Genomic DNA, 68,660 nt, shown 5'->3' on the forward strand with positions numbered 1-68,660 from the left:
TTGACACGTCTTAGTTTTATATTTAGCTGTAATAGTAGGATTTGTATAGAAGCATTATAAGATCATATAAGTAAGCACCCAGAATGTTTTAGATATATCTTATGCATATGAAAGTGTTTTTCATTCACGCGATTCTGCAGAGTTTAGTTTATCTGAATATTCAGTTTTTGATCTGTATTATGTACATTTTTTTTTTCATTTATACCAGTGAAACGCATAGTATAAATCAGGAAATATAATCTGGAAAGTTGATCCCTCGAAAGCACCGAGTACAAAGCAAACAGTGAAAATTGCAGACTCGGTTTGATTGTGTCATGTTCATGAGCAGTAATGGAAAGTGCAACACTTCCCACGCCCCTTAGCACCGGCTTAAGCAGTATTCAATCTTCAAATCTGAATGAGTTTAAATCAATGATCCCGAAGGACCAGAAAATAAAATAACACTGAAAAGTAAAGTCAGTGAGTGTGTGTGTGGAGACTCCTTTCTTATTGCATTATTATGATGAGTACAACTCCCTCTCCCTCTAAAAACAAATAATCAAATTAAATTAGAGAGAAGGATGAAAAAAATATGTAAGTAGGAATTAGGGATTGGGCAATCGGCTCGCAGTTTTCCGGTATTATTTTGTGTACTATTTGGGAGAATGAATGAAATGAATTTATGTTTGGTACATGAAATACGGCTCATATCAAGTTTTGGTTACAATCCACTAATTTGTGGCAGAGTTGTCGTCTCTCTTCCCTTAACAATATATTTTCCTATAAGAAGTGAAAATGAATGGATTGAGTTCATCAAGTATACAGGTAAATCTTCGTAAAATACTGGTCAAGTTCAATTTAAAAATGACCCACAAATTTCTGGCAGAAGTATAGCCCCTTTTCTTACTTAAAATTTTAGTGGGTTGGAGCTCTCGAAATACAGTCATGGTATCTTTTTTGAAGCAGGGAAATGATATATAAATTATCATTTAGCCTTTAAAATATTCTTTATTATTGATAGACTACCCACGATTTCTATGATGCCGGAGACTTAAATGATTTAAATGATGTATCCTTATCCATATCCTTAATACAGAACACTCGTCTATTTTCAGTGCGAGATCCGTCACCACAGGACTTAAGTATATTAGAACACGAACATACAATTGACAGCACAGGTAAATACATTGGTATTCTAAGCAACGTGTTCCTGATATGTTTATATTAAGATAAATCAACTAAACATGAAGTAACATAAACAATGATTTAGAATAATGATACATTTTTAAAAGGGGTAGGGTCTTATCAGTGTCCTTTAGATAAATATGTCAGACTAACATTTATAACAATTTTGTGAAACAATACATAATAAAGAGAAAAAATGACAAAGAATACAATAGGTAGTCAGGGATTGAGGACTCAATATTAGAACACGAACAGACAATTGTCAGCTTAGGTAAACACATGTGGCATGTACCTAATATGTTTATAAGATAAATAATCAGGACGCTGATACAATTTTTAAACCGTATTGGCCGCAGCCGTATATTTTAACTATATCAGAAATAAAATTTAACATATAGGCCGCTCCGGTATATTGGCCGCGGCCTATACACCACTAAGCGGCGAACATAATCATGTCGTATAAAAACTGTTCCCGATAAATATTCATTGAAATCGGTTGTTTTTTAGGTAATCACACTTTTTAATCTGTCAGATGCAGTGAACTGTCCAGTCCGAATGTAAGTTTTTTTGAGCTGTTTATAAAGATCCTCTCGGCAAAATTGTCCATTCTGTACATTTAACATGATTCGATTGGCTTTCAAAATGTAAGTGAAAAATTAAAACTGTTGCATAGGCCGCATGAAAGGCCCATTTAGAAAATAATAAATTGACGTATAGGCCGCTTCGACGCATAGACCGCACCCCTGAAAATTCCACTTTTTTAAACGTATAGGCCGCGGCCTATTGTCCGGAAAATACGGTATAACTTACTTCGTGAAACAATCCTTAAAGAGAACAAATGACAAAGAATACAATGGGTAGTCAGAGATTGAGAAAAAAAGCGACATTTGCATAAACAAATCAATTCACTTATTAAAGAAGCTTCTTGCTCTAACGATTTTAGTGTTCCGAAGAAACAATGGTCATGAACCGTACGGTAGTGGATCCGTAATGACAATCGGCAGTTCCCGTTTGATTATGTATTCTACTTAGGCAATTTTGCATTCTTCAGATGTAATTCAACTCAATGCACACATATTTTCCGTAGAAAACCAAAAACTCCCGAAAACGTTTACGGAAAATTTACCGATCATCATTATGGGCCCACTAATTACATACACCATTACAAAATATAAATCATTTGCAAGTTGTTGAAAAAGCCGTATGAATTTTAAATGTTGTTACATGTTCATGCTATCATATATAGTCCGTTATCGTAAAAAAACAGATGAAAAATCCCACGTACAAGTGACAGTTAACTGTTATGCTGCTAAACAATGTGCCGACTGCAAGCTCCATTAAGTACAAGATTTGTCAGATATATATGTTAAATAAATTATCTTTAAATGAATTAAAAGATAACTGTTATATAAAAATTATTGTTAATCTGGAAGTAATACAAGTGCAGTCTTAATTAAAAACTACAAACACCGACGTAATCAAAATATAGATACATACATACTTCATCTGAATGATTGAAACTGCAAAATGCAAAATCATAATTTTTTCAGAGCGTTCTTTAATCTTTAGGTTTATCGCTTTACTTAGTTTGTACATTGATAAGAAAAGAATTATAAAACCGTAACAGCAGTGCACAGCAACTTAAAAATAGACATTTTATCAGATACAATAGTGTGTCAATTACATGTTTATATTATTCTATGTTCCTCTCAACCTGGGCCTCATTCGTCTAGTACAAGAAATAAGTAGATAGAACATTGTTTCTATTTTCTATTTGTTGTAACGTAGCGCGGCCATTTAATACATCAAATCATAACCTTTTTACCAGTTTTTATTCAATATAGCAACATTCTTTTAATCGTCGTTGTGTGATTATCTTTAGTACATGAGTATCTGCGCTATTGTGGTTTACGTCGTAGTGCGACTGTTTTTAAAAAAAATGGCATTCCCTTGTATATTCTTCCTTGTTTAACTTTCCCCTTCGGATTCCTCCTCCACCCCCGTCCCCATTTCGCCACTTACCATTTCCTTCCCCTTTAATAATTTTTAGCTTATATTAATATGTACTTGTTGGATGTTTGAAGCAACCCGTCTGAAATATTTTTCCATTACGGCTTCTTTTTGTTGTGGGCCTACTATGTAAATGCGTAGCACTGGGGCTGTGTTTTTGGTGCTCTGTACTTCCGAGAAATCTACCCTTACTTATTATCTTTTATTAATTTAAATATAACATTTTCACGTACATAACATTCATTGACTTAGCATATCAACATGACCCTGCCCTAACAGTTCTCTTGTATCTATCTCCCCATCTGTCTACATCAAAATATGTTCGACATTATAAACAACCATCCGTCTGAAGGCTATGTACAATTACGCAACACCTGTTACATTACAAATCCCTTCATATCTTTCACAAAAAGTAAAATAAAAAAGGATTAATAGTAAATCTAAGGCATAACAAATCCTTAATATTGATTGTTAAGAAGTGTCGCCGAGGGTTCTCGCCAGATATAACTTAATAAATGAAATTAGGTTTTGGCTGCACGACTTATAACAGTTGAGTAATTTTACACATACATATTAAATGACAATTTACATAATATTAAAGATAAATACAATTTTTTCAGTAGTTAGGCGGCATCAGATTAATTAGTGCAAGCATAATGCAAATGAGCCGTGCCATGGGAAAACCAACATAGTGGCTTTGCGACCAGCATGGATCCAGACCAGCCTGCGCGTCCGCGCAGTCTGGTCAGGATCCATGCTGTTCGCTAACAGTTTCTCCAATTCCAATAGGCTTTAAAAACGAACAGCATGGAGCCTGACCAGACTGCGCGGATGCGCAGGCTGGTCTGGATCCATGCTGGTCGCACACCCACTATGTTGGTTTTCTCATGGCACGGCTCAAATATAATCGAGGAATTTCCTTAAACGTGGCGATTTCTTTCATATAAATAAAGTGCATCATTTTTATAACATTCATATGTAGCTTTACAATATTACCACATTGTACATTTAAAATAAACAGAAAGTCATTTGCGAAAGTCACATGTGTCTATATTTTCACAAGTATATAAAACAGTATCTATATAATATAACTTGTACAGTATCACGTTTGTCAGATAAGTGTCTGTCTGTTCATTTTATGGAAATTCCGTCTTTCTGATGCACATTAATCAGCTTGCCATACAAAGAAAACATAAGCGGTTCTGAAATTAGAAAGCAAAGTTACGTATCTGTTTTTACATTTTACATGTACATGTTTACATGTATCAACAGCCGTAAAATCACATCTTTCACAGATACGACATATCGTTTGAAACATGTTGATAATTTAAAATTAAATACGCGTACATACATAAAGTACAGCCTAAAAGATCAATGTATTTATATGCCTTGAACATGTATCCTTATCTTAATTCCGCGCATGCGTATATAAGTTAATCATGCTTCTTACACAAGTATATATGCTGAAAGTCGGATATCTAAAGTACATATTTTAACAATACTGAATAAATTTTATGCACCTAAAACATTTATTTTTCATAATTTTCTTTTTTAATTTCTCCTGTGTCCTTAAATTGCGTGCCCTGTTATATTGACAACAATATTCAATTTTCTTACCCACAAACAATGCCATAGATCTACATCTTAATAGTTCTTAATAGATGGGTCATTTAGACTTCTACAATTTTCCTGTTTATTTTGATCATTTAGACATTTCAATGTTTTTTATTGTTTTATAAATTATGATGGAATTTGTAGTGTAATGGCTAGGTTTTGTATTTTAATTTGGATATTTCTATCAGATATTTAAGATTTTAAAAACTGTATAAAATCTGTATACTTCATTAAATAACAAAGTCAGACGAAACTTGTCAAGTCTGTAGTAGCTTAAGGATGTTAAATATAAGTGGACAGGAAGTTAGATAACGTGTCTGCTGTGCTTTCCTGTATTGTCCTTTATAAACCCAATATACATTGTGCCTCACTCGGGGCGTCGAATTCTTTATGTGAGGAAGCCATCCAGCTGGCTTGCGGAAGGTCGGTGGTTCTACCCAGGTACTCGCTCGTGATGAAATAATGCATGAAGGGGCACCTGGGGTCTACCTCCACAATCAAAGCTGAAAAGTCGCCATATGACCTATAATTGTGTCGGTGCGACGTTAAACCCACCCCCACCCCCAGAAAAAAAGTGATCACGGAGGACGGGTGACGGACTAGAGACGTGGTCCCGGGTTTTACTGACAGCTCTCAGGAGATGAAACTCAATTATCATTGTTAAAAGCTAGGCTGGATTACATTTGTCAGACGTTGTCTGTGTGGGTTCACTACTTAAGGTGACTATGTCTTAATAACTTGAAAGGGACTTGCTACATTCGGTGGACTTGCTACGTTTCTCGGACTTGCTGCGCTTCTTGGACTTGCTGCACTTCCTGGACTTGCTGCGCTTCTTGGACTTGCTGCGCTTCCTGGACTTGCTGCGCTTCCTGGACTTGCTGCTCTTCCTAGACTTGCTGCGCTTCTTGGACTTGCTGCTCTTCCTAGACTTGCTGCTCTTCCTAGACTTGCTGCGCTTCCTAGACTTGCTGCGCTTCCTTAACTTTCTACGCTTCCTAGACTTGCTGCACTCCTAGACTTGCTGCACTCCCTGGACTTGTTATGCTCCCTGGACTTGCTGCACTGCCTGGACTTGCTACTCTATGTGAAGACTTGCCCCACGCTAGGAGACTTACTTTGCAAATAATGCAAAGCTTCTGACAATACTGAGGAGATATCTTTTTCGGGAACAACTTTGTTTTGTTTTCCCGATATTCTGTCATTAAACATCAGGTTTCTTTATTTCTCTCAAAATATATATAGCAACGGCACGAACCGGATAGAAAACAATTGACGTTACGTCACAATACAAACGACGTCAAAGTAAATTAAAACAAAAGTGTGCTTCTTTTAGCGCCCAAAAATACTTATAACTTGAGTTTGGAAAATCATATCGACATGAAATAACCTGCAAATAAAAGCTGAGCCAATTTTCTATTAATTTACAAAAAAATAGTTTTATCTGGTTCGTGCTGCCAAAACAAAAATTACAATAAAAGTACAATAAAACAATGTGATGAAAGTAATCTTGACAACATTTATAATGAAGAAATTGTGTAAGTAGAGTGGTAAACAGAACTGTTTTACAAAGCTAACTCTGAACATTGATTATATCTTTGAAATTCGACTGAACATTTGTAAGTAACTGTGCATTGCTCTTCGTAGGAAATAAAAATGCTAGAACTGTCATAATGATGCTGGGTTTTAATCTGAATCGTAATTAAATATCTTCGTTGTAAGAAATACAGTGAAATGTCCCTTCTTTTCTATCAATATTAATGTGAATGTTACGTTCATTTATTACTGATTTATCTGAATTGCCCAGGTCATATTATTTCGTAGTAAAATAGAGAAAAGTGGAAACTTCACAGGTCGCTCAACACGACAGAAACGAAAATGTTGCAGGCTCGGTTTGATTGAGCCTGTTCATGGACGGTAGTGGAAATGCATGCTACCGTCCACGCCCTCTAGCCCCGGGTTGAGCAGAACTCAACATTTACACATGCTAAAAGTACAAAAAGCAATTTAGAGACATCCGCAGATGTATTCAAACGACGCTGAACATGGAACCTTCAATGATACACGTGTTGAGGCGTGTAATTCCATGAAGAGCGGCGTTTGGTCCCCAGATAAAGTAAAGGGTTTGCCCCAAACGAGAAAACAATGGGCAGAACTAAACAAACTGGAATTTAGGAAGGGGGTCTGAGGTTATGGAGCCTGCGTAAGTCACTGTTTACAAATGTTGTGTTAGAACTGTCATATTTTTAAATCCTTCACCGGAATATTCATATGAATATGTGACCATAATCTATCATGCCTTTTTATTCTCCATAGTTTCTAATATTACGTACAAGCTTGAATCAATGTATTTAAGTTCTATATTCTCAAATAGACACCGAGCAAAACAATACATTGTAACGTAGCGTTACCATTTAATACAACAAATCATAACATTTTAACCAGTTTTATTTAACAAAGTAACAATCTCTTTATTAATTTAGACATAAACTTTTCACGTACATAGCATTAAGTGAATGTGACCCTATCTCTCAACCATCTGTCTACATCAAAATATGTTTCAGCATATATTCAACTAGCGGTCTGGCCGCTATGTAAAATTACGCAATTCGTCGTGCCTTTTTCCTTGAATATAATTACTTTGACCGAGGAAATGGAGTATATAAATGATCAAGTACACTGGCTTAACTCTTGGGCTACATGTTTTGCGACAGGTTTGACAATAAGCAAACTTTCAATGTTAACAATTTATAGCACAGAACAGAACATAATATTTATTTAGATTCAAGCATTACAGTTTATCATTTGTCTCCGTAACATATTAAACAAATGATTTATAGAAAATACAATATTTCGAATCTTTCAAACCTGTTACATTACAAATCTCTTCATTTCCGCCACAAAAAAAATCAATAATAAAGGTTGAAATGTCTGAATGATGAAAGTAAAAAGCAAAATTGTAGAACTGTAAACGATCCATGTATTAAGGAGTATGAAGGTGTATAGCATTGTTTTAGAATAAGGAAATTGAATAATATTTTCCATATAACAGAGCACGCCAATTAAGGAGACAGGAGAAGTTCATTTAATTATTCTTTCCTTTAAGTGTCACAATGAAATCAAATAAACAGGAATCCCTAATTGCTTAGGTTTTAGAAATCCAGTGATATGATAGATCAACATAGCTTAAACTGTTACATACAAATATGTAATCACCAGAACACAAAATTCATTATGAAGGTGATACAGTAAACTTAATTTCATAAGTTTACGTAGCATTCATTTAAGAAATAATAAGTCCCCAAACGTGGTTTATCGTAGAATAACACGAGTTTTGAGTTCTTATGCGTAAGAATATATCACGAAGGCCGTAGGCCTGAGTGATATTTTATGTCGCATAAGAACGAAAAACTCGGGTTATTCTACGATAAATCACACTTTGGAACTTATTATTTCTATTCCAACACGACATACAAGTATCAACAGTGTTAGAAAATATGGTAACTACTTTTTACGACCGTGCTACGCACCTGAATCGGATGACATCATTGCACGCGAATGGTTTATTGCAGAATAACCCGAGATAGACTTTGCTCTACATGTATGTAGGTTATTTGCTGGTCGTGTTAGAATATTCGGTATAGTCCTATTCACATTCACACAATTGTATGCGATGAAAGTCATTTCTGTTCTCCATATATAGAATACGCCAGTTTGCGTATGGAATTCCGTTCAATTTTTGTGTGTTCACTGATATTCTAAAGCATAAGGTACAAATACTGACATCAAATTCTGAAATTAGAAAGCACACTATAAATTCTGTTTAACATTGCATGTAACTCAGATATATGAAAGCTTATTAATTTGTATTTTAACACATTTTGTTCTGCACGATACATGTTTGTTTTTTTTGTATCCTTACTATTAAAATTAACATTTTTGAATTATTATATTAAGATGTATTAGTCTATGATTTTTTAATCATAAGCAATATACTAGTTAAGGATGAAAAACAATCAACTGATAGAATAAAACAAATTGTTTAAAAGTATAAGTGATAAAAGGAATAAAGATAAACAAATGCAATGTAAGATTTTCTGTTGGTGTTCCAACGACCATAGTATCAGAATCCGTAGCTTCTTATGCAAGTCCATTGCCATCGTTCGTTGTTTTGTTAAACGATATCCACCAAAAGAGATGTTATCATCGTTGAATCGCCGAAATCTCGTTGATCGTAATATATCCAACTCGATTGTGATGTCTTCTTTCCTACATGCACTACAATTTTCTAAAGTTCTGCGAATTAATTTCACGTTAACATCCTATTGTTTCAGCTTTTCATTCAATAAAATGCATTAATATTTATGATACTGTGCATGCTATGTCCATTTATTACGTTTTGATTTGAATTGCAATGTTCATATTATTTCGTAGTAAGTCACTGTTTACAATTGTTGTGTTAGAACTGCCTTTATTTATAGATCCTTCTTAAGAATATTCATATGAACAGCGTTCATAACGTAGCGTTGACACCGGGCAAAATCAGTACCTCACATAAACGAAGAAACGCTAGCAAAACATCAAATACCGGTATTATACCGTATGACCCTAACATAGAATTAAACAAATTTGCAAACAAACCAAACAAAAACTAAAAACTATAACTACACAATTAAATGATTAATATTATCTGTTATGCTTCTACATGGGGTACAACATCTTACTGCACTAACAGCAGAATACACCTATGAATGACCACAACCTGTTTTTCCATAAATAACAGACTATATACTCGGCTTAGTATAGTGTGGCGTTTTTTCAACATTCATAACAAATCCCTACGGCCTATTTGTATTAATATTACATACTAATATGTATTATAACATACCTGAAGGGATTTTATATTATATCAATCTTTTTGAGACGAGGTTGACAAGCCTGCCTTGAGGCTACGAAACAAATGTATCAATTCAACGTAATTAATTTTAAATACTCAAATAATTATTTTGTGGTGCCTCTTTAAAGAAGCACCACAAGATAACTGTATTCTTTTGTATTTCCATGATGGTAACCAAGTTAAGAGCATACTGTATTATGATACAACATTTTTTGTTCTGTATTGAAGCGTTTTAGTGAAGAAAAATCATAATTATCAAATATGTAATCTTTTGAGTTATCGTGCGGGATTTATATCATATATTTTGCATCTATTTATGAATTATAGCCTCGTTTCAGAGCATTCTCCAAAAAAAAATCCGATGCGCGACGGGTTCGTAACAGTAGGATCTTTCGGTTAGAGATACTGCCAGTAGGCAAAATGTTTTTGTTGTTTATTTGTTGGATATTCTTAAACATATCCAGATACGATGCAGTGGTTCATATTTTTTTAAATATGGAGTTTCAGCTTCAAACTCTAGTTTTCATATAATACTCGTTCGGGTTTTAGTTGTGGACCTTTGCCGAGTGGCACAAAATGAAATGTTTCATAAAATAATGTAATATAGATACAAGTACAAACACACGGAATTATAAAATATTGTTCGAACTGAATTCGAACCCATGGTAACGTGTTTCCAAGTTGGAGAGCTTACCACTATACCACTGTGCCTTTGGTTAACTAAGTTGGTTATTTTGATTTCAGATCCCAACCATCGCGTAAAATTACGGAAACCCCCGCCGAAAATAGTGATGAAGATTAATGAGTGCCAGGTCAATACTTACGGACAATACCAGTCATATTTAAAAACAATAAGCACTGGTCATAAATATGATATGAAAATACTCATGCTCTGTTGACACAGTGCTGTAGATAAGTTCCAGGTTAAACACTTCCTCAAATATCACAAAATAATTGTTTAAATAGTACACAAAATAAATAGTTTATGTACAATCATATGCCAAGAATAAAACATTTCGTGAACACACATTTAATTCATTTTCTTATATTTTTATCGTGTTTTCCTCGAAAAAAATTATTTTCCACTAGTTAATACATGCTGGATCATTTTCAAATAAAAACTTTCAAATTCGAAGAACAATAGAAATAAGAAGAAACAATAGTAAGATGATGATGATTTTTTTTTTTTGAATACGGAATGCATTGATCCCTATTTGAGTATAATTGGATACAAAATCAAAGGCTGAACTTGATTGAACATTTCATTTTCAACTTCCACTTTTAATTTTATTACAAGTATCATGCAAGCTGATTGCTCATGCAAGCTAATTGCGACAGGTGGTAAGTTCTGTGATATCAGGTAATAAGACAAAAATTTTGATTTAAATAATTGATCTTTAAACATTCTCCTATATAACTATTCTCCATTTAGGTAATACAAATTTTAGTCATTTTGGCTATGAAATGATATTTTCCATTTCATTGTAATTATGAATTATTATCCATTTTAGGAATAAGTTTGTTAGTTACACGTACGCATCATATATATTATCTGGGCTTCGCGCGGCCGGTCGTCGGCTACCCAGAAATAAATATTATCCATTTCGTCATTGGAATTATTCTCTATTTCGTTGTAGTTATGAATTATTATCCATTTCAGTAATAAGTTTGTAAATTACAGGTACGCATCATATACATTACCGGGACTTCGCACAGCCGGTCGTTGGCTACCCAGAAATAAATATTATCCATTTCGTCAATGAAATTATTCTCCATTTGGTTGTAGTTATAAAATATTATCCATTTCAGTAAAAAGTTTGTTAGTTACGGGTACGCATCATACATTACCGAGGCTTCGCGCGGCCGGTCGTCGGCTAACCAGAAATAAATGTTATCCATTTTGGCAATGAAATTATTCTTCATTTGGCTGTAGTTATAAATTATTATCTATTTTATCCATTTCAGTAATAGGTTTGACAGGTACAGGTACGAATCATATACATTACCGGGGCTTCGCGCGGCCGATCGTCGGCCACCCAGGAATAGATATTATCCATTTCGGCAATGAAATTATTCTCCATTTCGTTTTAGTCATACATTATTATCCATTTCAGTAATATGTTTGTTAGTTACGGTATGTAGTATATACATTACTGGGGCTTCGCGCGACCGGTCGTTGGCTACCCAGGATAGCCGGACAACTGTAAAATATCACTATATCAGATCATAAAACATGTCATCAGGATATGCCAAATGAGTAATCTTAGACAAACTGTTGCAATAGTTTCAGTGCTAGGGCTTAAAAATATCTTACTAGGAATTGGACAGTTAGTACCCTAGTATAATAAGTATTTCTTGAAGGGAGATCCGCAAGTAACAGAAAATAACTGTTTACCAACTCTTCTAGAGCTGGACATATAGAGGGGAAAAAAGCCAGTTCAGTGACAACGCCTTATCCTGTCATAAATTACCTCCTTAAACAGTGTTAAAAATTATAGGAATTAGCTAGGGGTTCGGTTACCAGACCTAAATTAAATATGACTGCGAATCCAAGCTGATAATACACACTTTTTTGTCTGAAGTAATAAATATTTTATGATCATGCGATGTCATTCCCAATTACACGCAGGCTACTCTAAAATATTTGAGAGTGCTACCATTTGTTTATATGGATACAGAAGACGACCATACTAGTCTACTGGTCCGCAGTGAATGCAGTCATTTTTGCAGTTCTAAACTAAATTTTGATTGGTCTATTCGCTCGAGTTTAAAATTTAGAAACGGGTCAAGGAAAATACACGGTGAGCGTGTAAATGTACGCGCTTAGCGTGTAATTTATACGCTTAACATAAATTTACACGGTGGGTGTGTAAATTTACACGCTCACCGTGTATTGTGGTACCGCTCGAGCGATTTCAGACTTTTGACCCAAATGGTACGTCATATGAAAGTGGATAAACGTTACGTTCACATCGAAATTGAATTAAACTGGGGTGTGCCACAGCGTCTCTTTCGTTTCGTAAGAGCTACCATTTAAAAACAGTTATAAATAACGTTTAAACATGAAAGACGTGCTTTTTTTTCAATAAACTCGTTGTGATTCACCATTTTTAGTTGGAGCTTGCTCGTTAATTTACCTAGAACTGCAACGTTAACCTCGAGCACCTTCATTCTGCCTAACCAGTTTGATGATTTTACAACACGTCTCCAATTTCAAAACAAAGAAGTATTTTTAAAAATAAAATCCACTGCAAATAAAAGAAAATTTGTGTCAGTGACATAATGTCGTCTTAAAAAATCAAGAATATACAGCATCAAGCAAATATGCTTGACATAAATCTAAACGAAGGTAAAATATTTTATGTATAACATGTGTACATGTCTGATGATTTTTTGTTACACAAATTGTAATACAGTAAAATATTTACTTTTTGAATTTTCATTTATTGTAAAGATCCCGATCGGAAACAAACAATATTCCCTCAAAAATGGTAGACAGGGTATACACTGAGATAATTTCGAATTGGTCACATTTATGAATATACTGCACCAAGTGCTCCGGATATCCATAATTATCATTGATTCGCTTTAATATACCGATGATATAACAATTTTGTTAAACTTCAATTTACAATTTTTTGTAATGCAAGAGGTATAGGCTTTTGGAATGAGCCCCTATTACCCCCCCCCCCCCCCCCCCCCCCCACCCCCCACACACACAAATTTAAAAGCAAAGTATTAAGCTCCTTTGACTAAATTTATCATTACCGAATTGAACCATACATCAACTTACTTTCCACATACTCAGGAAGGATACGAAACGGCAGACGCTTCAAGTGGACTTTCAGTAATTTTCAGATTATGTAATTTAATCAACTATTTACAGTTTAAGTAAATTAAAAGACAGCTGCAACACAAAAGATAATCTTAACCTGCAAATGATATAAATACAGTTTGAAAAAACCCTAACACTCATGTAATACAAATATGAATTAAATATAGTTTAAAGTGGATAACTGAAACTTCAAAGTGCCCGATTAGAAATTTTTGTTAAGAGTGTGTTCAAATTGTTAGGCCTATTGCTATATTTATTTTATAAACCGGTTATAATATATTAATTAAATGATTGTTATCATTAGATTACAAAACATATAATGCAAACAACTTAATTTTAGTACCTCCAAAGCCGAGCCCAAATCCTTCAGCTCAGATGATAAAACAGGAAAAAGAAAGGCACGGTTTTAAAGATCGAGGTGTTGCCAGCCAGACACAACGACAGCCAGGTAAGATTTAATTTTTTTGTAAAGCAGCAAATAATGTTACGTAATGTTAATGCTTATGATTTTGATATTTAACAGAACATTTAGAAATTTGAATGTCTTAAAGCCATAGTAAAGACAAAATAATGCATGAGTTCAACAGAGGAGTGGCATTGACAAAATTAATAGTGTGTAATTATTTTGAGATATTATATTATTAAAAGTCTTTATGTTAAAGGTTAATACAGCTTATAATAGTGCATATTCATTGTATAATAATTCAATTGTTAAAGTATATGCAACTGTCCATTGTTAAACGCTGTACTGAGCAGTTTAAGAGTAGTTTATAAACATTGGATTTTCCCATAATAGCTGCTTATAGATATTATGCTGATTGGACTGTGTTAAAGTGTTTTTTGCATTGCTTTGTTGGATACTCGCAATATAACTTTTACTGTATTACAATAGAGCACAGTCAAACTACTTTTAGAATTGTATATCATATGCTTACAACGTTTAATAAAGCCTCTTATGCTCTTCTTCGCTTGGCACTTAGCATTAAAAGGATAATTACTGGACTCGTCATCCCGTTGTCAGTATAATGAGACTTGGTGTGATATTCCAGTAATGTAGCACTATAAAGCTTGGCAATTTGCTCACTGCTGCAAGTAGACACCGTCATTTAAAAATGTTGAAAAAGACACTAAATCCGAACACATGCACATTATGCTGTAACGCCTTGGTATACAGTAGTCAAGTTTATCTACCCTGTACTGTGCGAATTTCCAGTGATAAAATGTACTTTGGCAGGAATTCAAATTAAAATCCCATACGTCCGTGATTGCATATGACATTGAGAAAGTGTCACTAATATTTGAATTTGATACTACCTTTATCAAATTTGTAGAATATGTTAACCATGAATGAACAAAGTTAAAATATTCTACATTTACAGTCACTATTATTGATTACAGATTTCGATTTTCGTATTGTAAAAAAATGATTGGCAAATAAGCGGGCATATCGTATATTCCGTCTGTAAATATTTTTTAGAATCCCTTTACGAGTGGACTGACTGTATAAGTCGGAATGATGTTACAACAGCAAAAGACTTAGTAAAGAGAAATATTCTACCGTCTAACAGCAATCTCCAGGAAGCATGCCATATGTTCGGGAGACAATCTGAAACATTTTCTGATATTTGTAGTATGATTTGTCAGCAAACCAAGGACGCGATAGAAGATGTAGTCGATGTATGGGCATGTTACTGTATAACGGAGTGCAATTCAGACGGCAAAATAACTGTAGTTTTCATTGTAATTACTACGGATACGTCGAAATCGATTCAGCTAAAAGACTACAAATATCATTTCATTTGTGACAAAACTTTTAGCAATGAAAGCGAAATCGTACGTGCGAGGGAGTTATCAGATGGAACAGTTGATATATCAAGTATGCGTGAAACTCTTGAAGAGATGAGAAAATGTATAGCCCACCATGCTGATGATCTTCTTGAAAGGCATAGTAATATTAGCGTTATAATGCCTAGTTTAAAGAAGTCGAAGGGTTATAATTCAGATAGTCATACCATTATCGACGAACCATGTATTGTACTCTATGTCCCTGTAAAAGGTTATATACCGATAAATGAGGATCCGTTCCAACAAGAACTTGATGGATTTAAAATAGATGTTCTTGAAGGTAAATTCGAAACATATGCTGGAGGACCAAACGATTTTCATGATTGCCTGAAAATGGGACTAGCCATCCATGCAAACATTTTTGATAGTAATAAACATTTACTTGGTGGGACACTTGGAGGATTCGTAAACCATCCGGTGTACAAGATGTGCGGAATAACATGTGCTCACGTCGTTTGTTCCAGCGAAGAAATGATGTCTGTTAAGTTGTGTGGTACTAAAGAAGGTTTCGATAAACAAGTATTTCAACCAGTGAAGCAAGAATCTGTACCATTCGGTAGAGTTAAAATGGCTGTTTACAAACATGGTGATGAATCATTACCAGGGATGGAAGCTGCTCTTTTTGACATACAAGAAAGACATCCAGAAGATGGCAGTTTTCCATTGGCTTTTAATGACATACAAGCAGGTACACTGTTGCTTTATAGCCTAAGATTATATGCCGTTTCATATTTTTAAAATGATATTACATTGTTTCAAGGGCTCTTTGACTGGACGACATTAGTGTTTTCACATTCTTATAGAGGCCCCTTATTCGTTTGCGAGTTCATATTCTTTATATTATATCGTACGTAAGTGCAACTGTGTACAATTTTGTTAAGGGAGATTGTTTTCTTTCATCACTTTGAATATTGTATACAATAAATATATAGAATAAAGAAAAAGGGTCTTCGAGTGGTTAAGATCGCTGACTTCTAACCACTTGCTTTAACCGATGTTGCCTCGAGCCTCACTCGAGGCGTTGAATTCTTCATGTTTGGAAGTCATCCAGCTGGATTGCGGAAGGTCTTTGATTCTACCCTAATGACCTTTAATTGTGTAGGTGCGACGTTAAAGCCAACATAAACTAGAAAATAATAAAGTAAACATTAAACCTAAAATTTGATCATCTGTCAGATTTTCAAAATGATATATTTTATTAAGTAATTAATTTGATTTCTTGAAATATGATTTTAATTTCATCAAAGCAGAAGTACCTTGGTCCAAGTAACCTTAATACAAATTACACATACATGTATCCGGTACAATGACTATATTGTTATTATTTTTTAATTTGATTTTCGTCAATTCCAATATCATATATTTGTACTTTTGATACTAAACTTTATATAGCAAAACAATAAGTAATGGTTTTGTTTAAATTTAAGTGGGGTCATAATTGTTAGATAACATTTTACAGTTTTAAATCATTTGTAAACGAAACCACAGACACTTGGGGTCAGGACAACCCCCAGCCACCCCACACTTTTCAGCCGCAGCCAGCCTAAGTTGAGCGCATATTCTTTAGCATTTTAACCTGTACTGAGCATAGATGACGATAATAAAACGCAATTTGCAACATTTCAGCGTGCTATACAAAATGCTTTTAAAATAAGATTTGCAGCAGTGACACTGACAATGGGAACACTTGTCTGCCGCTTGAAACCCAGATTTGTACTGTGCGTATCAATAACCGGGTGCAAAAATTAATATTCTAACGCCTATATTATACCGGATCATCATTTCCTATGATAAAAATCTAAGTTTGGTACCCGCGTACGCTATGCGCAGTGCAAAGCAGGGATCTATTCGCAGGGAAGTGTTCCATACAAGTCAGATTGGTCGATTTTTGATAATTATTGATTTGATTTCTCGTCGGAACACAAACGTCAGTTGTCAGGACCGGTGTCATTCGACAGAATGATTACAGAACAGTCGACTGATACCAAAGATTCATAGGTAGGTGCTAATTTAAAAGCTAAATCGACTATTGTTTTCTACTTTCAGTTTCACTGTTTCAAATCTTCTTATTTAAAGATAATTCATGGTAAAAATGCATTTTTTAAAATAAGCCTTAATGTTTCAAAATGTGTTTAATGATTGTCATTTGTGCTCAGAACATATAAAATGCTAAAACACATTGACTAAACTTAAACAGGGGTGGAGGAGAGTGGGGTGGGTAGGGGTGATCCTGACCCCAAGTGTCTGTGAACGAAACCCCGATAAAAAGACCACCCTGCTATCAATAAAATCCGACTATTTTTTAAGCACCGTAGATGGTATCATTCGCATGGTTTTACTGTAAATAGGTCATTACCTTTTAACTTTCAACATTTTAGTTGGTCCTCCCCTCAACATTCATCTTTCAACTTCTCAACTTATTTATTTAATTCAGTACATATAAAGTTTATCAATTTGAGAATTTTTGTGCACAAAATATAATTTTGTAAACTCTAGATCTGCATCCCGCGTTATCTTCTTTGTGGACTATTAAGTATCTAATACTATATTTATCTGATATATTTCGTCTTCTTCAGGGTTTGATGAAGACCGGCCGCTGACTTACAATTCAGGAGTTGTCTGTGAAGCGTCGACCATTACCCCAAGAACTGAAGTGGTTAAATTCGGCATGGCGACTGGTATTACTAGAGGGAGCTTTGCCTTACAAGGTGCTGTCGTTCGCAAAGAGCGAATGGAAGGAAATAGGGGCAGCTTCGGATACAGTCTTAAAAATCAGTTAGTAATTCTTCAAATAGGAGAGGAGCCCTTTGCAAAAGCAGGTGACTCGGGGGCTTTAGTACTGAAACATGGCGATCAGCATGATTCTATTGGAATTGGCATTGTTGAAGGTGGTATTAAGGGGAGAGTGTTTGTTACGCCTATATGTGATATTCTAAGAGCTTTTGGGTGTTCAGAGATGCACCAATTCAACGCCAATCAAGTCTTAAGAGATGGCTTTCTTTCATCGGATTCCGAAATGGATGTCAGTGATTAGTAAAATGCGAAAAAAAGTAACAAAAGGTGTTGCTAAACGCATTGTGATAGTGTCCTTTTTTATATTTCTATACTAACCTCTACGATAAACAACAGTCACTACTGAAAACTTTTCCTGGAGTGTATAATGCTACTCGCTTTCAGATTTGATGAATTTTTTCAACATGTTCATTCTCGCAATATTAAGCATATGATGTAAATATGACATTAAAATGTTAGAGTGAAACAAATGTTATGCAAGAAAACTGCTGATTTCCTCTATTATTTCAAAAAAGTTGCAGCAACTGTTTACTCCTTTCTGCAAAATAATTTTGGATGCATTTTAGAATATCTTGCAGAAGTCATTTGTCAATTATTTTTTACCACTGTTTAATTTCACAGCACCTACAATTATTGATATATCTGAGCGAAACATTTTGTATAAATTTGTGAGCGAGTCGCTTTAAACAAATCATCAAGGCGGCCATATAGGTACACGTTTAATAGTAACTTTAACGTGTAGATTAATCAATTTAAAAAGCTTTCAAAATTAGACAAAATTATGGTATAGTTTCATTCCAAAACCCTCGACAAGTTAAGTTTTTATCGTATTTTCCTCTGTATTCGTAGAAGCACACTAAGAGATATACTGCGCAAAATATCGGATCACATATCAAAATTGCTCCATCGCCGCTATCCCGTTACAGCAAAGAAAAAAAGCACGAGATAACATAGTAATGTAGACGAAAGTAGGTGTTTAATAAATATTGACGACCTGCTTGACGATCTAAGGTTGATGGATGGTAAATTATTTCGAAGAGAGTTTGATTAAATGCATTGGTATAGTTTATTTTATTTTTTCTCTTTAAATTTCATGAAGTTTTCATATATTTACATTATACTTGCAGTTATACTATCTATTAACAAATACTAGTAATATTATAATACAAATATAAGTAAAGCTCTGCAAATTTTAAGAATTTCTATAGCCAAACTACTTGAGAGACGTGGTTACATTAGTTTAGTTCCTAACAATTATCTTAGTTGTGAAAAGTGTAGAAATATTAGTATCTGGTCGTTGTGTAAAGAAACTATTCATTCAAAACCCTTATGGAAATAAGGATTAACCTTTTGTAATGATAAGAAAATGTTTTAATAAATTTTCTGTCTCAATCGTAGAATAAATTTTGCTTCTAATCAAAACTTGAAAAAGAAAACATTTATTTCTATTGTCACGTAATGAAATACTTCGGACTTCGGGTAATAGTTTTGATTGTCGACATTTAATAAGTGCATTTATATAGATTGAAAAAGTTTCTTAGGGACTAAACCTTGCCTTGTACAATGGGTCCTCCAACTTGTATCATAACTTTGTTCGTAATTTTGTTTTTACTATAGAGGCAACATCTTTGCAAGATATCTAGTCTATGCTGTAAACAATTATATCGCAATGGTCTGAAGGCAGAAAATGTAAGAAAAGGGGGAGAGAAGCAAAATAAGACTCTCTTGAGTAAGTTCCGTTTGTATTGAACATGAAACTTCAATAGAATTAAGTAGTTCAATTGTGTGACAAATTAGACAATGTGTTTCATTGAAAAGCTTTATTTTTGTTACTTACATGGTTAGTATCGCAAAATATATTTACCAGAGCTATACTGTTTTGACGATATTTTTGTAGTAAACAGTACCTGGCGTAATGCAGAATACTTAGAATACTTGTTTAGTGAACATTCCTCTTTCTTTCGAAACGCGCGAATAACTTGACTTATTTTGTAATTATGTCGTTTTTATCAAATGCATTTGTTTCATATTTTTATATAAATCTGTATGCAAACGTAAAATGTGATGAATAATCATGTACTTTACTCAACTATTAAAATGTGTAGTATATACTGAACCGGAGAGCTAACCCGCCATTTCCTATTTTGCAAATAGTTAAAAAAAATACTGAAAGTACAATTCTCGAATTAAGGGGATAGTTAAATCGAGCTATCAATATACACATATCAAAATTTCAATAGTATAAAATTATGCAAAAATATAATTTTATTCATTTAACGACCAAAGCCCGTTTTTAAAAAGTCACAAAAGTGTACATGAAAGATGCGCTTTTAGAAAATGAATACATATACTTTATGTAGAGATGGTTCCTAACGACGACAACAACAAATCAATTGCAAAACTGAAGTTCATATCGCTAATCTCACACTAGCAATATTTTAACATAGCACCATGCAGTAAATGAAGGAACTTTTGACAGCGACATCGGCTTCGTTGTTTTGGTGGATTAGCTAAAAGAAGTTGATTGTCATTTCTTTTTAACTTACACAACCATTTCATATATAAAAAAGAACGTCTGCATTATATTAACAAATTTTCTGTAACGGCAGATTCCGAAAGGTGTATGCGATTCCGCACGCCATGGTCAGTATGCAAATTTGTTACATTTGTAAACACAAGGTGCGTGTAATAGAAAATGAAATAAATTCTTTCGGCACAGTGTTTGGTATGGTTATGGTGTGACCATTAGATAGAATATACATTTGTATGTCGCTCTATTTTTAACTCATACATTTTGAGGCCTTGATTATTCTTAGCAAACGAATATTGTAAAATGTTGTTGGATTCGACATCGTAAAATTCATATAGTCTATTATTATTCTTTCTCACGAATAATGTTTTCTTTCCTTTGATTATACCATACCTGTAAATTATAGGCAGTAATGAATAAAAAATATGTGACTCTGAATTAGTTCTCTTGAAAATGAAAGATAATGCTCAATTTTTTTGTTTGAATGATTATTTTTAGATCTTGAAGTAAAATATATATTTGGGAAACACATCCGAAACTATGCATATTTTGTTCAGTTGATAACTAAATAGTCCTAGTAGAGTTATCTGTCTCTGGCTTCACTTTTTCAAGTAGGACCAAATTGTTTGGATTAAATATTGCCTTTCAGCATGACAAATGATGTATGAAAGTTAAACTTTTATATAATTGAGGTACTCCGGTATTAAATTTTAAATTAAAAGTAATATCAGATGTAATTTGAATTTTCATGTACCATATCTAATTTATGGAAATATGAAAGTGTCGATTTTGATTTTGTACTAAGAATGTTTAAATTTCCCACATATATTATATGCTCTTTTACGGTAAGGTATGTACGGAAACGTATATTGACCCCCCTTATATATGCATCATATAACTTGAATATTAATGAAATATCTAATTTCTAAGATATGAAACTAAATATATGCTATAACTTTTACCACAAATTATTCTTGTAAAATCATATAAAATGTTTTGATCGAACATGTTTATGTTTATAAACAGAACGCTGGCCGAACAGCGACGTTGCTTTTAAATATTAAAAAAGAATAGTTATGAAAGTGTATGTAACAGATGTATATATTGACGTATGTTGGTAATCTCAAATGAAAGAAGTTACGTTTTATGAAGACAAATAACCCCTTCTTTAAAGATGATTTTTATCTCCGTAAATAAACATCTGTTAAGTATTCGTTTATAATTACAAAATTACGTCACCAGCGCGCGCGTTTTCCAGCAGTCAAGAGGGAAGATGGCTCGCCGCACCCCAATGAAATATTTCTTGAACCGGGTCTGTTATACATACACTTTGTATTCTTAAAACGATAGCTGACATCAGACATATTATTGTATCTTTTTTTAAATCTCAGATCTCCTAATGCAGTTTTAGTGAATAGAAATAAATTCTGAATTCTCGTTCGAAAAGAAAGAAAATGCTTCTAAAACCCTTTGCCATTGGTTTCTATGGTGGATGATTTCTGCCATTTCGTGTTGGCGGGGCAAAAACACGAAAATGACCGAAAAAACCTAATTTGTCGTGTTTTCGTGTTGTCGTGTCGGCGGGGCGAAAACGCAAAAAACGACACAGTTTACGCGAAAACTCTACGTTTAGAGGGCGCCGACACGACAAATTTATCTGTCGAGTTTTCGTGTTGGCGGGTATAAATATGTCGTGTTGGCGCCCTTTATTTGTCGTGTTTTCGTGTTTTTGCATCGCCAACACGAAAACATGACAAATACCTTATTTGTCGAGTGTTTGTGTTTTCTCCCCGCCTACACGAAAACACGACAAATACATTACTTTTGAGTTTACGTGTTTTCGCCCCGCCGACATGACAACACGAAAAACGCTACAAATACTTTTCATACATCGTAGAGTTACTCTGAAACCTATGGTGTCTAGTTTCTGCCATTTCATGTTCCTTCTTTTAAAATGTTGTCAAATAGTTTTTATACATAAAACATGTGATATTTGACAATCTTAATAACAGGATATTTGTTTTTTCGTACTTAAATAACACTTTGATAAATGCGCTTCGAGGATAATTATCAAAACATGTCATTCGATCAGATTACTTATTTATGTGGAATAAATAAATAACTTAACGGAAAAATTCGCTTATGTAGTGCTTTACATATAAACTAAAACAACAGCTATTGATAATTTGCTAAATATTTAGAAATACAGCTTACTTTATATATTAAATATATACATAATCATTTGAAGGACTACTTTCACATTCACCAATACATATAACTTGATTAAACCTTCCCATTCGTTTTATATATTTTAAATATATGGGGGGTCAATATACGTTTCCGTAGGTATGACAATGCTATTATTTTGTTTTAACTGAAATCGTAAAATGATAAATTTATATGATAGCATATATATATATATATATATATATATATATATATATATATATATATATATATATAATTTTTTATTATATATATTATTTTTTTGAAATTGTGAAAAAATGGAAAAATAACAAAGTGCCGGTTAGCAGTTTTATTCAGTATAGATAGACATAAAAAATAAAACAAAATGACTGAACGATATTAGTTTCATATTACGTTCGTCAATATATTTAATCCTCTATCGACATACAATTATTATGTATCTATACATGTGTTTCATTTACGTAACACACATAATAGCTAAAACAGTCTGCATTGTATTAGAGAAACATATTTTTTGTTTTGTTTTGTTTTTGGATAATGCTGCCTCATAGACTGGGTTGTTTTAAATTAATTATGTCCATTGGTTTGTTATATAAAAGGCTTTTATGTATGTGATTTATTTCTTGTCATTAAATATACGTTCCATCATTGTTGCTTTTTATGTTTTTTTTTATGTTGTTGGGTGGATGGGGCGTTTCTTTCGCTGGTTTTATTTATTTTGTAACATAAAACTTCTGTGTATTAATGTATTATCATTATGTTGCTGTTGTAATACTTCTTGCAATCATTTGCTATTATGCCTTACACGTACATGTATTGTGCAAATGACTTGTTAAGTATGACAGTATCAGACATAAATATACTTATTAATTGTACACAAGACTGATAATTCAATAGTATCTTTTAGATAAAAAGACTTGATTCCATTTTGGAATGAACCCTATTTAGTGTTGTGTGAATTACACTTTACTTTATTATGCCTCCTTCGAAGAAGGAGGGGTATATTTTTGCAGGTGTCGCTCGGTCGGTCTGTCGGTCGGTCTGTCTGTATGTAGACCAAACCGTTTTTGGATGATAACTCAAGAACGCTTGGGCATAGGATCATAATATTGACAGGGAGGTTGCTCATAACCAGCAAATGACCCATGTTGATTTTGAGATTAGTAGGTCAAAGTTCAACGTCACAGTGACCCGGAACAGTTAAACGGTTTCCGGATAATTATTCAAGAACCCTTGGGCCTAGGATCACGGAAGTTGATAGGGGGTTGGTAAAGACCAGCAGATGTCACAGTGGCCCGGAACAGTTAAACGGTTTCCGGATGATAACTCAAGAGCCCTTGGGCCTTGGATCATGAAATTAAATAGAGAGGTCAAACGTGACCAACAGATGACCCCTTTTGATTTTAAGACCAGTTTAAGATCATAGTAATTCGGAAAAGTTAAACGGTTTTCGGATGATAACTCGAGAACGCTTCAGCCTAGGATCATGAATAGAGGTTGGTATTGACCAGAAGATGACTCGTTTTGATTTTGATGTCAGTAGATCAAAGGTCAAGGTCACATTGACCTGAAACAGTTAAAACTTTTCTGGACGATATCTTGAGAACGCTTTGAACTAGGATCATGAAAATTGATAGAGAGGTTAATCATGACCAGCAGATGACTCCGATTGATTTTGAGGTTAGTATCAAGTCACACGACCTGGAAAAATAAAACGGTTTACAGAAGATAACTCAAAACCACTTGGGCCTAGAATCATGAAATTTGCTAGTGACCAGCAGATGACTCCTATTTATTTTTAGGTCAGTAGGGCAAAGGTCTCATTGACACGGCACAGTTGTACGGTTTACGGATCATAACTCAAGGACACTTGAGCCTAGGATCATGAAAGTTGATAAGGAAGTTAGTCATGGCAAACAGATAAACCCCTATTGATTTTGAGGTCAATAGGTCAGTCAAATGTCAAGATCACGTTGACCCGGAACAGATAAACCGTTTTCAGACAATAACTTGAGAATGCTTAGCTTAATAGGGAGGTTGATCATGACCAGCAGACGACCGCTATAGATTCTGAGGTCAATATGTCAAAGGTCACATTTACCCAGAACAGTAGAACTTGACCAAATCATTTCTGTTCCTTGTGCAATTACTAAATGCATTGGTGGCGGGGGGCATTTCGGGTCAGATCAGTAAAAACATTTCTCATACTTTTACACACACCAGTTATGATCACATTCAATACATACGTTATCTTTGCAAAAGAAACATGCTTTTCCTCGAGGGATTCCTGTGAATGAGTTGAGTATGTACGGGATATACGCCATTTCGAAAAATGTTTCTTCTAATATTTCTTTCTTACAAAATTTTTACCCAAAATTAATGCTAAATATCAAAATATGGTTAATTATGTACCATTTAACCAAACTGATTATACTTATTGCGAAAACGTTTGTTCACCCTTATTTTTGACTGACATTTGGCTAACATTGAGGTAAGATTAGCAATGGGGTAGGAGTCGGTAATTTCATATATCTATTAAAGTATATCAGATTTGGTTTTTATATTTTCCTGACTGATATAAATAATGATAAGCTACAATTGACATAAAACATAGCACTTCATACTACCTATGAAATAACTTTAAACAAAAAGAACTAAAAATATCAAATTCATCTTTTTTCAAGGTTGTTTTTGTTTTGTTGATAAATTTCTTAGATGCACAGTAACCCAAAGTTGTTTTCTTTCTATTCTGAAGCATTTTTTGTGTGTCATTAAAGCTGCAAAATATTTTCAAAATCTTAACGGCAGATTTTTTTTGTAGATTTTAATACGTTTGTTTTTTTTTTTTTTTTTTTTTGTTTGTTTGTTCTTTTTTTCATGAAAAGTGGCTTACGTGTGTTAGAGATTCACCTGGAGGGGATTACTTTTATTTACACTGTCCCATGTCTTTGGAACATGGTGGGGGTAAGAGTGAGGTTGGGTGCGCACCATCAACCGGTTTAAGCTCCCCAGTGGTGTTTTTGCCACTGACCGTTCTAAGGCGGTGCCCCACTGTGTTCCTTTGTTTGTTCGTTTTGTCCTTGTATGTTGCGCGTGTGTGTATGCTTATTGTTCGTCTTGTCCTTATGTGTTGGCTTTGAGTGTATGTGTGTGTGTGTTGTTCGTTTTGTCCTGATGTAAGCTTTGAGTGTGTGTGTGTGTGTGTGTGTGTGTGGTGCACGCGTTTGCGTGCTGGGGGGTTCGTTTTGAGGAGGCTTCGCTTTTGGTGCGTGGCATTCCCTGTTTGATATTTTTCTTTGTTTTTTTGGTAATTATATCAACATTTAAAAACGAAAGAGATTTGTTAGTGACATTTATGCTGATATAATACTGATATAAACTTGTATCAGACCTGAAATCCTTGTGACATTAAGTGGGATATTATAATGTTTCATAAAGTACCGCCATTTTTCAACTTTATCAAATTTCAGATAAGCTTAAACAGTGGGTGAAGAAAATGCTCTATAAACGAGTTCGGTGACCTGAGCTTTTTCTTCTCTTGTTTGTCTTAGAATCTTACGCTCTTCAAGTGCACATATTATGAAAACAAAAAATAAACAATCCTACATCCTTATAGCAATTTAAAATGACCAATCATCGAGAAAATTTTAATGATATATAAGATGTATAGCATAAAACACATTTATGTAAATTTGACTTGAAACTCACATTTTCTATGACGCCCCTGTTCCCCACTAACTCCACCCGTTTGAAGAAAATGGGTATATTGTTTTGCTCTGAGGGTCCGTTGGTCTTTTGGACTTTCGGTCCGTCAATAGATCATTTGGCTTCCGATCAACAACTAGTTTGTTCTTGTAATAATTAAACTTCGTAGGTAGACTGTCTGAGGTCAGTAGATGACCCCTCCTGTTTTTGGGTCAGTATGTCAAGGAGTAAGGTCACATTGACCTTGATCTGAAAACTTTTTTTTCTGTTCAATAATTAAAGAATGCTTTACCTAAGTAGTCAAACTTCATAGAACAATTGCCTTTGGTCAGTATACAAATATATTACCCTTATTGTTTTGGGGCAGTAGGTCAAAAGTCAAAGAGATTAAAAATGGTTTCAAGACAGCAGTAGTATAAGTAATAAGGTGTTTGAGCCAATTTTAAAATTTAATTAAAAAGATATAATTTATAAAAATCAACAATTTTTATAAATTATATAATTAAAACGTAAATAAGGTGTTTGGGCCAATTTTAAAATTTAATTAAAAAAAATAATTTATAAAAATCAACAATTTTTATAAATTATTTAGTTAAAACGTATATTTTTTTTAAAACAACTTTTTAATTTAAAATCAACAATTTTTATAAATTATATTTAAAAAAAAAAAAACTTTTTAATTTAAAATAACAATTTTTGTTAAGTATATTTTTTAAACAACAATTTAAAACCTATTAAAATAATTTATAATTGTTTGTTCGTTTCCTCTTTGATTGTTAACTTTTAGTATTTTATACAATAAATCGTACAACGGTACTTTGTCTTGTAACATTTTAATGAAAAATAAACAATAGTAACCACAGAGCGCACTTGTTTTGTCTTGATATTGTATATTATTATATTTTATGTTTGGGATGTAATGGCAGATAGCGGCGAGTTATCGTTACTTACTAGGTGGCGCAACGTGTCCCGGTCCATCATTCGGATTACTTCGAGATTTATCTCACACAAAAACAAAGAAAGTTTACTTCCGTGTTCTATAAATTCAATTTAAACGTCTTAAAATGCCGAAAACTTGTTGTTCCGTACCGGGTTGTCATGAAAGGGGAGGACATGAATACCCGAGTGATCCTATAAGAAGGGCGAAATGGGTACAGGCCGTTCGACGACTTGATGAAAACACAATGAAAATGTGGACGCCAACAAAATCGTCCGTCGTATGCAAGAAACACTTTACACCGGATGACTACATAAAGGAGACTATTTTTGGTATGATAATATGATAAAAACTGTATAATTTCTCGCCTGTAGCATGTTTTTGTATTGCAATTTGATTTATTTCAAAACGAAAGTACCAACTGACAATTATTTGGGAGTGGGAGGGGTAATGTTTCAATGTACTGTCTTAATTTATTTCATCATAAATAATGGGTTATTTGTTGGGTATGTAACATGTTTGACTGTCTTTCATTCTGTCAAGGACTAAAATTCAGGTTATAGGGGTCATTAGTCAAAATAATTTGACGTTGGATTGTTTTATATTTGTGACTGGCATTCTAAATGTCAAAACTTGGGAGGACCCAAATAATGGAGGATGAATCACAGTACAAAGTCATGTAGAGTTATTGGATTTATCGCGTGTATACGCACAGTAAACTGTAATCGTGTACAGTAAATACTTACGTTTAAATCACCAGCTTTGTATTTAGGTAGTGCCTAGCTGTCCGGTAACTGTATGCCTAGCCTGTGCTCTAGCAGTCCGTTAACCTGACGTGTTACCTTTCTGCCCGTTTTTTTAGCTGTGCGTTAATCAAATGCGTTCATGATTTATCTGTTTTTTGGCGTTTTTTTGGGTGTTTTTTTTTTGTCAAAATAGTGTGCTTGTTATTTAGTTGATAAATTGCTAATCATCAATACAATCAATGAATAGTTGTGCTAAAATGCAGATGTAAACTAAACAAAAGACAAAAATATTGAATTTTGGTCTGAGTTAAGCCTGGTATTTGTGTACAGGTTAATATTGCCATTTTCTTTGCAACCAAGGTAATATTAAAATGATAAATTCTATTTATTACACTTTCTAAATAAATTGATTACTGGACGGCTAGAAAAACACTAGCAGATAGGCTAGGTGTCCGGGTTCCCGCAAGGCTAGACAGTTTCTTGTGTTTATCCATGCAAGTTTGTACCTTACAAGTTAAAAGCCCGGATAGTCTATTTACAAATCTAGGGTATGACAAACGCCCTTGAAACGGGTATCTTGTATCTATAATGAAGTACGATATTGCTTATAAATTAAAATAAAATCATTAAACATGTCTTTTATTTCTTTATTTTAAGGATTGAAACCTGGATATGAACGGCTTCTGGCAACAGCAGTACCTAGTATTTTTCCTTGGACAACAGCGGAAGGGGAGACAGCAAAAAATAGGAAAGAAAGAGCTTTGAACAGAGATTATAGAAAAAGTGAATTAGATAGGTCTTGTAAAGAAGACTTGGAGAGAAGTTTTACTGAACATGTTGATTTCGCAGAAGAAGTAATAGAGACTGAGACATTCACAGCAACACCTCTATTTGAAGATGAATTCACTGTAAAAAACTGTATGACCCAGACTGATGAGACACCAATGTTCTCAATTGAGAGATTTTCTTCCAACAATGAACTGATACATTTTTATACAGGTCTGGAGTCATATGCTAAATTTATGTTTGTGTTGAATTCTTTGGGACCTGCAGCATACTGTTTGAAATACATATATTTTCAAATAAGTGGTATATCTGTTGAAAACCAACTGTTTATGACTTTGATGAAGTTAAGGCGATATTCAACAAACTTTGAACTGTCAACTTTTTTCTCAGTTTCTGAATCAAGTGTGAAAAATATTGTTTACACATGGATTATATTTATGTCAAAACAGTGGAGGGAAGCCAATATATGGCCAAGTCAGAATCTGGTGAGGTATTTTATGCCGTCGGATTTTAAATTAAAATTTCCAAAGACAAGAATCATAATTGATGGAACTGAATGCCCAATTAAGAAACCTAAAGCACCTAGAGCTCAGCAGTCTACATATTCAACATACAAGAACAGAAACACTATTAAAGTTCTTGTTGGCACAACACCTGGTGGATTAGTAAACTATATTCTGAAGCTTATGGAGGGTCTACCAGTGACAGACAAATTGTTGAAAGGTGTAAAATTGTAAATGCCTGTGACCCCGGGGATAGTGTAATGGCCGATAAAGGTTTTAACGTTCAGGATTTGTTTGCGACAGCAAATGTTCGAGTTAATGTACCAACGTTCTTCAAAAAGAAAAATAGAATGTCTGGGAAAATAGTTCTTAATGACAGGAAAATATCCAGTAAAAGGGTACATATTGAAAGAATTATTGGACTAGGAAAAACTTACAAGATCTTGACATGTCCTTTAACGGGCACGGAAACAAAGTTGTCATCACATATAACTTATGTCTGTTTTATGTTGTGTAACTTCAAGACGTGTATAGTTCCAAAACATGCTTAGCACATTGAGTACAACATAGTTTCTGTTGACAGTTGTTGATGTCAAAGAAAACACAACACTTTGATATAATAAATATGTATATATTGAATACTTTCTGCATATTATCAAACAAGAGATTAAAAACAAGTAAAATAAATCAATTTCAAAACTTCATTCTGTGTTTATTCCTGAAGTTAAACTTAGAAAATGAATACTTGATGTAGCATCAGTACAGATTTGAAAGATTTATGTCAGACCATTTTACTAACTACGCACCCATTTGATACCGTGATATCGTTTACATCACTGACATTTAATAATGATATCAAATGTATTCAAATATATCAGAAAATTTTTTTTAATTAGATAATCATTTTACCATTATTAATTTTAAATCAGTTTTATTGATATCTTTAAAACAATTTAATGATATCAATGATATCTATAACTCATTTAATAAAATCAAATTATATCAATAATTTTTACATCACAAAATGGTTTTCGATATCAATGATAGAATCAGGATGATTTTTAGATATAGGTATTCTATTTAACTGAAGATATTCTTGAAAAAATAAAGTTCTGATTCTAGCTGACTAGTCGCAGTGATTTTACAGACAGGTCAGGTTATCGAAAATAAAAACATCTGAGAGGTGTCTGTTTTCTTAATATATATATGACAATGAACTTAGTCTATATATGGCTTGTAAAAATGTTTTTCCAGCAGGACCATTTTGAAATGGCTTTCAAAGAAAGTTTTTAACTGGCCAACCATTTCTGATATGAAAGTGTCATTTCTTTCAATATCAAAATATTTGATGTCCCTAATCTTCAGGTTATCTGCTGAACAGATAATCAGTGAACATTTTTTAGCTCCAGTGCACAATAGCTGGCCTTGGATTTGATAATAGTAATTATGATTCATATTAAGAGAGTATTGTCCACGGTCGTTACAACTTAAATAAGGCACTGTGACAGGAGTGATATCTTTGTCTCTTGCAGAATAAGGACATTTTGCTTCAACAATATGCTTTGCATTAATAATACCATCCGGTGAAGATGCTAAAAATGGAAATTGTTTCGAGACCACTAAACCACAGGAATGCACAGTGTTGCCGGTGTCTTCCATAAATCTTGTTATAGCGATTGTTTCATGTTTGCGTCCATGTTCCAAGGCGGCCGCTTTAATTTCTCTTGTATCAACTAAAGATCTGGCTAGTTTATCTTTATCAGTCCGGTCAGTAGACTTGCAAATTTTACCAAACATCGAGGATGGTAGGCGCTTTGTACGTTCCTCTTTCCATAATTTATTCACGCTCTGGCCCATTGTTTTTTTTTCGATATCAATAACCGTTTCATCACTGATTTTGGTAACGAAAATTTTCTGAAGGAAATTCTCTTCTGGCGAAAGTTTTAAATAGTCATGATCTAATGCAACAGCTTTAGTGTTTGCTGGTTCAAAAGTTTGAAATATTGGCATTTTGGATATGCCAGGGAAATTCAAGCATGCATTTCTGAAATGGTCTTGATAGCTAACAGAATTTCTAAACTGCTCTGGTCTTGGGTCAAAGTCAATGTTTGTTAATTCAGCTGCACCAGGCATATCAAGTGTATCAGCCTTTAATGGACTACCTAAATATTTTTTACACTTATGAAAACTTTGCAATTTTTGGGTGCATGTTTCTTCCGTTTTTACTGTCTTTTTCTGGGAGAACATTACTGCACCATAAAGTACTGTGCACACATGTTTGCAGTGAGCATGTGGCCCCATACCAGCAGCACATTCACACTGTGCCTCAATAACTGACCCCCCAGAGTTAAGTTCAATATCTACAGTATAACACACACCTTTCTTCATCTCTGCATGACAACTTGATTAATATATACAACATCCTGTCCTGGTGACATACGGAAATATCTCAAAAACTGCTCATTGTATAGTCTTTGAATACGATTATCCAGGGTTTTCTCATGCTGTGCCAGATACTTATGCACACTGTCTAGTTCTGTTTTCGGAAATTTTGAATCCGAGTTGACATCCGCATATTTTGTGGGATCTGGTAATGTCATGTTGTATTCAGGCTCTAAAGTCTCTACATTTCCAAAGTTTTGATTTCTCTCGTAAGACACTAATCTGTAAATAGAATAGGGAACTATTTCAAATAAGATGTGTTACACGGCAGAATATAAATTCGTAATGAAAACGTTGAAACCAAACCCCACCCACTCACAGATGTATGAACAACAACGTAAAATAAAAATGTCTGGAAATAAAGAAATATCAAGAAACAAAGGAAAATATATTTTCTGGTCATTTATTTAGACTAATATAAAATAAAGCTACAATTAACTCTTCAAACATACGCTAAATAGCAAATTATACGCGAAATAAATGTTGACAGCGTTCATTTTCGCCGCGGCGGCATTCTACTTTCGTTTTCAAAATATCTGTTTTCTCTCTAAAATAACGGGAAATGTACGTACCTTTCAACCAATTCATTCTTACGTCCAGAAAGTCTAGCACCCCTTTTTTTCAATTCTGCCTTCAGTTGTGGAATTGTAAGTGATCCGAACTTAGATTCCATTTTTTAAAAGTAAAGAACGTTTGTTTTGATTTGTCTCAGAATGATGCTAATCGATAAGGGATTCTGATGGACCGGGAACAGTGGCGCCACCTATCGGTTGGCAGGGGAAGATAACCAACTATTATCTGCCATTAATTACTTCTTTTGGTGGAGGAAGCCCAAATAGATCGAAATACAAAACATTTCTCAGAAAACCTCTGGTTTTATCAAAGTACAAATTATTCAAGTAACAAACCCAATGTGTTCCAGATCCAACAGAGTCGTCTAAATTTATAATTCCACACTCATTGTTTGTTTTTAATTTTAATAAATTATTTCTACTAAATACACCTCTGAAATTTTTAATACCGAGCTGTGTAACCCATTGTTCAATTTCAAAGTTAGAAATTGGTTTGTTTATAAATTTTATTTTTTTTTTTACTATAGGAATTCGTCTGTAAGGTCTTCTCTGAGAATCAATCTGTATGCCCTGACCATGTCGGTTGCTTGCAACCCATGTGGACTGTGGTCCTCCCTTACCACTTAACAAAGATGTAATCAAAGGTATTCCTAGACTAGCAGCCAACATACCTAAAAACCCACCGTCTTGTTTTTGTTTTTGTGTTAATTTAATCACTCCATAGCCTAATAGTTGCCTTTTTTTATTAGGTGTAATATATGGTATTATCATATTTCTCTTATCATTAGCTACTGAAATCATACCATTCCCAAGTAACTTACTAACACCGGTACTGGCCAGTCCAGAGAGGGCTCCAATACCCAGAGGGGCTAATATTTTTGGGGCTATTTTTGCTGCCATTGGAAGAATTGTTTTTCCTAACAAACCAGCCAAAGCTCCTAAAAATCCACCATTTTGACCTTGACTGGACATTTGTTTTTTTGAAATTGTAATTTCTAACCCCTTCTTATTTCTAATAGACTTTTCAATTTGATTAATTTGTGTTTTTGTTAAAAGTAAAGGGAAGTTTCCACGTAATTGTTCATGTTTTAATCTAAAATTATATGGAGTTTTGTTGTTGTAGGCTCGGGCTAAATTTTTCTTTTGTCCATCTGTAAGGTTAACTTTATATTCAATATAATTTGATGACATTATATACTTTATATTTATTTTAATTTTATTTAAACAGTAACAAGTTCATTTCCAATAGTATTTATTTCAACTGTTTCTTCATACAATACAATTGCGTAAACACGAATATTAGCTGTTGGTGGAATATTTAACTTAACTGTTAATGTAATATGCTTAGGATCTTCTGTTATTACTTCCTTTTTATATTCCAAGTTAAAATGAACAAATCCAAATAAACTTTGAAAATTAAATCTATTTAGCAGACTTCCAGTAGTTTTGTCATTTTGTTTATAATAATAATTAATTACATTATCATATATTCTTGATATACTTGTGTATTCTATTTCTGGATAAAAAAACACCATTACCAACTTCAAGACGACAAGAGCTCAAAGTGCAATTATTATTTGCTGCATTAATTTTAAATGTATCTAATAAATGTGGATTATGTTCTTGTGAATTACTTTTGTCAGGTCGTTGTAAATAAACAAATACATGTTGTGGTTTTGTTACACCAGCTGTTATTCTAAAGGTTATATTACTTTGTTGTGTATCATTCGATTGTGTCACCATTTCCCGAAGGTATGACCACCTTGCTTTTGTAAATCTTTCAGCAATTAGATTAAGTCCAAATTCATTGAAAATTAAACGTGGAACCCATAGAATTAATTTTGTTACAATTACCCTACCTGGGTCTCCGCCAGCTCTAAAAATTAATTCATCATCATTTGTCAGCTGTAATATTATTTGAATTTGACTTGGAGGTAAAATATTAGTTTCTAAACCCTGAAAAAATGAATAATTATTTAGCGGAATCTTAACATTTACCTCATTACCACCTTGGATTAATACCTTTCTAAAAGCAAAACCTTTATTATCATCAGCGGCAGCAGTAGCAGTAGTATCTAAATAAATATATTCGTTTGTTCCAGTTGATTCTGCATAATCATTAGATAGTTCAACCAGATTCTTTACATTTACTACCTTATATAAATTATCACAATCATATACAATTTTCCCATTTTGTTTAACCATTAACTGATAAATTAATGAAGCTGCATTATTAATTAAAGCAATTTGATCTCCACCAGCATAATTATTACCATCAGCAAGTTTATTAACCTTAAAACTTACTTCAAAATAACCATTAAACCAATCAAAATATGAGCTTCTATCATTAATTGTAAATTGATATCCGTTTTTTTGTTGCTTAACATTATTTCCCAAGACAGATATTAAAGCTGTATCTAATTGAATAGGAGTTAGTTCATATCTTTCACAATATTGTTTTGTTCTAAACATGTATATATTATATATTATTTTATTTTTTATAAATTAATTTGTTAATACGTTTATGTGTTCCAGATCCTGACAATAATCTATTCAATCTTATATTAATATCCTCCTTATTATTTTTAAAGTTATTCTTTTCTTGTAATTCCTTAGCAATTAAATTGCCAACTGCCGGAGCAGGTTTCTTTTTAAATTCTTCAACAATTTTATTAGCAGCTAAATTTCCAACTTCCATTCCGACCTTTTTTGTTCCACTTTCTAACGCAGCTTTTCCTGCTGTTTCCAGAGCTTTTTTTCCAGCAGATGCAACTCCACTTGAAAACAATTTCGTTAAAGTGTCAAAGATACCTGTGCCAAGGACTGCGTCCTCGGAGACCACAGGTATACCGTGTATAATTTCTTCTCCTGTAAGAGCATTAACATAAACAAATATTCCTTTATTTTTATCATAAACTTTTTTACTCATTATATAAAAATAAAATTTAATTAAATTAATGTAAAACTTGTTTCAATTTTATTTAAATTAATTATTCTACCAAATATGTCTGTAATATATATTCTTATTGAATTTATCATAGTTTTATTAACTGCAGAATATCCAATTATCCGAGGTTCTTTTGTAAATGGATAAGCTCTTGTTAAATCTGCAGTACTTAAAGCATAGATAATATCACTGAAATTACCATCAACAAGTGAATTATCAATAAGATCACAATGAATATAAATTGTATCCACAGAGTTAGTTATATTTGGTGTTGTAGTTCCCCATTCAGTATTTCTCAATGCTTTTTTCTCAAATCCAAGCAATGTATGAAAATTTGACATTCTTAAATCCAACATAAAATTATCTTTAATTGAAATCAAAATTTTAAAACTACTTAAATCAAATTCCAAACTTATTGGAGCAATGTCTGATTTATCAAATTCATAATCATCATTACTTATTAATGTTTCCCTTATGTAATTATTAATATCAGTGTAACTGTAAGAACCATTTGTAAATATAATATCTTTCCAATCCTTACCATTATTATAACGAATTCTTTTATTATCATATTCATCACTAATATTATGCCAAGAATAGATCATAGTGTTAATACTACCCAAACCGACAACATAAGTTTTATTTTTATCTAAAATTAAAGAACGACCAAATCTGATTGTAAAATCACTATGGGTATTATTTTCGTAATTTTTAACTGTTTCAGAACTTAACACAATTTTTTTGTTCCATTTATGGTAGTTCGATACATTTTGTGCGCATGCGCGAATTATCTCGGTTTACGTAAAGTCGAAAAATTTAAGTGTGTTGAATTTTACTTATTTCTTGCTTGCTTTCTAAGAGAATCTTCAATAATCGGCGTCTTAATGGAAAAGGTAGAAGAAAACTATTCGTTGAGGCTTTAAATCTAAGTTTATCGCGGGATTTTTAACGACATTCACCGGTTTCGTAAAGCGGTCGTTTGTTTTGGCGCAATGCGGAAGTGTCGTCTTGATGCAGATTTTTGGCTGAAAAGCTGACGAATTCTTCGTCTCACTACGTCTGTCATTTGTTTTACGTTTGCCATCAGTTTTAGGCAGTAACTGTTAGCTGTCGAGAGTACCGGAACAGACTGTGAAGTATATCTATAGATCTAAATATGGTTCGTAAAAAAGGACAGTTTGTCTGGCATTCGGAATTCGTACACTAGTGATCCGTGAGGACCTTATCCAGTTTCCAGCATGGCAGGAAGGAAGGACTTATTGAATTGGACCACTTGTCAAGGCAGCTTACAAAAGTCAGAAATTTAAAAGCAGCCAGTCGGCGACAGTAAGCTTGTCTACATTTTCCATAAAATTTCCAAAATAAATACTGGGGAAAAAAACATGGAAATACATACGACATCAACACAAAATAGCACAGCACCAGAATGAATGCAGAAGTTGTCACGAGTGATGTGGCATTGTTCCTGTTCATTTATGGTTTACAGATTCCAAAAGTCTGGTGAGTCATGTAAAATATATGGTATTGTCATTTGATAGTAGATCATACTGTACTGTAATTGTTTATTAATTATTTTAGTTCATTCTAAAGCCCTCAACAGACGGTAGGTTTTTGTTGTACAACACCAATTAAATTTAAGATGTACAGCCAAATGTACGATGCTATTCCTTGATTTCGTAAATCTTTCTTGACCTACAGATTAGGACATGTTCTATTTTGTAAGATTTGAGCCGCGTCATGAGAAAACCAACATATTGCATTTCCGACCAGCATCTGCGCAGTCTTTTCCATGCTGTTCGCTATGAAACGGTTTCTCTAATTGCAATAGACTTTGAAAGCAAACATCATTGATCCTGATCAGACTGCGTGGATGCACAGGCTGGTCTTGATCCATGCTGGTCACAAAGTCACTATTTGAAAAGTTAAATGATTTGAGCTGCGTCATGAGAAAACCAACATATTGCCTTTCCGACCAGCATCTGCGCAGTCTTGTCCATGCTGTTCACTATGAAACGGTTTCTCTAACTGCAATAGACTTTGAAAGCAAACATCATTGATCCTGATCAGACTGCGTGGATGCACAGACTGGTCTTCATCCATGCTGGTCGCAAAGCCACTATGTTGGTTTTCTCATGGCGTGGCTCATTTGTGTCATGCATAATCAAATTCATGGGATATTATTTTTTATTAAGAATGGTTACATTCTTTTCAGTACCTAATGCACTATGTTTACTAGGTAAAGCTCTGTTATTTAAATGGGAGTGGAATACTGTCTGAATGTGAAAGATGTACAATTTTAAAATTGTACATCTTTGAGATAATTAGTGTTGTACAACTAGAACTTTACGTCTGTTGAGGCCTTAAGGTTATTTTATCTTTTCTGGAGTAATGGACCATTGTGCTTAAATATGTTTTATCATGATGATTTATGAATTAATTAACATTAATAAAGACCTAGTATACATAATTTTAAAATATTTAATTATAAGTAATCAAGTTAGTATTCTGTAACAATGCGAATTGTATTGATTGTCAATTTTCAGAACCAGATATGATTATGTCTATTTTCAGAACCAGATATGAGTAGAGTACAGTTTGAGAAATGTCTTGGTAGAACAGATACTAAGGAAATAATAAAGAGCAGAACAGACCACATTTCTCCTTCTTATAACTGGTAAAGTTCCAAGTAAGGGCGAGTACAATAATGCAGCCCCAGTGAGAGTTTGTGATGAGGTGTCAACTGTTAATGTGTGGTCGTTAAAGTATTTGAAGTAACATTAATTTATAAATTATCACTTCTGAGAGAAAGTTTTGCTGAGCTTTGTGCAGGATACTCTTAAAAAATACATGAACCAGAATTTTATATTATAAGTACAATGTCAGATGTACTCCAGACTTCACACATATGTTGATGTTTATACATATGTGGTGATTAATTTGTCAAGTGATGAAATTTTATGAATAATGTTAGTGGGTGACAGAACAGAAGTACAAAGTCAATTACAGAGGTCGACAACACTTGAGTTTAGGATACAGAAAACATCCAGTGATTCTGACGAAACAACATACATAGAAAGATTATACTAGTAAAATGAAAACTTTTAGTGTTTGGAAAAGTTTGGAAACAGGTTTACCATTGACAGAAGAGACAGTATTTACAGACTGGTCTACACTTATTTTGATTTGACTTTTACATGGTGATTCCTCCAGTAAACAGCTAGTGATCTGAGAGAATTGTGTTCATTATATCATACAGGTTTAGAGTGAATGTATGTGTATTTAAATCAATCAAAATTTTTCAAAATTGGATGTTGAAACTTTACAACTGTTTAGTATTTCAGTAATCAGTTAGGATTTTTGAGTGATTTCAATAAAGTACAAATGAAAAAAAATGAATCACTATCAGCCAAGATGATGTGCTATTGTAAAAGATAGAAAGAAAATTCACAAGTCAAATTAACTTGGTAAAAGGGATTTTAACAGAATTAAACTATAATTGGTGAAGGATTCTCATGTTGTATCAAATAGCTATAATGTATTTTGTAGTTCTTTGGATGTATCTTCTATCTATCTCTTTTCAAACTAAATTTTATCTCTTAAATCTACTGAAATTGCCATCAAAATAAAAATTTCTTTTAAAAACAATATATTTAACAATTAAAAGGTATATTCAACAAGCCAGTACTTTGTTATTAATCTTAGTCAATGAAATTTATTTTTAGACTTGTCCTATTTTTTTGATTCAGTTTCTGGATCCCCATTCATTAGTTACAGTACATATTTTGGGATTCCAGAAATTTTCCACATCCTCATTACAAGGTAGTATTGATTTTTCATTGGTCCAGTGGTTAACTAATTTTAGAATAAAGTAAAACTGTTCTATTAATAGATTTTCAGAAAATCTGTTTGAGTTATTTATACCCAGTATACAAATTCATGTACTTTTATTTGATTTGAACATTACTATTTAATATTATCCTGAACAAATTACAGGTTTTCTTTGCTTTATATTAGAGAATTTTGGTAAATTTCATTGATGAAAGCTCCAAGGTACTTTTCTCAAATAGTCAATTAATAGAAATTTTCAAATATAATATCTTGTGCAGTGAATTAAAAAGAAATTTATTTATTTCAGTACAAGTTTAAGTTAGTTCTGAACTTGAAAGATACTTTGATAGGTATTTGGTCTACTACACACTTTATATATTTCTATGGCCTGATTAGAAGTAGCCTGTTGGTTTAATTCAGTAACTTACTATAGGAAGAATTATTTAAGGTAGCTCAACACAACTTCTGGACATTAAGGTAATTTATTATCATATATGATATAAGATAATTTTCATTGAGAGTCCTACATACCAGAACATTTTTGAGTGACAATTAGGAATATTTAAGGTGGTTAACCATCTGTTAGAAAATGATAATACGGTACGGTACTGGGACTTGTTTTTGTAGGCAATTATCACAACATGAAATTTTATAGGTGCTGAATTGAAGGTCATTTCCTCCATGGTTATTGTCGTGGTGTTTATAACTCTCCCGCCACATGTGGTGGGGGTTACAGGAATGGTCTCTGTCCATCCTTCCCTACTTCCGTCCTTCCATCTTCCCTCCTTCTGTAACATTTTGTGTCCACTCTGTATCTCCTAAACCCCTTAAACATGTTGAAGGATTTTCATGAAACTTGATTCAAATGATCACCTCATCAAGACAATGTGCAGAACCCATGAGTCACCCATGTCGGTTCAAGGTCAAGGTCACAACTCAAAGCCTTCAATTTTGTGTCTGCTCTGTATCTCCTAAACCCCTTCAAGTTTGCTGTTAACAGACAGCTTTTGTGATATATCAGGAGCACATAATTCCGGACAAGCTGGTCTGATCATACCCAAAATCGAGTTATTCCAAGAGCTTGTGCTCGTATACATTGCCATTAAATCTGATCAAAATTGTTATGAAAATGTTCAAACTAGAGCGTTAAAATTGACAAATATTGCAACTTTTTATATAACGGGCAGATAACTTTGGACTTGCTAGTCTGAAAATGCCTGAATATCTAGGTCTTGCAAGACCCTATGGCCGTACACATTGTCTATTTTAGACAATTTTCTAAGTTTATTCAAGATTTCTTTAAATAAAAATGATACAGTTGTAAAAAATGGGTAAATATTGCTATTTTTTACTATATCAGGGGCACATTACTCTTGATATACTGGTAGGATCATCCCCATAATGCAACACATTCCAGATTATGTAGCCATGCATATTGTTTATTTACTTTGGTGGAGATTGTTGTAGTAATATTCATACTGGAGTGTTAACAATGCTATATAATTCATACTTAACTTTAAAAAAGTGGGTGGAGTAATATTACATCTGTTTTTTTTATGATGAAATGTCGATATAAATGGTTTGGAACTATTTTGTTATTTAAAATTATGTTTTGCACACATGTTCATATTGTTTAGGCGTTTTTTTTTCATGAAAATATTTGTTGTTATAGCTTATTTGCCGGCAAACCCCAATATTCTAAAATTTTGGTACTTTCATGATAAAATACAGAATATCTCTCTTATATGTTCGGTGACCCCCAATTTTTTTACCCTTATTTTGAAGCAATTTTGAGACACAATATATACAAAAAGTATTTCAAAAATCTTAATTGTAGAAATAATGTTATGCTATCTTTAGACTGATACAAGTACTGGTCCCATTGGAAAAAAGTGGGTGGGGTAATTATAATGCCTTGTGAAAATGAGTAACAGTATTATGTGAAAATCATTAAAATTTCATACTGACTTCATAGCATATTCAAACTGAATTGTTAGAAATACAATTATTTTACAACTGATAAAGATAGTTTGTGTTTTGAAATGTACCCCCAATTTTTCCAGGTTTTTCAAATTTCACTTTTGTCTTGACAGTGTGTGTAGAAAATGGCCGATATAATGAAAAGGAGTTCGGTGACCTACCGTTTTTTTGCTTTTATATGAAATAGATACTAAAGATCTTCAAACATGCAAAGTATGAAAAAATTCTTAATTGTAGAACAAATTGGCCTGAAACGTATCCAACATCCTTATATAATTATTAAACATATTTTTTAATAAAAGTGTAAATTCAAGAAAAATATTTTTTATATAACATTTCATATTGTTCTGGTAAGAGTGAATTTATTTTTAATAATTCATCAATTATTCTAATACCTTCATTTTTTAGTTCTTCATTATTATTTCCAGCATCAATCGAACCACAAATTAACTCCAAGTCATTAACCAATTCTTCTGGATTACATGGACAAACGTCATAACCCCGTCCTCTAATTACTTTTTTAAATTTCATAGATCTTTTATTGATAGGTAATCCTGATTTTTCTGTTAATTCTTTAAATATTTTTCTTGAATGAATTGAATGTTTTTTATTATTGTTATATCTTTTATTAATCAAATCAATCAAATCATTATCTACTTCAGTGTTAATTACTTCTTTTCCAGTTTTTTGATCCTTAGCAACCAATTTGTTCTGACTATAAAGTTTATTTAAGTTAATAAATAAATTACCATATTGTCCATTTGGTGAAACTTTATATGGATTATGATGTTTTATTCCTTGTCCATATGTAGAAGACATACCAAGAATATGATTTAACCGACCTTTGTACTTTAATAATTCGCCTCGGGTATGTTCTAATTCTTCTACTTCTTTTTTTTTATTTGGATCTTTTGAATTTGATTTGCCAGTTATTTTACCATTTAACTTCATAATATCTTTAGTAACATCATCTATTGTACCTTGGAATGTGTCTTTATCTATTTTATCTTTATTAGATTCATCTGCAGTAAAAAATTCATACATTTCAGACGGTTTGTAATATTTATATTCTTCTAAAACATTATCATCCAGAGAAACATCAAAATATTCTATAGGTATTTTATTTTCTTTCTGTCTTGCTCCCGGGTCTTTTGGTCTTACTTCCAATTCTCTTACTTTAGGTATGAATCTAAGCGATCCATCTGACTTATATATTGGTGGTATATAGTGTTTTTCTAATTTTTCAATCTCTTCTTTTCATAATTTACTATAATCGTCTGCTGTCATTCCAATTTCTGCTGGTGGCGGCCGTGCAATCATTCCTGTAGGCAATTCCGCCATTTCTCTTTCATAATCTTCCAGCGTTTTTTCAACTTCTTCTCTGGTAGGTTCTTTGTTTATTTCCTTGTATTTTTTTATATTCCTTCGCCAGTTCTTCAGGAGACCATGTAATTGGCGGTGGTTCTTGGAATAGCTGTGGTAAACCCTGGTATGTTTGTATGTCTTTCATTTCATCACCAAGTGACTCTAATTGTTGTTTTATTCCAGGTAATGCTTTTAACTGACTTGATAATTGTTCTTTTTGACTTTCTATTCCTTCAGTAATTGGCTTATAAATTTCAGTGTACATATCCCGATTTCTAGCTTTTCTAATTTTTTCTCTCATTATTTCTTCTCTAAGAGCCCTCATCTTCTGCCCGACTAAGTTTTTTCTTATTCTTATTTCATTAAGTTTTGATTGCATTTATATATAATAATGTAAGATAATGTAAAATAATGTAATAACACAAAATAGATAATGTAATAATACAAAACAGATAATGTAATAATACAAAATAATAATGACAAATGATATAATGGAAATTCCAAATTATGATACAAAAAGTAATACCAAGCATAATAACTTTAAACAACATTATCCCTTTATGCCGGATTCATGTTTTAGAATGTTAATATGTGGATGTTCAGGATCTGGAAAAACAAATACATAATGCATATACTTCAAAAACCTCTTATATATTATGATAAATTATACTTATATGCTAAAAACCTAGAACAATCTAAATATCAGGATTTAATTAAACTTTTAAATGGAATTGCAGAAAAAAATAAAATAAATCCAAATGAAATACTCGAATATTCAGCTGATTCCAACCAAATTGAACCCTGTGAGAATCTTGAATCAGAAAATCAAAAAGTAGTAATATTTGATGATTTTGTATGTGAAGATAAAAAGGTTCAGAATGAAATAACAAAATACTTCCTTCAAGGACGCCACAAAAACTGTTGTGTTATTTATTTAAGTCAGTCTTACTATAAAACACCAAAAAATATTCGAATTAACTGTTCACATTATATTTTATTTGAAAGTCCAAGTAAACGAGAAAATGATATGATTTGTAATGAACAAAATATTAACCCTAACTCTTTTGCTAATGCAACAAATCAAAAATATGATTTCTTATATATTGACAAACCAAGGAAGTTTTTAAGAAAAAACTTTACTGGTAATATATAGATGGGAATTTTTAATGATGTAAAAGAAAGAAGTAAACCTGACAGTATAAGTAAAGTTAAATTTGATATTGATTTAAGTGATTATGCTACTAAAAAACAATTCAAAAAACTTAAAAAGGATTCAGAATCATATCTTCACAGAAATAAGGAACTTGATAACACAATGAACAGAGCATTAGATATGGGAGGTAATGAAATAATCAATCTAGGAGATCCAGATAAACCCAACGATGCAGTTTCAAGACGATTTGTGTTTAAAAAAGTTCAAAGTGTAATAGATGACTATGATCTTGAAGATGTTAAAAGTATAAAACAAACACTAGAAGCAGAAGTAAAGAATATTGAAGAATTAACAAAAGATTTTAAAAAGAATTCGTTATTAATAGTTGAATTACAAGATAAAATTGAAAAAGAAATGAAAGCTATGGTTGATTCTATTAAAGAACTTGAAGAGAAATCTGATTTGACAGACGAAAACATAAAAAAAGTATTTAGAACCAATTTTGAAAAGTTATACAATCAAGTTCAAGAATTAAAAGATAGTATGATTAAACATGAAGAACTAAAAGACAAGATTATTGAAGCCGAGAAAAAGTTACAAAATATGTATCAGTTAGAAATTAGAAACGAAATAAATAAACTAAATACTGAAACTGAAAATAAGGATAAAGATTTATTAGAATTAATTTCAAATAAACTTGCAGAATATAAATCTGAACTGGAAAAAGCAGCTTCACAAAGAGGTGATGATCACGACACAGCATTAGATAAACTTAAAGAAGAGCTTAATTCTAAAATAGATGAGTTTAAAAAACAAATTCGAGTTTGGATTAGTACTGTTGACAACCGTCATAATTTAAAGTATGCAGACTTAAGTAATATTACAAAAAAATTACAAGAAGATATAACGCAGTTTAATGTTAAAGTTGAAGAACATAAAAATGAACTGGACCTTGTAGTTGAAAAATCAGTTAAACAAGGAGAAGCAATTACTGCTAATGCTAAAACAATTAATATAATTAATGATCGGCTAGAAAATTTTAAGAAACAACTCCGGATCTTGATTAGTACAGTTGACACGCGTCATAATTTAAAGTATGCGGAATTAAGTAAACTTACAGGTTTATTACAAGAAGATATCAACGAATTTAATGCTAAAGTTGAAAAAAATAAAAATGAACTGAACTTTGTAGTTGAAAAATCAGTTTAACAAGGAGTGTTAATTACTGCTAATACTAAAGCAATTTCCACCAATACTGATGCAATTAATATAATTAATGATCAGCTGGATGCATATGATAAACAAGGCGTTGTTTTTGAAAAAAGAATAGACAATATATATCATGAAAATAAAAGTTCTGGTGAAGCTACAACAAAACGAGTTGATGATTTAGCTAAAGTAATTCTTGAACATGAAAATAAATTTACAGAATATAAATCTGAACTGGAAAAAGTAAAAAAACGTGAAGTGTTTCTTTTTGAATATAACAGTGGTCTTAATTTTGGAGAACCAGTACATTCATATATAAAAATGAAAAAGTATTTTGATCGCCACGGTGTCTGGATATATTCATTATATGAAAATGTAATTAATAATGATGCGGGCTATTTTGGTGCATTTAATTTGAATCCTGGTAATGACGTAGATTATAAAGATTTTATAAACACAAACCAAGAATATAAACTAGCTGTACCGGATGTGTTATTAAAAAATGTGTTTTCAGTCAAAAAGGCTGGAATTTATATAATAGATATTAGGTTTTATTTAATGTCGTTTGGTCAGGTGGAAGAATGTCAAATATCACATTTTCTTTTTAGGTGGTGGCAAGATGGTTTTACAGGTAAATTTCCCGGTGGGAGTGTAAATATAACACGCGAGACAGTTAGAAGAAATCCACCCCCCTAGGCATTTTATGTAGTTATCAAAAAAAAAATAAAATTTATTTAGCAGAAAATACAATGTTTGACATTCATCCTTATGACGATTCAACATCCACAGAAGTATCATTTGTTCTTATGAAGGAGAGTCATGTCAAATTCTACATATTGGAGGAATATGTAAATTATAAAGAAAGTAAACTTTTGAACTAAAAACTTTAATTACTGTATTTTATATTTAACCGGAATAATTAATATAATGGGAATATTCAATAATATAAACGAAAAAGTAAGTAAAATAGAAAGACAATTAATAAGAAAACCTCCATTGTTCTTAACATGTTATACCGAAGATACTGATAGTGGATTATTTCAATGGAAAGTTGTAAATGCTAGTCCTGGTTTAGTTCAAAATGGTAATAATGTAACAATTAAATTTAATTGTATTTTAATTATTCTTGTTGATGCAATTAAATTAGATAAAGGAGAAGTTAAATTACAACTAAAAAATAAAGAAAATGTAATTCTTCAAAGTTACGATACAAACACAAAGAGAAAAAATGAATCTATTTCTATTAATTATGCTAATAAATTTAACATGAATGATGTTATTTCTATTACTGGTTTAACTGTTAAAAATATTCAATTAACAATTTATGGTTCTATTATTTAAGTAGAAACTTATGTTTCTCCTAAAACAATTATAAAGAATCACATCATAAAGATGTTTTAAAAATAAGAAACTATGTTCTTTCTAAAATTAAAATTAAATTATAAAGATGCTTAAAAAATCAAAAAGATGCTTAAAAAATAAGAAACTATGTTCTTTCTAAAATCACATCAAAAAAGATGCTTAAAAAATATCAAAAAGATGTTTAAAAATACCAGAAAATCACATCAAAAAAAGATGTTTGAAAATATTAAAAAGATATTTAAAAAATACCAAAAATCACATCAAAAAAGATGCTTAAAAAAATACACCAAAAAGATGTTTAATTTTTTTTTTATTTTTTGAGTATTAACTCATAATATATTTTTGTTTTTTAGGTATTAACCTATAATATATTTTTTTATTTTTGAGTATTAACTCATAATATATTTTTTTTATTTTTTAAGATATATTTTTTATTTAAATGCTTCGGTATTAATACCGTCATTTAAAATATATCTTTTATCATCATAACATGATAGTGATGTTTTATTTATAACATAACTAGAAATGTTATGATTTTTTGATTTTATGACTTTAAATTGATGCATACTTTGTGACGAGTTAAACAAAGTATCTTTATAATTTTTATGCGTTATTGTCTTTTTGACAACGCTTTTTTTAATTCCTTAACATTTTTTAGTATTTGCTTCATTTCCTAGCAAATAAGAATACATTTTGCTCCGTAACCCAACAAACTCAACAATTGGAATGCCGGTAGTTTCATCTTTAAATTTTCCAATTACTTTTTTATTTTCATTGAAATAAAATTTTGAATTACTTTGATAATCACTATTATCAAATAATTCTTTATCTTTATAAAAGTCTTTATACGCATCTTTAGTTTTAATTTCATAACACAATGAGTCTGTGTCAGTAAATAATAACTTTGCTGAATCCTCATACCTTTCTTTAATGTAATTATAATGGAAATCATACATTAAATATTTTGATAAATCTAAAATGCACATTCCAACATAACTAGGTCTATTTAATAATAGACTTTCTTTTATTCTATTTATTCCAAATAAATTATCATTAAATTTTGTTGCACTTATAAACGATGGTTTGGCAACATGTTTTAATAAAATATTTTCGTCATGAGTCAATTTAATATTAACTCTTTTTCTTAAATTTTCCATCGTTTTACCAAAGACGGAATTGTTCATTAATTTAAAGAAATCCTTTTCAAAGGAATTCCTTGACTCAGATCTTTTCTGAGTATTAAAATCTATATATTCTTTTAACCAAGGACTTTCGTCAAAGGTTAATATTTTATGTATTTTGGTTACTTTTAAACCCAGCTGAGTATACAGTTCTAGGTTTCTGTAATGTAACACGTAATTTTTTTTTTCTTCAAAGTCGGAACCAACTTCTTTACATTGCTTTTTCCTATTTCAAATTTTTCTTTAATATTTTTACTGTAACCATTCATCTGGTATAATATTTTTTTCTGGAGCTAGTGGGTAATCATTATGTTAAGAATGTAATTCTTCTGGATAGTCAAGATCACACTCAACTATAAAATTGGTTTTACCCTTTGCTATTAATTTCTTAAATTGTTTTTCGGTGGTTCATTTAAAATTACCAGATGGTAAAGACTGACTCATGGCCCAACCATATAAATTATTTGCATCTAAATAAGTAATATACTTACTTTCTTCTTTTTTATTATAACTTTTCATGTATTTATTATTTGCCTTACTGTAGCGGTTAGCTATATAGCTAATGCCACCCCTAAGACCTTTTTCAATAAATAAATACATATCAATGTCAGTTATTAAATCTAACTGAATGTCAGTCATTTTTAGCATTGCATCCCAGGCTAACCCAGGACTGCTAAAGTAATGACATGGATCCAATTTATAATATGATAAACATAATTTTCTAAAATTCTCAAAGACGTCTGTCAAAAGCAGTACGTCTGTTTTTAAATATAAATCATGGTACTCGCCCATTGTTTTTATTTTAAATTTTTTCCAAATATTTTTGGCATGCTCATATTCTTCATCAGAAATATTATTTTCATTTACTGAAGAATAAAACTTCCTTTTATTTGGTAATTTTTTTTCTTTGAATTTTTCAAATGAATCCATATAGTCGTATGGATAAACTCCTTTGACTTTTAATAATTCTATATTTTTATTAAATTCCTGATTTAAATACTTAAATTCAGAAATATTTTTTACTAAATTATCCAATGATTGCGACATAAATTGAAATGAATCAATAAATACTAAGTCGCTAATCATAAACGTCATGTATTTTTCCAAATTGTTTGGAATGACGTTAATTTCTTTTTTGAATTTCCCTATTTGTTGCATAATAAAATGAGAGTCATAACCTCTCAAATTATGGAAAACAACAGGAATTTTATGCGTTAGTCTAAAATTAATATTACACTCCGAGTGAGAGCTTCCTCTAAATTTTCCAGTTATATGACAATGGTCTCTTACTGGTGTTTCATTTTTCTTATATTCTTTTCCACAGATGTGGCAAGATTTCTGCTTTTTAAATACAATTTCTTCTTTCACGGACATTCTTAAATCTTTATTAAAATTATTTCTTAATACTTCTTTACAATGCTTTTCTTCTTCAAGCATTTTTTCTATGAATTTATATACAGCATCAGGTCCTCTATAGACCTGAGTTGGCTGGGTATATTTATCGTCGTAACAACAGACGACTTTATACCCGTAGCCACAATCTGTATGTTTTTGGTATTCTTCTGTAAAGGAAGAATCCGGATTTGGTTGACTACTTGACACCTTTTCAGTTAATGCCTCAAAATCAGCATATATCACAAAAGGTGCTGCTAGCTGTTTTTTAAAATTTTCAAATTGTACTTTACTACCAACAGGAGGCATCTTAATAGCCTGTACCCCATTAATAGCTAAACAATTCTCTTTATGGTTGTTTAAAATGTTTTCACTTGTAAAATTTTGCAAGCAACTTTTGCAGAAATGTTTTTTATTTTTACATTTAGTTTTTGTAAACATTAGTCTGTCAAAGTCTTTGATCCAGACATAATGATTTTTACTATTTTCTTTTATCAATAACATATCACAGTGGTCTTGAAAACCACTCTTTGATATATATAATGGATATACTCCATTGGGTTCTTCGTAACCAAATACATTAAATGAAATTTTATTTAAAACTTCTATTTTAGGTATTTGGTTTAATGTAACAGGAAACTTTATTCCTGTGTAATCAAGATTATTTATATATTTTTTATAATTAGAAACTCTTTCAGAATGTTTTTTAACAGGAAATTTAGATGCCAAATGGCACCACCTGAAACATCCATTATCATTGTTTTTTATGTTTATTAATCCTTTCTTTGGATGTTGTAACGGTTTCGGTAACTCTAGATAACTTGAAGCGGCTAAAGGCTCATATTTATATCTATTTAAATAATGAGTATCAACTGACTCTATTCTCCAGCCACTTCCTTCTGAAATCCAGTTGCCGATTCTATTTATCATTTCGTCAAAGGCTTGACGCAAAGTTTTTTTTTATTTCGTTTGTATTAATTATTTCTAAAGCTTTTGATTGGAAATAGGCTGATTTATATATTGTATCAGCCTTATCCATTTTTGAAAAGGTTATTTTTAAAACAACATTTATTTTTATACCTTTTAATTTTTTAAGCTCATTTTTAAGTATTTCATAAGAATCATTTATAGTTAAATATAATTTATTCTTTGGATCTTGTTTATATTCAATTTTAATTTCAAATTTCTTATAATATCCTTTTGTGGATCTCTCGATTTCCATCTATATATTATATTTAGAAAATAAATCTTTGGACAAAACGCACCCTCGGTAAAAACTTATATATATTTCAATTTATATTTTTCTCCAGCGTTTTTTGCTCTTCCAAATTTTGCCCTACCTCTGCCTTCACAACAATTTGATATCGTTCTAGAATTAATATTAAGATTTTTAGATGTTTGAAAAATAGTTTTATATATTTTTTCCTCGTTTGTACTACAATTTATTGCAATAACTTTTTTAGGATTGTTTCGATAATTATTTGGTCTGGGACAATCACATAACCTTTCGGTATTTTCTTCTTCGGTTAATAGACAACCACATTTCCATTCAAATAATTTATTTTTTTCTGATAGATAAGGATCAATAACATTTTGTAATTTATCAATGACATGATTTTTATATTCATCGCTAACTATTTGATTAAGTTTTGATTTAATAACATTTCTTCTTTTAAGAACTTTTTTATATGAATTTTTATCTGGATTTGTTATTTCTCCTAAAGTGCTAGATAATTTTGGCATAATCATTCTATCTATCTTTCTATTAACCATTTATATAATACTTATAGAAACAAAATCTTTACACAAAAAAAACGCACATTGAAAACATATTATTCCTCTTTGCCTTTATATCCGTTAAGTTTAAATTCTTTCATATATCTTTCAAAGGGCATTAAATATTTTTTTTCTTTCTGCATTTCTAACAGTATTGAAAAAATATCTTGAATAACTTTTTTCTCTTCTTCTTTTCTAGGATCTTTAGGGTTATGAACAGCTAAAGCCGCAATCCGTGCTTTTGTTATTAGTTGTTTTATTTTGTGGTGATGTAATTTTAAAATAGCTTTCTTGTCGCCAACTTTTAGTCTATTAATAAATATAGTAATTATTGATGGAACAGCACCAGCAACTGCTATAAATATAGGAATAGCTGGAACAAGTGCTAATGCAGCCGAACAACCAAAGATACCTGCTGTAATCTGTAATCCTGTATTTACTCTCCCACAAAATTTATAACTTTTTCTGTAAGCAGCGGCTATTTTAGTTAGGTGAATAATTAATTGATCTATTGTTTCTATTCCATTATTACAAATTAGATTTTTATTACTCATTTATATAATATATTTTTCAATTTAAATTTCTTCCAATTCACTAAATGTACCAAACCATAGGTTCGTTAAAGAATCGAAGATTCTGGAACCCAACTATTAAATTTTTCATTGTAGCCTTTCCATTTTACTAAAGCTTGTTTTTTCTTATAGTCTCGTCTGATAACTTTTTCTATTCTAAAAACCTCTTGTGTAGTAGGTAAAAGTTCTTGTTCATAAAATGAACCTTGAATTATTTCATCATTTAAATCTTTAATAGTGTATGTTCTGGGATTTGTATTATTAATTCCATAAATTATAAATATTTCCTCTGTCCAGTTTGGTGTATATCCTTTTTCAAAATGTCTTTTAAGTTTGCTTAAACGAACACGATCACCAATTTTAAATTTTGCTTTACTCTTTGGTATCTTTAAACGACCATATAAATTAAAGTAAACTGTACCTTTATTTAAGTTTTTACTAGCTTCGGTTGGTGTCATTTTTATACTAGAATGTTTTGTTTTGTTATATTTATCAACCATATCCTGCAAATTATCTAAATAAGTATAAGTATTATTTGCTGTAAAATATTTCCACATTATTCTTTTTAAACTTCTATTAAATCTTTCAATAACTACAGCCTTTCCTTCATTAAATGTATGGTACATGTTAATTTTATTTTTATTCAAAAATGATTCAAACCTTTATTATAAAATTCTTTTCCTTCATCTACCCATAAATTTACTGGTAATCGTCCTTCTGAAATTATTTTTTCAAATGCTTCTGTAACAGATTCTCCAGTTTTATTCTTTAATGGAATAACCCAAGCATATTTACTGAATATATCAATAACGGTTAACAAGTACTCCTTTATTATATTTTGAAAAAGCTTGCATATCAACTAAATCGGCTGACCAAGTATCATCAATATCATTGACAATCACTCTTCGTTTCCTAAATTTTCTTTTAATTGGTTTGTGTAATTCTTCTGCTAATTCATCACTCCAATTTATTTCGGGGGTAGAGTATACCCCCTTTTCCCGTTTTTTGACTTTCGTTTTTGTCCGAGACCAAGTTTGTATTTCGTTTTAATTATAGGTTTCACAACTAAATGTTTTGCAATCTTTTCCCCAAATGTTTTTGATTTAGTTTTATTTAAGTTGGAAAGCATTTTTTTGTCACATGTACCTTTTTTTACACCGCTGTCATAGCAAAAGTCGTGGTCCATACATACTGCGTCCAGTTCGTTGGCAGGGGGACCATTATCTAAAGGATTTCCTGGCCCACAATAATTATAACCTGGAAGTGTTAAGCCTTTTTTAGGCAACATAGGTAATATTGTTTTATGAATATCTAAATTACCTGCTGTTATAGTAGTTTTAACAAACTTTGATTTCATTCTTCCACAAGACGCACAAGTAGCCATTATCATTTTTCTCCCGTTTTTTGTTATAACATAATGGGGGTTTATATTATCAGTAAATCTTCTTTCTTTGAAACAATATATTTTATTTTGTAAACTCATCTATATTATATGTATTTTAATTTAAACCATACAATACCAAGACAAAACAAGTGCGCTCTGTGGTTACTATTGTTTATTTTTCATTAAAATGTTACAAGACAAAGTACCGTTGTACGATTTATTGTATAAAATACTAAAAGTTAACAATCAAAGAGCAAACGAACAAACAATTATAAATTATTTTAATAGGTTTTAAATTGTTGTTTAAAAAAATATACTTAACAAAAATTGTTATTTTAAATTAAAAAGTTGTTTTTTAAAAAAATATAATTTATAAAAATTGTTGATTTTAAATTAAAAAGTTGTTTTAAAAAAATATACGTTTTAATTAAATAATTTATAAAAATTGTTGATTTTTATAAATTATGTTTTTTAATTAAATTTTAAAATTGGCCCAAACACCTTATTTACGTTTTAATTAAATAATTTATAAAAATTGTTGATTTTTATAAATTATATTTTTTTAATTAAATTTTAAAATTGGCTCAAACACCTTATTACTTATACTACTGACAGCTTTGACTATATTCGTCAAACTTCATAGTATGATTGCATATGGTCAGTAGATGAAACATTTTGTTTTGGGTGGCAGTAGGTCAAAATAATTTCAGCTCAATAACTAAAGGGCGTATTGGCTGTCAATCTTTATAGGACAGTTGGCATGTAGTAGATGACCCCAGATGTTTTAAGGTCATTTGGTCGAAGGTCAAAGTCACAGCATACATATGCCTATGGCAGGCCATCATGGGGTGCATAAGTGTTTTACAAACTGCTCTTGTATTTACTGTTTTCGAAAACACACAATTGTATTAAAACATGTTTCAAAATAATGTTACGACAATACAGGTAGGAGTTGATTAAGATATTGTAGGGATAATTCACGTTTTTTGTGTATTAACGTCTGCAGAAGCCCGCGGGATTGTATGTGAGAGACCGAAGGTCTAGGTCACAAACATATTCCAAGGGCTTCTTCTGATGTTAATACACAAAACAAACGTGTATTGTCGCTATTCTTGCATTCAAAAACATTATACGACAACCAAATGCATTGAATTCATAAGTGATTACTTTACGATTCCGGTACATTTTTAGCTCACCTGTCACATAGTGACAAGGTGAGTTTTTGTGATCGCGCAGCGTCCGTCGTCCGTCGTCCGTCCGTGCGTGCGTCCGTGCGTCCGTACGTCCGTGCGTAAACTTTTGCTTGTGACATCTCTAGAGGTCACAGTTTTCATGGGATCTTTATGAAAATCGGTCAGAATGTTTATCTTGGTAAATTCTAGGTCAAGTTCGAAACTGGGTCATGTGCGGTCAAAAACTAGATCAGTAGATCTAAAAATAGAAAAACCTTGTGACCTCTCTAGAGGCCATATTTTCCATGAAATCTTCATGAAAATTGGTCAGAATGTTCACCTTTATGATATCTAGGTCAAGTTCGAAACTCGGTTACGTGCGATCAAAAACTAGGTCAGTAGGTCTAAAAATAGAAAAACCTTGTGACCTCTCTAGAGGCCATATTTTTCATGACATCTTCATGAATATTGGTCAGAATGTTCATCTTGATGATATCTAGGTCAAGTTTGAAACTGGATCACGTGGGGTTAAAAACTAGGTCAGTAGGTCTAAAAATAGAAAAACCTTGTGACCTCTCTAGAGGCCATATTTCTCAATGGATCTTCATGAAAGTTGGTCAGAATGTTCATCTTGATGATATCTAGGTCAAGTTCGAAACTGGGTCACGTGGGGTTAAAAACAAGGTCAGTAGTTCTAAAAATAGAAAAACCTTGTGACCTCTCTAGAGGCCATTTTTTCATGAGATCTTCATGAATATTTGTCAGAATGTTCACCTTGATGATATCTAGGTCAAATTCGAAACTGGGTTACGTGGGATCAAAAACTAGGTCAGTAGGTCTAAAAATAGAAAAACCTTGTGACCTCTCTAGAGGCCATATTTCTCAATGGAACTTCATGAAAATTGGTCAGAATATTCACCTTGATGATATCTAGGTCAAGTTTGAAACTGGGTTATGTGCGGTCAAAAACTAGGTCAGTAGGTCTAAAAATAGAAAAACCTTGTGACCTTTCTAGAGGCCAAATTTCTCAATGGATCTTCATGGAAATTGGTCAGAATGTTTACCTTGATGATATCTAGGTCAAGTTTGAAATTCGGTTTCGTGCAGTTAAAAACTAGGTCAGTAGGTCTAAAAATAGAAAAACCTTGTGACCTCTCTAGAGGCCATATTTTTCATGAGATCTTCATGAATATTGGTCAGAATGTTCACCTTGATGATATCTAGGTCAAGTTCGAAACTGGGTCACGTGGGGTCAAAAACTTGGTCAGTAGGTTTAAAAATAGAAAAACCTTGGGACCTCTCTAGAGGCCATATTTCTCAATGGATCTTCATGAAAATTGGTGAGAATGTTCAGCTTGATGATATCTAGGTCAGGTTCGTAACTGGGTCATGTGCTCAAAAACTAGGTCACTATGTCAAATAATAGAAATAACGATGTCATACTCAGTTCAACACTGGGTCATGTGGGGATAGGTGAGCGATTCAGGACCATGATGGTCCTCTTGTTTTAATTGCCATATTCTGTTGTACTTGGAAACGGTAAACATGTTTTAAATATCCATAACCAGGGACCAGAAATCAACAACACTTGTAAAAGCATTAAATGAAGGTTTTTAACCGATTATTTTAATCTGTCATTATAACAAACATAAAATTACCTATATTTTCTGCATATCACTTACAAAGTTGGTAAACAGGAACACTAGTTCAAAAGTAATAAGTTTTCAATCGAATTATTTTGAGTACGAACATATGTAGAATACGGATGAGTACGAACGTAGTGAAAAGCTTATCCAAATTCTTCGAGAAAAAAGCATTTCGACTGATAGGTACAAAAAGCATTAAATGATTCATAAAAACAAACAACTGCACAGGTTACATGCAATTGTTACACATTCATGGTTATCAACAAAAAAATGAATCGACTCCGACTTCTAAAAGGGGTGTAAACAAGGGAAGGAGCGAGTACGTACATTTTTGGGGGTAGTGTGTTTGGGTCTGGTAACTGATACAGCAAAACATACTAATTAATATGTCTATGGATTAGATTGCTTCTTTTATGCTACAAGAAGAGATTATTATGGAAGAATCAAGACGCAGATACTAGATATCAACCTGCGCAGAAATGCATATACAAAGCATTTCAAAGATAAAATTCATGTATAAACAGCACGTGAATTGCCTTGTTTGCATACGGTTTTTCTCCCGTTAATACATCCATGGGCGGATCCAGTAAAAAAGTAGTGTTTATGCAAGAATACATATTTTTAATATTACACCAGTGTTATAACATTCTATATAATAGGTGAAAATGAAATTTCAATTTACAAGAAAAACAAAGCAGTAAAAATAATCTCTAAACATTTTAATAAGTCCATGAACTATAACGTTATCATATAAAAATAAATAAATATTAGAATCATTTTGGAATCTGATCAAGCAAAGCAACGAGTAAAATGACTATCGATTCCGCCCGCTATAAAGTTAGGACCTTTTTAAACTTGTGTCCAAAGTAAGGGGCAGTCTGTTCCAACGACAATGGTGATTTCACATTGTATACAAACTATAAAATGTATTATATAGAAAGTAACATTTACGTTAATCGATTAAATGAAATGTAACACAAGACTTGTTGTAGCGTCTTTAGCTAAAAAAATCTTTATCACATTTAAATAATCATGTTAATCATCTATACGGAAACTATTATGTAAAAAGATGACAAAGAGATTAATTCAGTTTTAGCAGCATACCTTTTTTATTACTAATGTAAATTTTAGATAAACCGTAGTTTTTTATATCAAATGAAAACAGTTTTCTTTATTTTAATTATTTCAAAGAAGAAAATGATTATATAGACACTAAAGCAGTCCACAATTATCTTTGTTTTTCCTTTATTATAGCATAGTAAAGAGCTTTAAATTTTGATAAAATATGCATTTTTCTGTGTAACTGGTTAATTGTATTTTATTGCTTTTTACGTTGATGTGTATTTTAATAAGATTACTATATTTTAGGAAAAGTAAATAAAGTTGAAATACTACTTTTTGTTCTTTCTGACCTTCAGATAGATACATACCTGTAAAAAGTGAAATTTTTGCACTGTTCTTTATTGATAGTCAAGCAGGATTATTACAGTTTCGCATTTTGTAAGTCGATGATATTTTGACACTATTGACAGATTCTGAACAGAAATTAGAAAAATAGAAATAGAAAATAGAAATCCATTCAGCAACTGAATAAAACATAACTTTTGTTACATTAACAGATAAAACATATTATTTTGGCTGAACGTCAGACCCGCAACCACTAGACCACCACACCCCTACCAATGCGAAATCTGAATTTTTTTATCAAAAATAAAATATAAAACTTAACAATTGAAAAACAACACTAATAAACCAAAATTCGAAAATTACGCTGTAAGTAAAACAACATTTGAGCATCTTGAAATGTTATAGTCACACTCAAAAAATAAACATATCCAGTAGAATTATATTTTATACACCTTACGACGTGTACACACCTCAGTCATAGAGACATGTTGTTTTTTTCGAATGTAATCCTAGCCAATAGTCATACACTCAACCACTAACACCCTTTTCTAAACTGGTAACGCTACGTGGTGAAATGCACACTCCTTACTCGTCAATCCAACTCGTTCTAAAAGAACTCGATCAGAATTGAACTGCCACGGTAGCTGCAGGTAGTTTATTCTGAAACTGAGTCTTTGTAGTTCGAACAGTGTATGGTGGCCAGTACCATGCCTTGGCGCCGACTCTTAGATTAGGAATAGCTTCAACCATCAAGATGTTTTGTTTATATCTCACTACATTTGGGTTCCCTCGTACTACCAAAAGCTTGTTTTGTTTTTGTTTTTTTGTATATAGACACCCAGTACCACACCATCACCATACTATCACGGAACTTTACCAATGGACACACTCCCACCTACAGTCGTCACTAAGCCTCTTGTCCTGATGTCTGTACATTCGCATCCTAACATCATTGATGTTCAGATAAAATCGGCTCTCGTAGGGTTATGAAACATTATAGGAATATTATTCACCAGGTCAAGTTGTGCACTTAGGGTTTTGTTTAGGATTACTGCCGACACTTGATTAAGTAAAACATAAGCGTAAATGGCATACATGTGTGTATCGTATGCATTTCTAAAAGTATTCGACTTAGTTTCATAAAGTTATGCTTCTTCATTTATTCAAAAGTACACTAAAGTGTTCAAAATTTTGTGAGAGGGGTTTTAGTTCCACTACCGTTCATGAACAGGCTCAATCAAATCGAGTCTGCAACATTTTCATTTTTGTTGTCATTCAAATCTGTCAAAATTTGGCAGAGATAAAAAGAACAGGTGTATAGAAGTTAGAAAAGTTGTTGAGTATACATTTACTTTGATTTATATTATCTTAACATGAGCAATGAGTGTTCCTGTGGATATTGTGTTGGGGGAATAAATTTCGTATCAACACTCTCTTCTAATATAGGAACAGGGCGGGGGCCATAAAAGTGGTTAATATAATTTTCATCAAGTAACGCTTTGCTTTAAACTTGTTTATGTTTCCTTGGCACTAAATACGAATTTTATTTTCATCTCAGGTACTTTAACTTGTATTTTTTGTTTGTTTGTTATTTTTATTTTATTTTATTTTTTTTGCTATTCTGATTTACTAATCAAAGTTATTCATGCATCTTTAAGTACGACTTCGATAAACATACTTTGTCTAAGAAATGTTATGGAAATAAGAGCAATTGCAATATATTTGTCAATGATCTGAACTAGGCGAACGCCATTAAACTGTAAAATAACGTTCTCTAACACTATTTTAGGCTGTACTCAAAACAGTTTAAGAATAAATAAATTTCGATAATACACACAATTTAAAAACTTTATTTCGCTACGGAATGTACAGTTTATGAATAAAAAATGTCATAACATGGGGGCCAACTTTCACGGTAGAGTTGGCTCAAGCTCCCCGATGGTGTTTAAGCCACTCATGGTCCAAACGTTAACCTTTTATGTTCCTTCATGTATTTTAATGTATAATTTTACATCGAATTTTAACATTGTTCTCATATTATATTATTCATCTATTTATACGTGGTCGGTGCCCACATCTGTTCCTGTTGAGTACAGCAAAAGTGTCTGCGTTCTTTGAATGCTGCTTGTTATGATTGACTCTAGCCCTTGTTTTTATATATGCACATTGTTCACTACATTATAGATAAAAGGAAAGAGGATTGAAAGAAGAAAAACTGTGAAAAATATAACACTGTTCATGTACGTCTGAAGGCATAAATTAAACTGTTTGAGGAACCAACCATCATTGATAATATCAGAAGAACAAATTTGTTAGGAAGATTACGTTAATAATTTATCACAATCGCCTTTTTGAAATTATGAGCCAATGTGTCATACACAGTCTAAGGAATCTTGGTCAGATACAGAAAATATCTGTGGTTTGCTGCCCAGCATGTTGTCTCATTATCACTGACAAGCTCACTGACCACAGTGAATTATGACCCAACACTGGAGGCTGATATAATGTTGAACATCTTGGTAAATTGTAATCTAAAAATCTGTAACACATTAACTTTCTATGTTTTTTTCTTGATCAAAACTTGAAACCCTTTGTCTGAAGAAAAAATAAAATGGTGATGTGTACGACTTCAGTCCCAGTCCAGATGCACATTTTACAATATCGGTGAGCTTCCAAGCATGTCTAAAAAGCACAAAAACACAGCATTCATGAGAGCACCACACAAAAAGGTCTCAGACTGAAGCAACCTGAATTAACCACTAAGTCTATCAGATATTACGTAAATTGATTATGGAAGTGCATGTTACACTGACACTACAGTTTATGTGCAAATATAATAAATGTATCATTTATTGGACATACTAGACAAAGGGAAGGGGAGAAGGGCATCAGACCGGGGCTTGGGGGAGTGTGTAGTTTGCCCCACCTCCAGCAAGTTTAGTGTTGATATGATGTAAGCTCAGGATCTAAACTGCTTATACTAATTTCATCTGTGGATATGTTTAATTTTAAGTTTGAACCCATATTCCAGACTCATATTTGTGTCCTCCATGATCCCCATGATAATATGACCCCCGCCCTCCTTGTTGAAATGGCTTCTACGTGGGTATGTATGTATGTAATTAATATATTACATACATGTATTTATACATGTACAAATTGTACGCATGTAATAGTTAGGTTTTATTAATGTATTTTAGCTCGATTGTGAAGAAAGCTTGTAACTAAATTATTGTTCAAGTAAGGTCAAAAGTTCAAAACTATGTACTTTAAATAATTTTAACTCTAAATATTATGCTAGCGGCAATTGCAGTGGCAATTGTATTTGCCTCTGCGACCATTGCAGAGAAAGATCATGATCTACACTGTTTGCAGTTCAGTTAGTAAGTTTTCAATTAATTTTCCTTATAAACTATAAATGGTACTGTCAAAATTGAAAGATGGGCCAGTTCATATTGTAGAAACTTAACAAGGTACATAGTAAGAGTTAAAGCTTCAAAAGGTTGAATAAAAAAATTAAGAAATCATGATCATTAATATTCTACAGTTGAATATAGAAAAAAATGTATTTTGTGTTGGCTAAATTTAAAACATACTTGTAATTATTATTGCTTTTTATTTTTACTTTTTTGTTCTAAAAACATGAAAAGTCGTTTTTTTATTGTAAAAGCATAAAAATGTTTGAGGTCAGGATGTTTAAATTAATGTCGACTAGGAGACTCAAGAACATCAAATTCATTTCTTTCCCGTCTGACGTTATACATGTAATAAGACATTATAAGACATGTACATCCTTCTTATTATGCCTATTCAAATGTCAGGCTGGTCTGGATCCATGATGGTCGCAAAGCCACTATGTTGGTTTTTTCATGGCACTGCTCATATTTTGTTTCCTTTTCATTAAAAGTTACTAATTGTTATCAATATATATTTTGTTACAGAGACTACATATTATAATTAAAAACTATAACTATTTAGGGCTTTTGATTGTTAGCAATGTTTTTTCCTATATTTGACATTGAAAAAAAAACTGAAATTAAAATACAACAGAATTTAGAACGATAATTTATTTATACTTTAATTTTGACACTCTACTTTTAAGCAGCAAAATCATTTATTAGCAATAACTGTATATACAAAAGCAATCCTCATATAAAGAAATCATGAGATAATTGTTGCTAAACTGATGTATAAATTATGTCCATAGGTCTTCTTTAATATTGTTTAACTTCTGCTGTATGCTTGTAATTCTTATCAGCTCCACTCTATCCCTCAGATTGCTGACCACCAGCTGACTGTCACGGTATATTAGATCAAAGGGTCTGTAGAGTATTATAACTCTATTCCTGCTGAGGTGTTACTGCTCAGGGCTGAGCAGTTTCTTGTCAAGATTCCTTAGACTGTACAGCCACTGCAAAGTATGACGGTTAAAATAGGTCACATCTAATATTACAGCCCATGCTGAACTTCGCTTGGCAAAATTAGAAGTGCAATATAATAGATTATAAATGCTATTTCATGATAATACTATATACTATTACTATCAAAAATACTAACAAGTAGATTATGTAAATACTAAAACACACTTAATTCAAACAAAGCACAGTTGAACACTGTACCCATAATTTTGACCAACAAGTAGATCAAAACTTGGGCAACGGAACCCATGGAGGATGTAAAATCAATTAAGCAAAATATATCAAAAATTGATAGCATAGACAAAACTATGAACAGAATTAACTACAAAGTGGAAGATCTAGAAATTAAGTATAAATATATGGTAACATGTTATAGAGTGATGGCAACAGAGAATGCATCAGCGTTCCTCAGCACGGAATATGATGAAACTTAAAAAGCACTAGAAAAGTCAAAATCGGAAATAAAATCGTTAAAAGACTTATGTAAAGTATTTGAAGATCAAGGGTGGCTAACTCGAAACTTACGATATCGCTGAATTTACGAGGTTATTTACGACAGTGTTAAGGTAACACTAAGATAACGCTATTTCGATAACTCAAAGCATACCTTATCAACCTCGTATGTTGAGCCTGACTTACGATAACGTAAATGTAAAAAAGTGCATAAAAATGAAACGGGGAATCTTTCACATTTGTAATTGTCCTATCTTTAAGGAAAAATTATATAACAACTTGTAATTATTCCTTCAATTTTGTGTTGATTTAGTTTAACTAAAGCAATTAGAAAATACTTACGTACCGGAGCAAGGGTATATGGAGATTTCTGGAACTTCGTGAGACCGTTCTAAAGGTCCTTTTTGCTGTTGTCTAAAAATGTCAGTATATATAATCATCGGATGTCAGATATTTCAGTATTTGAAAGCGGCAACCTAGACATTTCAGAAATATTTTTAAATTGAAGTTCGTGTAATAATTGTTGATTTTACGGAAGCGTGAAAGGGCCACCAGACGCTAATGTTTTATTACGTTAAGGAAAGGATATAATTATAGTTGATATAATTATTTATCGCCTTTACCAAACATATCAAAAAACACCCGGCCCAGTGGGCCTATAAGCCAACAGTGAATGAAATTCGTATGAAATTAATGGCTTAGAATAGGCACATTAATGTGTTTTCTAGTAAAAAAAGTCAAGTGTCACGTTTGTGATCAGGAAAAGTTAGTAGGTTCTTATGTAATTGTACTAAAATAGTTTGTAACTGACCAATAATACATTACAGTAGCGACAAAATTATACACAATATGTATATATATGTTAGGTAAATTTGAATGGTAAAGCCAAAGCGCCGACAGTGGTTAGTTAGGGAGGTTATGTCCCACCCTCCTCCATAGGATGGTTTGGGGGGGTGGGGGGGGGGGGCTCCCCCCAGGAAAAATAGGATATATATGATATGAAAAACACACCTTGGTGCGCTGTTTTTATTTAAAAGAAAAACATACTCTTTCCACTCCGTGGTCTACCCCGGTTATTAGTATTAATTTATGGTTCATTTGTAATGTGTCTCTCTTGCGATGGAGATCTAGGGTGCAAAACAAGACTTACTTTTTGGGAGGTGAATGTATAATATTCTTCTTGATGGAGCTCCTGGTTTATCTCATACGAGTAGGATTAAATGTAAAAATGTTCAAACAATTTTCCCTACAATCAAAGTTCCGTCTAATGTTGCCGTCATGCTGAAAAGGACATTAGTTTTCTATGAAAACAGTTCTTCTTTCATACAATGACAAGGATGTTGCTAAAAAAGACTGAATATCAGTATAACTCACCACACATATAAGAGCAGAATGCCATTTAATAAATTGTTTGCGACGTAAAATTAAAATAAAACTTCATTAGGTTAAAAAATTCAAATACATATTAATTAATGATTACAGCATAAATGAAGTTTCATCAATTGACCATGATACCACATGTCCATGCGGCATTACCTATCGTCTGCATATGACGCTTCAACAGCAACTTCGCGCTAAATTTTCTTCAAAACAAGTGAAAATAAACCGCACCATTGTCCATCAATGATATTTTGATAAAAATGAATTACGTATAAACTTTAATGATAATTCATTAAGTTTAAAATGATTTTGTTTTTGGCACCAACAAATTGATCGGTTTATTTTGAATCTTAACTATACTTTGAAATCAGATTAGGTTTGGACAAAAATGAATTTATATTGAAGATAAAGTAGCCAGAATACGTTGGTATGTAAACTTTTCTGGTGGAGGATTTAACTCATTCAGGCCTAATCCCTTGAAAATCCGTGAAAATCCACGTAACTGACACATCATGCAATCCGGTGCGCGGACAACCAGGCCATGACAAACTTTCACATGTTCGACCGATTCTTGAAGCCATGCGTGTAAATTTGATGGCCAATTATAAACTGCACCGTGAAACGACAGTCGATGAGGCTATGATTGGATATACCGGTCGCTTAGGATTCAAACAATATGTGCCACTGAAGCCGACTAAACGTGGGATCAAAGTGTGGGTAAGGGCGGACCCTCACAATGGATATGTGAATGACATTCAAGTGTTTTAGGTAAGGAGAACCGTGACGGAGACAAGGGTTTAGGGGAACGAGTTGTGATGGATTTAGTAACACCAATTTTGAATCGCGGACATCATGTGTATTGTGACAATTATTTCACTACGGTAGGACTATTCGAGGAATTACAACAGCAAGGAACTTACGCGTGTGGAACATATAGATCCAACAGACGATGAATTCCGGACGAAATAAAACAGCAGAAGCTGAAGGAACAAGGGACATCTATCATGATGCAGAAAGGAAACATGGTTGCGACAGCTTGGAGGGACAAGAAGACCGTATTCATTTTATCTACAAACTTCGATCCAACAACGCCGAGGACAACAGTTCAAAGAAGGCAATAAGACGGAAGTCAGAAAGATGTTTCTTGCCCGGAGACCGTACGAAATTACACAAAGAACATGAACGGAGTTGACCATGCGGATCAGCTACGGGCGATGTACAGTCTCGCGCGCATGTCAGCCAAGTTGTGGAAATATCTTTTCTGGTTTTTAGTTGATCTTGCCATAGTTGGAGCCTATATTCTGATGAAGGAATCACCAAATCACCAACAGAAGACAAGAACAGGGAAACCTAAGCCACTGACACAACTGGATTTTCGAAAGAAACTCGCGAAGCAGCTAATTGGGGACTTTATGCAGAAAAGGAAACGCGACGTGCTCAAGGAAAATATTCAGCTACAAGGCAGGATATGCTGGCCGGCTAATTTGGGGAAAAGGCGAACCTGTAAGATGTGTTCAAAAAATGGAAAGCGACGCGAAACACAGTATGGTTGTGAAGCATGCGGAGTGAATCTTTGTGTTGAGTGTTATAAGCCGTACCACGTTGAAACATTTCCGGAGCGATTTGGGAAATAGTGCTCAAAATCAGTGTGTAAATAAATTAAATCTCTGAACATCAAGAGGGCTTGTAATTTATTAACAAAATATTAAATAAAATAAATATAAAAATCTATAAATTTATTGCACTAACTTCTCTATTTACAACAGCGTCTGTGTATGTATAAGCCGCATCATGAGAAATCTAACATAGTGTATTTCGGACCAGCATGGATCTTGATCAGACTGTAAGCGCAGTCTGGTCTAGATCCATGCTGGTCGCAGACGCGTTATGTTGGTTTTCTCATGGCGCGGCCCCTATATGGTATCATCATTACCTGTCAGTCAACAAGAATGACATTTGATGTAAATATTTTTCATTATAATGTCTATAAATTATTTAACATTTCTACATTTTAAATAATTCAAAATAATTACATGCCGTCTTGAAAGTGTGCTAAATTAGAAATGAGTGTTTATTGAGCCAACGCAGTGTCGCGACTAGTTATGTGAAAAGTGAAAGTGAAATTGTGCGCGTTATTCATTATTCGATATGTGGAAAATACAGGAATATATAAAGCGCAAAGGAAAACATATATAGTGAACATCAAGAAGTTGGTAGCAAATTAAAAAATTAAGTACCCCCTTCCCTCCAAAAAAAAAAAACAACAACAACAAGAAACATGAGGACCATGATGGTCCTGAATCGCTCACCTTCTCCACATGACCCAATTTCATGAAGATCCATTGAAAAATATGGCTTCTAGAGAGGTCACAAGGTTTTTCTATTATCTGACCTAATCACCTAGTTTTTGAAGGCACATGACCCAGTTTTGAACTTGACCTAGATATTATCAAGGTAAACATTCTCACCAATTTTCATGAAGATCTCATGAAGAGTATGGCCTCTAGAGAGGTCACAAGGTTTTTCTATTTTTATACCTACTGACCTAGTTTTGACCACACCTGACCCAGTTTCAAATTTTATCTATATATCATCATTCAGACAAATTTTCATGAAGATCCATTGAAAAATATGGCCTCCAAAGTGGTCAAAAGGTTTTTATATTTTTTGACCTACTGACCTAGTTTTTGACCGCAGTTGACCCAGTTTCGATCTTGACCTAGATATCACCAAGATAAATATTCAGACCAATTTTCATACAGATCCCATGAAAAATATGGCCTCTAGAGAGGTCACAAGGTTTTTGTATTATTTGACCTACTGACCTAGATTTTGAATACACGTGACCCAGTTTCGAACTTGACCTAGATAATCAAGGTGAACATTCTGACAAATTTTCATGAAGATCACTTAAAAAATATGGCCTCTAGAGAGGTCACAAGGTTTTTCTATTTTTAGACATACTGACCTAGTTTTGGACTGCAGTTGACCCAGTTTCGAACTTGACCTAGAAATTATCAAGATGAACATTCAGACCAACTTTCATACAGATCCCATGAAAAATATGGCCTCTAGAGAGGTCACAAGGTTTTTCTATTATTTGACCTACTGACCTAGTTTTTAATGGCACGTGACCCACTTTCGAACTTGACCTAGATATTATCAAGGTGGACGTTCTGACCAATTTTCATGAAGATGAAGATCTTTTGAAATATATGGCCTCTAGAGAGGTCACAAGGTTTTTCTATTTTTAGACCTACTGACCTAGGTTTTGATAGCACGTGACCCACTTTCGAACTCGACCTAGATATCATCAAGATGAACATTCAAACCAACGTTCATACAGATCCCATGAAAAATTTGGCCTCTAGAGAGGTCACAATGTTTTTCTATTATTTGACCTACTGACCTAGTTTTTGATGACACGTGACCCAGTTTCAAACTTGACCTAGATATCATCAAGATGAACATTCCGACCAATTTTCATGAACATTCATTGAAAAGTATAGCCTCTAGAGAGGTCACAAGGTTTTTCTATTTTTAGACCTACTGACCTAGTTTTTGACTGCAGTTGACCCAGTTTCGAACATGACCTAGATATCTTCAAGTTGAACATTCAGACCAACCTTCATACAGATCCCCTGAAACATGTGGCCTCCAGAGAGGTCACAAGGTTTTTCTATTATTTGACCTACTGACCTAGCTTTTGAGGGCACATGACCCAGTTTCGAACTTGAACTAGATATCATCAAGGTAAACATTCTCACCAATTTTCATGAAGATCCATTGAAAAGTACGGCCTCTAGAGAGGTCACAATGTTTGTCTATTTTTAGACCTACTGACCTAGTTTTTGATGGCATATGACCCACATTCGAACTTGACCTAGATATCATCAAGATGAACGTTCTGATTATTTTCATGAAGATCTTGTGAAATATATGGCCTTTAGTGAGGTCACAATGTTTTTCTATTTTTAGACCTACTGACCTAGTTTTTGATAGCACGTGACCCAGTTTCGAACTTGACCTAGATATCGTCAAGATGAACATTCTGACCAATTTTCATGAAGATCTTATGAAATACATGGCCTCTAGAGAGGTCACAAGGTTTTTCTATTTTTAGACCTACTGACCTAGTTTTTGATTGCACGTGACCCAGTTTCGAACATGACCTAGGCATTATCAAGATGAACGTTCAGACCAATTTTCATACAGATCCCTTGAAAAATATTGCCTCTAGAGAGGTCACAAGGATTTTGTATTATTTGACCTACTGACCTAGTTTTTGATTACACGTGACCCAGTTTCGAACTTGACCTAGATAATCAAGGTGAACATTTTGACCAATTTTCATGAAGATCCATTTAAAAATATCGCCTCTAGAGAGGTCACAAGGTTTTTCTTTTTTTAGACCTACTGACCTAGTTTTTGATTGCAGTTGACCCAGTTTCGAACTTGACCTAGATATCATCAAGATGAACATTCAGACCAACTTTCATACAGATCCCATGAAAATTATGGCCTCTAGAGAGGTCACAAGGTTATTCTGTTATTTAACCTACTGACCTAGTTTTTGATGGCACGTGACCCAGTTTCGAATTTGGCCTAGATATTATCAAGTTCAACATTCTGACTAATTTTCATGAATATTCATTGAAAAGTATAGCCTGTAGAGAGGTCAGAATGTTTTACTATTTTTAGACCTACTGACCGAGTTTTTGACTGCAGTTGACCCAGTTTCGAGCATGACCTTGACATCATCAAGATGAACATTCAGACCAACCTTCATACAGACCCCATGAAAAATATGGCCTCTAGAGAGGTCACAATGTTTTTCTATTATTTGACCTACTGACCTAGTTTTTGAGGGCACATGACCCAGTTTCGAAATTGAACTAGATATCATCAAAGTAAACATTCTCACCAATTTTCATGAAGATCCATTGAAAAGTACGGCCTCTAGAGAGGTCACAATGTTTTTCTATTTTTAGACCTACTGACCTAGTTTTTGACGGCACGTAGACCACTTTCGAACTTGACCTAGATATTATCAAGGTGAACGTTCTGACCAATTTTCATGAAAATCTTATGAAATATGTGGCCTCTAGAGAGGTCACAAGGTTTTTCTATTTTTAGACCTACTGACCTAGTTTTTGACAGCACATGACCCAGTTTCAAACTTGACCTAGATATCATCAAGGTGAACATTCTGACCAATTTTCATGAAGATCTTGTGAAGTACCTGGCCTCTAGAGAGGTCACAATGTTGTTCTATTTTTAGACCTACTGACCTAGTTTTTGATGGCACGTGACCCAGTTTCGAACTTGACCTAGATATCATCAGGATGAACATTCTGACCAACTTTCATAAAGATCCCATGAAAAATGTGACCTTTAGAGTGGTCAAAAGCAAAAGTTAACGGACGCACGCACGGACGACGGACGCCGCGC

General features: G+C 32.6%; 2 protein-coding genes and 1 pseudogene across 3 annotated transcripts; 2 read left to right on the forward strand and 1 right to left on the reverse strand.

The window, feature by feature from the left end:
* Nucleotides 1-1,094: 1,094 nt before the first annotated feature.
* LOC128551496 (uncharacterized) lies at nucleotides 1,095-20,964 on the forward strand (the record flags this gene model as incomplete). Its single annotated transcript, XM_053532372.1, has 4 exons — nucleotides 1,095-1,157; nucleotides 13,858-13,965; nucleotides 14,995-16,050; nucleotides 17,939-20,964. Coding segments are annotated over 4 exons (1,685 nt in total), but the record flags the coding sequence as incomplete, so codon positions are not given.
* Nucleotides 20,965-27,533: 6,569 nt separating this feature from the next.
* LOC123544825 (uncharacterized) lies at nucleotides 27,534-30,274 on the forward strand (annotated as a pseudogene).
* On the reverse strand, nucleotides 30,262-32,817 carry LOC123544826 (uncharacterized). 2 transcript variants are annotated; one of them, XM_053532370.1, is made up of 2 exons: nucleotides 32,585-32,817; nucleotides 30,262-32,234 (listed from the first exon to the last, which is right to left on the reverse strand). In XM_053532370.1, exon 2 carries the CDS (start codon nucleotides 31,956-31,958, stop codon nucleotides 30,789-30,791), a length of 1,170 nt encoding a protein of 389 aa, XP_053388345.1. In that variant the 5' UTR covers nucleotides 31,959-32,234; nucleotides 32,585-32,817; the 3' UTR covers nucleotides 30,262-30,788. Both variants share the same exon structure in this region, with proteins under 2 accessions (XP_053388345.1, XP_053388346.1).
* Between the last annotated feature and the right edge of the window lie 35,843 nt (nucleotides 32,818-68,660).

This window comes from Mercenaria mercenaria, unplaced genomic scaffold (genome assembly GCF_021730395.1).
Source record: "Mercenaria mercenaria strain notata unplaced genomic scaffold, MADL_Memer_1 contig_1172, whole genome shotgun sequence".
Taxonomy (NCBI): Eukaryota; Metazoa; Mollusca; class Bivalvia; order Venerida; family Veneridae; genus Mercenaria; species Mercenaria mercenaria.

Bases quoted from the DNA above. Each gene is read 5' to 3' on its own strand.
- LOC123544826 (XM_053532370.1), bottom strand. From the start codon at position 31,958: ATGAAGAAAGGTGTGTGTTATACTGTAGATATTGAACTTAACTCTGGG.